Consider the following 72,089-nt stretch of genomic DNA (forward strand, 5'->3'; position numbering starts at 1 on the left):
TCTAACCTCTCACTCATCCTCACATATTTCCCGGTCGGGTTCCCCTTTCTCTTACTTGGTAGCTCTTGGAGAGTCTTCTTAGGGACCAAAACCAATTGGCTATCTGCTCCCAAAATCCCCGTTTTTTCGCTATCGATCTTCTGCCTTTTGCTCCCCTCAAATATTCCTGAATCCCTTACTTCATTCTCAACCTCTCCCTTATATATCGTCCCGATCCTATTCTCCTCTAATTCTCGCCTTGGACGGAGCTCGGGGGTTGCAGAAGTTAACTTGCTTAATTTTGGCCCCCACTTGCCTTATTTCCCATCGTTTTTCGCCAAAACACACACTTAGGACAGGATGAGAAGACTACTCCCGGAGTACCACAAACCTGACACTCGACTGTTGGCTTAGGCTCGGGATTCCCAGGGGGTCTTTTTGACGGGAAATTTCGTGCCAGGTGTCCTTTGTTCCCACACGTGTAGCAAAGCACCCCCGGGCATTGTGCGGAACGATGACCCACGGCCCGGCAGGTATAGCACGTGGTATAGAATCCATTCCCTCCCACAGCTTCGTCTCGGCTGGCCGTCTGCTTAGGGACAGCTCCCTGTTGAGCCCCGCTGGCCGTTGGTCCCGTCAGCTGGTCTCCCTCCTTGATGTTAGTTGGAGACTTCGCGGTCGCCTGATTGTTCCAGGGTATCGACTTCCAATACTGGGCCGGGGACGGTTCTGGGCTTGGGCGAAGCTCGCAATCAACTCCGGCAGCACCGCGAAACATGAAGATCCGGTTTCCCCCTGGTTCCCCTTCTCCTTCTTGATCCCACCGTCTCCACCATCCTGCTTCTTGCCACCTTTCCCCTTTTTCTTTCCCTTGTTTCCCTCCCTGTTGTCAGATGAATTTTCTTTCTTTGGCTCCTCTTTATCACTTACTTTTGCTACCGTCGCGATCTTGGCTAGAACCGTGGGTGTTCGGGAAAATCCTGCTCCAGGTACGTGCATCTTGTCCGCTGGTGGCCGCAGGACATAGCGACTGTCCAGCTCCTTCTGCCTTTCCCACCACAACCCATAAGTCTCAATATCATCGAGACTCATGACCAGTTTGTCGGATAGGGCCCAACGATGTTCGGGTAGCAAGTTCCGTCGCGCCAACTCTACTACCGATTTCCTAGAGGGCGGCACTGGAAATCTTAAGACAATGTATTTGAATTTTGATAAAAACACCGCGATCTTCTCGGTCTTGGCTTGGGTGTGGCGGCATAAATCATCCCACAAATTCTCTTCGTCATATTTTCCAATGAACTGTCTCTTGAAAGACACCTTGAACCTCCCAGTCTCGTAGCTCTCCTTTACTTGTACGGAACCAGCGGCTCGCCCCCTTTGATAACACGCAAGGCAATGCGTTCAGGAGTTCTCAGCCGCTGAATTTCGCGCTTCCTCGACAGTCCTCTAATTGTTCCAAAAATTCTTTAGCATCCTCACCTCTGCCTTCACCCAAAAACTTCACTCCCCAACCCTTGAAAAGTTTGACCATTTGAGATCGGGGACCGTTTGTCCAATAACCCTCCATGGGGCTACTTCGCTCGCTTGGAGTCTCCTCGGCCCTGAGGCTTGGCCTGCGCTGTCCCCGATCTTCAGTACGCCACTCATTTCCTCTGGATTTGCGTCAATCATCACGCCTCCCATCTGGGGAGCTTGCTCGTCTCCTCTGGCGGGACTGTAGTTCTGACCAGGATCTCGTCCCTCAGTGGTCTGCGTGCCTATGGTTCTCCAGGGGGAGGTCGTTGCCGGGGGTCATTTCTAAACGCCTGCTCTGCAGGCTTGGCTTTTGGTAATTCTTCGGCTGCACCCTTCTATCCTGGAATAGAGAAGGTGGCTTTCTTAAGCTACGCCGATCCCCTCCCAAGCCACCCTGATCCATGTCCTCAGCCACTCTCCTTACCGCACTGGCATTGCTGACTCCCCTTGTTAACTTTCTATACCCCGGTCTCCTTTGGGGGAGCGGAAATCTTCTGAACTGAGCTTTCTTAGTACCCGACTCTTCGCTCGTTGGTTCCTCCCCCTGACCCTCATTCGTCCTAATATACTCCCGCTTATTCGAAAAACCTTTTCTCCCATCTTCTGCTCTGCGTCTCTCCGCCAACTCTCTTTTGATCCTTGCATACTCGATCCTATACTCTTCCTCGGCAAAATGACTCTGATCGCTAGCCCTCCCATCGCTATCATAGCCGTCCTCCTCCGAATTTGAATCAATCGCTTTGACTACCTGTTTGGGGTAAAATATTCGCTCCGTTTAGTTCGGCTGGGTAAAGTGAAGTCCCGCGCGGATCTCTTTAATATTGACTGTTGAGTGATTTATTTAATACTCGGGGTTCCCCTATTCTCCTTAGGTGGTACCCAATTATCTTTTGAAGTTGCCAGATTTGTTTCTCCGGTATCCCTATCGCCCCCTATAAGACCCTGACTATCTCCTGACGCTGCCTGGTTGACCCTCTGGTGCCCCTGTGAAGTTCCCAAAAGTGTTATATTCCTTAGTGTCGACTTAGAAGGATTTTCCGCGAGATGTTTCCACATTTCTTGGGATAGCCCCTGCAAAGCAGGGAAACACCCAGAAAGGGTGTAGGTCGTCGCCCTGAGAGTTTGCTCCCCTTGGAGGCCGGCCATCAACAACTTCTGCAGATTAGGATCAATCGTGATTGTTCGCATCGGTTCCCTCCCTGGTGTTTCAATCTACTCTCCCTCCCTATTGCTGACGTGGTGACGGGCGTCGTATACGTCGTCGTGTATGTGGTCATCGTCACGGTCTGTATAATAGACTGTGTCAGTGGCCTATATACATTAGCCCCCTTTTCATCCGATCGCCGTAACTCATCCTCTAATCCGGACTCACTTGCGCTCGCATTTCCACTCCCCCGTCTCCCTGGCACTGACCCTTGGGTCTCTCTCGTCGAATCCGTAGCCACTGGCTCTGACGGAGACACCGGACTTTCTCTTTTCTCGGAATTTGATCCCTCCCTACGTGATAACTCCCTCTGTATCAACTCGCCGGTGGTACTGAGTTGGGTCGTCCACGGAGTACTGTGTTCTAATTTTCCCTCCTCTCCGTCCGCAAGCACGTCCTCTTCGTACCAGGGTACCCTTTTATCATCTGGCCCCATCTCTAACATCAATGCTCAGAGAAACCTATCGCTCACAGCGGCCTCTGTCCCCTAGGTACTAAATCCCCTCAAAAACAATTCGCCCTCTAGTGTCTCTAGTGGCATTTTTCTGATGCTACGCCTGAATGCGCGCAGCTCCCGTGTATTTATAAGTGCCTGCATTGTTTTGTCATGCGGCGCCATTTCGTTTCCTACACTACAACCCCAGAAAACACCGAATGTTGAACGACCCTACCAAACGAAGATACACTGTTTGCGTATCGTCGCCTACCCACACTTGTCGCCGACGGTCTCTAAACACCACAAACAAATATGGAAAATTTTATGTATATATATATATATATATATATATATATATATATATATATATATATAAAGAAAAGTATTCTTAAAATTACTTATTGCCTTATTGCTTGATACTTACTCCCCAATCCAAGCAACACTCTTAATTCATCAACTTTTTCACCCACACATTAAAATCTCACCTTAACTTTAGGCCCCGGAGGTCCCTTCCTAATCCTGGAGCATACTTCCTCACTTAAAGAGATGCCATTTGTGACAAGGATTTTTCGGCTGGGAAAACAGCCATCCCGAATTTCCTCACAAAAACTCGCTTACTTACTCTTCCTCGTCCCTCTCCACTGGATTCCTCTTCTTCGAGAGGTCTACCGCTGGTGCTTGGCTCGGGAACGCCGTACACTCCTGAAAAGAAAACTAGAAGGGGACTTTAGGGCACCAACTACAAAAAAATAACTCCCTGGCATCACTTTCACAGCACGTGCGCAATTTATTTTCCCTTCTCTACTCTTTACAAGTCCCTTCTCACACTCTCTTTCTCTCTCTCTCTCTCTCTCTCTCTCTCTCTGTGTAGCTAAGTATTTGTATATATATATGGGTCTACTGTCCTTGAGGTAGATGTCCTGGGTCAAGCGACTCCTGGTCGTCCTCTGCCCGCCTTAACCTTCATTCGGTTAGCGGTGACCCGTGACTAAATCTCTCACTCACACGCACACGCTTGCATACAATCTTACTTACACCTCTTGTCTCTCGACCTTTCTCTAGTGGCCTGCACCCTGACACTATCTCTACCCAGGACAACACCCTCTTTTTACGCCTCCAACCACTCACCCACGCCCGCTCGGATCATCCGAACAATATCCCGTATACCACCCGGTGCACAATTTACAGCACACTTACCTCCTGGTTATCCTTGCAGAGTACGACTACCTAAAACTCGTCTCACTCGTCGTGACGGCTCAGCCATGCTCTTGGCCTCGGGCGATCTCCATTGCTCTTGCCCATGGTCTCTCGCAAATTCCCCTTTTTTCTAGCCTCAGCTGCTTTCTCGTTACACTCGACCTTGACCCCGCTCTTCTCAATCCCTTTCTCTGCCCTATTACTTCCCTATCTCTTACCAATACTTTTATTTAACCTACTTTGCTCTAAAAATTCTCCCGTTGTGGTCTCACAGATACTCGTCACTATTCTCGTTTTCTCTCAATCGTGGCTGCTACAATCCTCCTTAACTCTGCTCTCTCTGATGGCTCTTGTGGTACTGCTGCGTTATGGCAGTGCACTTTAACAGATGCGCGCGCCCCTCCCGTGTATACAAAAAATCTTCAACATGCCTAAAAACCGGTAAATTCTTGTAGGTTTCAAAAACTAGGGAATCGACGCGGCCACTTGGTGCTCACACCTCTCCAACGTGTCACGAGCCCTCGCCTCTCTCTCCTTTTCTACCTTATACACATGCTTACCCAATTATAACTCACACACTTTCAATCCCTTTTTTGGTCTTCGGTTCTTCTCTCTCCTCTGGTTCGTTGTCCAAGTCACCAAAAACATACATTAAGAACGTGATGTAAAATGATACATATGTAAAATATATACAGTATCATAGGACTCGGTAGCCGCCAAAGACTTGCCCAAAAATATAGGTATATAGTGACGTGATAGTTTTAGGTAACTCGTCACAAACCTTCCTCCTAGGCTAGACATTCCTCCAAATGTCTGAAGCCGTGTACTATTGGCGACAACCTATATAATTAATGAAAGATGTTTACCTGGGATCTCTTCTCCGATAACTCCTCGTTCCTCCTCTCCGGGGTTCCCTGGTTACATAAACAGTATCATAGGACTCGGTAGCCGCCAAACATTCGCCCAAAAACATAGGTATATAGTGAAGTGATTACTTCAGCTACATCGTCGCAGATGATAATGATAATGACAATGATAATTATAATGATTATAATAATGATAATAATAATAATAATTATGATGATGATAATAATAATAATAATGATTATAATTATAATTATAAATATAATGATAATAATAATTATTATTATTTTTAAATTAAGTACTAATTTGTATTAACTAATTGTTTATATTTTATTTTAATTTTTACATCGTAATAATTCCTTAAAAACATACGTAGTTGTACCCCTTGTCTAAAATAAAGACTTATACTATAATAATGATAATAATAATAACGACGATGATAATTATAATAATGTTTGTAATAAAGATATTGATAATAATGATAATAAAATTTTTTAAGATGATAATAATAGTGATAATGATAATAATAATCATAATGATGATGGTAAGGATAATGACGATAATGATAATTATAATACCGAAGATAATGATAATGGTAATAATAATAATAAAGATGATAAGGATGATGGAAAATATAATAATAATGATACTGATAATGATGATGATAATGAAGATAATGCCGATGATAATAATTATAATAATAATGATAACGATTTTAAAGATAATAATGATGATGGTTTTAATAATTATGATGATAATTATTATGTTAATAATAATGAGAATTATGTTAAAAATAATGATGATAATGGAAGAGATAATAATAATGTTAATAATGATGATAATGATAGTAACAATCATAATAGTAATAATGATAATAATAATAATGATTGTGATGATGATGATAATGATGATATTAATTATAATGATCATGATAATGATGGTGAAATAGATAATAATAATAATGATAATAATGATAATGATAGTTGTAGTAATAAAAATAAATATAACAATAATAACATTGATGATGATGATAATAATAATGATGATGATGATAACAATAATAATAAGGATAATGATGATGATTATGATCATGATAATAATGGTTATAAAGATAATAATAAGAATGATAATGACAATAATAATCATAAAGATGATGATGAAGATAATAATAAAAAGAATAATTATGATGATTATAATAATAGTAATGATGATTAAAATTTTGATGATGATTATGATAATGATAATGATTATAATAATCATAAAATTAAGTACTTACTTGTATTAACTAATTGTTTATATTTTATTTTAATATTATATTGTAATAATTATTTAAAGACATACGTGTTTGTACCCCTTGGCTTTAATAAAGACTTATACTAAAATAACGATAATAATAATAATGATGATGATATTGATAATAATGATGATAATAATCATAATGACTACAATCGTGATAATATTAATAATAATAATGATTATCATGATAAAAATGATAATATTAATAATGATGATGATAATAATGATAATGATAGTTGAAATTAGTATAATAATGATGATGGTTGTAATAATAATGATAATAATAATTAAAAGAATAAAAATAATAATGATAAGGATAATAATAATTATAATAATAATATTGATGATAATAAGATTGTTAATTTTCATAATAATAAAAATTATTATGATAATAATAACGATTATGATATAAATGATGATTATAATGAAAACAATGATGATGATGATGATGACGATAAAGATGATGATAACAATAATGATAATGATGATGATTATAATAATAAGATTATAATAATGATTATAATAATGATAAAAATGATAAAGATTTCAAAGATAATCATTATAGTAGTTATAAAAATGACGATAGTAATTTTAATGTTTATAATCATGATGACATTAATGATAAGAATAATAATAATAAAGATACTGATAATAATGTCTTAAGCTATAATATTAATAATAATGATCATGATAGTAGGAATAATAATAATAGTTAAGATGATTGTGTTGATAATAATGATGATAATAATATTTTTAATGATAAAAATAATAATAATGATGATAATAATTATAATAAAAATTATAATCACTATAGTTATGATGATGATAATGTTAAAGATGATAATGATAAAGATGATAAAGATGAAAATGATAATAATAACTATGATAATAATAATAATAATGACATTAAGATTAATTTTGATGATAATAGTAATGAAAATAATAATAATGAATTGAATAATAATAATAATGATAAGAGTATTTGAAATAATGATAACGATGATGGTCATAATAATAATAATAACGGTTGTCATAATAATATTAATGATGACAGTAATAATATAGATGATACTATTAATGACAATGAAAATAATGATTACATTGATAATGAAAATAATATAAGGATGATTTTTGTGAAAATGGTAAGGATGATAATAATTATGATGATAATGACAATATTATTTATAACGATGACGATAATGATAGAAATAATATTTATTCTAATAATGCTAATAAAAAAAATCATAATTGAAATAGTTTTGATAGTGTTTATAATAATAATAATGATTATAATAATTATGATGATGATGATAGGGATGATAATAATGATAATGATGATAATGCTTAAGATGATAAAAATAATAATGATGATAATAATTATGATAATGATAATAATGATAATGACGATGAAAAAGATAATGATGATAAGAATAATAATAATAATAATAATGATTACGATAAAAAGGATTACAATGATTATGATAATAATAATGATAGTAATAATAATATTGTTAATTTTTTTAATGCTATAAATAATAATAATAATTATGATAATAATGATTATGATGATCTTGATTATAATAATAATAATAATGATAATAATTATGATAATGTTTGTTATGATGATGATGATATCAATGATAATAATATTTTTTATAGTGATAATAATAATAATGATAATGATAATAATCATAATGATGATGCTAAGGATAATGACGATAGTAATAATTTTAATACCGAAGATAATGATAATGATAGTAAAAATAATAAAAATGATGAGGATGATGATAAATTTAATAATAATGATAATAATAATGATAATGATAAAGAAAAAAATGCCAATAATAACACTTATAATAATAATAATAACGATTTTAAAGATAAGAATGATGATGGTTTTAATAATAATGATAATAATTTTGATGTTGATAATATTGATGATAATGAAAGAAATATTAATAATAATAAAAAAGATAATAATAACGTTTATAATAATAATAATAATGATAAGAATAATGATGTTGATAATAATAATAATAATGATTTCGATGATGATGATGAGTATGAGAATAATTAAAATAATCATGATAATGATGGTGAAATAAATAATAATGATAATAATAAAATTAACGATAATGAAAGTTGTTATAATAATAATAATTATGACAGTGATAACATTGATGATAATAATAATGATAATGATGATGATAATGATAATAACAATGATAATGAGGATAATAATGATAATAATGATCATAATAATAATAAGTATAAAGATAATAATAATTATGATAATGACAATAATAATTATGATAGTGAACATGATGAAAATAATAATAATAGTTTTGATGATAATAATAATGATGATAATAATGATAAGAATTTTGATGATGATTATGATGATGATAATAATTATTATAATCATGAAATTAAGTACTTACTTTTATTAACTAATTGTTCATATTTTTTTTTAATATTTGAATTGTAATAATTTCTTGAAGCCATAAGTAGTTGTACTTCTTGGCTTAAATAAAGACTTATACTATAATAATGATAATGATAATAATAATGATGATATTGATAATAATGATGATAATAATGATAATGATTATAATCGTGATAATGTTTAAAATAATGTTAATAATGATGATAATGAAAGTAATAATAATCATTAACATAATAATGATGATACTAGTAATAATGATAATGATGATAATGATAATGATAGTTAAAATAAGTATAATAATGATAATGGTTGTAATAATGATGATAATAATAATTTTAATAATATAAAAAAAATTGTGATAATAATAAAATTGATTATAATAATAATATTATTGATAATAATATTTTTGATGTCTATGATAATAAAGATTATGATGATAATAATGATGATTATTATATAAATGATAATTTTAATAATAATAATAATGATGATGATGATGATGACGGTAAAGATGAGGATAACAATAATGATAATGATGATGATCATGATAAAAATAATAAATATGATCAAAACTTTAATAATCATGATAATTATGATAATGATTATAATAATTATGATGATAATCGTAGAAATTACAATTATAATTCTAATAAATATGATGATAATGGTGAAAATGATGATGAGGATCATGAAAAATATGATGATAATTATGATAATAAAAATAATCATACTTATTTTGGGATTATGATAATGATGAAAATAAATATTAAGATTATGATGATGTTTATTAAAAAAGTCATAATAAAGAGCATAATGATAACAATAATAATAATGGAAATTCAAAGTGATCAGTGATCCGTTGGGGGCGAAATGTAAAAAAATAAATTAATACAAGTAAAGTGTATTTAAATTTTCTTGCGTTGATTTATTGATGTACAACGTTTCGCTGACTATATGCGCCAGCCTCATCAGGCGCAGGTACGCGAAAATTCGTAAGTTTGGTTGACTTACTCGTCACCTGTCGTGCTGTCGTCACACTTTACTTGTATTTATTTATTTTCTTACATTTCGCCCCCAACGGATCACTGATCACTTTGAATTTCCAAATTCACCGGAGAGCACTGATATATACTAACAAATAAATAACAATAATGATTATGATAATAATGATGATAATAATGTCAATCATAGTTATGATGATGATGATGATGATGATGATAATAATAATAATAACCATAATAATAATTAAAATAATAATGATAATGATTGTGACTATAATCATAATAATGCTGGTGATAATAATGATCATGATAGTAATGATGATGATAATAATAGTCATAATGATGATTTTTAAGATGTTGATAATGATGATAATAATTATAATAATCATGATAATAATGGGAAGAAAAATGACAATAATGACAATAATAATATCGAAGATTTTAATAATGATAATAATAATAATAATGATAAGGATTTAAAAGATAATGATGATATTAGTTATAAAAATGACAATAGTAATTTTAATGTTGATAATAATGATGATATTGATAATAAGAATAATGATCATAAAGATACTGATAATAATGTCTATAGTTATAATATTAATGATAATGATCATGATAGTAGGGATAATAATAAAAGTGATGATGATTGTGTTGATAATAATAATAATAATAATATTGTTAATGATAAAAATAATAGTAATGATGATAATAATAAAGATAAAAATAATAATCACTATAATACTAATGATGATAATGATAAAGATGATAAAAATAAAAATGATAATAATAACTGTGATAATGATCATAATAATGACACAAAGATTTATGTTGTTGATATTAGTAATAAAAATAATAATAATAAATTAAATAATAATAATAATGATAAAAGTATTTGGTATAATAATAATGATGATTGTTATAATAATAATGACGATTGCTATAATAATATTAATGATGACAGTAATAATATAGATGATACTATTAATGACAATAAAAATGATGATGACAATAATGATGAAAATGATATAAGGATGATTTTTGTGATCATGGTGAGGATGATAAAAATTATGATGATAATAACAATGATAATTATAATGATGACGATAATGATAGTCATAATTATGATTTTGATGATGCTTATAATAAAAACAATAATTATGATAATTTTGATAGTAATTATAATGATAATAATGATTATAATAATCATAATGATTATAGAAGGAATGATGATGTTAATCATGATAATCTTAAAAATGATGATGATGATGATAAAGATGAAGATGATAAGAATGATGATGATGATGATTTTGATAATGAGGATGACAATGATTCTGATATGAATAATAATGATGATAATAATATTGTTGATTTTTATAATGCTAAAAATAATGATAATGATTATGATTATTATGATAACGATGATTATAATTATAGTAATAATAATAATGATAATAATAATTATGATGATGTTTGTCATAAAAATAATGATATTAATAATAATAATATTTTTTATGGTGATAATAATAATAATTATAATGATAATAATCATAATAATGATGGTAAGAATAATGACGATAATAATAATAATAATACCGTAGATAATAATAACTATATTTATGATAATAATAATAATAAGGATGATGATAAGTATAATATTTATAATAATGATGATGATGATTATGATGAAAATAACACTGATGATAATCATCAGAATAATAATGATAACGATTTTAGAAATAATGATAATAATAGTTTTTATAATAATGATAATCATTTCAATGTTAATAATATTGATGATAATCATAGTAAAAATGATGATATTAAAGAAGATAATAATGATGGTATTGATAATAATCATGATAATAATGATAAAAATGGTAATAATGATGATGATAATAATGATGATTGTGATAAGGATGATAATGATCAACGTAATAATGGTAAGAAATATAAAAATGATAATGATAATGACAATGATAATCATAAGGAAGATGATAATAATAATAATAAAAATAATAATGATGATGATAATAATAATAATAAAAATTATACTAATTTTGATGATGATTATGATAATGATAATGATCATAATAATTATAAAATTAAGTACTGACTTGTATTAACTTATTGTTTATATTTTATTTTAATATTTACATTGTAATAATTTCTTGAAGCCATACCTGGTTGTACCCCTTGGCTAAAATGAAGGTTAATACTCTTATAATAATATAAATAATAATGATAATAATATTTATAATAATTATAATGATAATTATAACGATTATAATAATAATAATAATGATAGTAATGTTAAATATGATAATAATAATAATGTTAAATATGATGATAATAAAAATGATGATAATGATTATTATGATAATAATAAAAGTCATGATTATAATGATAATGATAATGATAGTTGAAATTAAAATAATAATAATAATCGTTGTAATAATGATAATAATAATGATTATAATAATATAAATGATGATTATAATGATGATTATTATATTAATAGTACTGATGATAACAATATTGTTGATTTTAATGATAACGAATAAATTATGATAAGAATGATGATTATAATATAAATAATGATAATAATAATAATTATAATGATGATAATAATGATGATAACAATGACGATAAAGATGATGATGAAAATAATGATGATAATGATAATGATCATAATGATTATGATGATAATAGTAAAAATGGCAATTATAATTCTAATAAATATGATGATGATGGTGAGAATGATGATGATCATGATTAAAGATATAATGATAATAATAATAATTGTTAAAATAATAATGATAATTTTGGGATTATAATAATGATAATAATAATTATAAAGATCATGATGATGTTTATAAAAATAATAACAATAAAGATAATGATGATAACAATGATAATAATAATTATGATAATGATATTTATAATAATAACAATCATAGTGATGATGATTATGATAATGATAGTAATAATAACGATAGTTATAATAAAATGATGATAATAATGGTTGTGATGATGATCATAATAATGCTGGTGAGAATAATATTGATTATAATGATAATTATAATAATAATTATAAAAATATTTGTGGTAATTATATTATCAATAAAGATAATTTCAATAACAATAATAATGATGATGATGATGATAAGTAAAATAATGATAATAATAATAATAAATATCATAATTATGATAATAATGAACAAAAAATTAATAATAATTTTAATGATAAGAATGATAACGATATTAATTTTTATGATCATGATAATAATGATAAGAATGATAATGATTCTTATGATAATAATAATAAAGATAATGATTATAATGATAATTATTATTATAATGATGATGATAATAATAAAGATGATAATGATAAAAAAGATAATAATAACAATGATAATGATAACAATGATGATAATATTTATGATAGTTAAAATGATAATGATAAAGATGACAATGATAATAATGTTAATAATAAAAATGAAAAAATTATTATAATAAATTTAATAATAATAATAAAAAAGATAATGTTTATAATAATTATAATAATGGTTGCTATAATAATAATAATGATGACAGCAATAACCATCATAAAAATGATGTTAATAATGTTAACAATAATAATGACCATAATAATGAGGATAATGATAATAATAAAAATCATGATAATAATCGTAACAATAATAATAATAATAATTATAAAGACAAAAATGATTATGATGATGATAAATTTAATGATAATAACGATAATAATGATAGTAATAATAATAACAATAATGATAATTCTGATGATAACATAAATGATGATAATAATTACAATAATTATGATGATGATGGTAAGGATGGAATTAATGATGATGATGATAATGCTATGGATGTTAATGATAATACTAACAATTGAAATAATAATGATAATGGTTGTGATAATGATGATTATAATAATGGTGATAATGATTATGATAATGTTGATGATTAAAATGATAATGAGATTGATAATAATGATTATAATAATTATAATTATCACAATAATAATAATGATGTCGATAATAATAATGTTAACAATAATAATAATAATAATAATAATAAGTATATTATAAGTGATAGAAATAATCAAAATTTAAGCGTAGTTAATGATGATTATGACGATAATAGTAACAATGATAGTAATAAACATAATAATAATATTGATAATGATAATTTTGATGATGATGATATTATTAAAATGATTTTTAATGACAATAATGCTGATGGAAAATAAATGATGATGATATTTATAATAATATTAATAATTATAAAAATGATAATTTAATAATAATAATAAGGATAATTAGAAAGATAGTAATAATATTAATGATGATAATTATGATGATGGAAATGATGATGATTATAATAATAAAAATTATAATAATAACAATTATTATAATAATAATGATGATGGTAATAATGATGATTATAAAAACTTTTATGTTAATAATAATATTGATAATGATAATAAAGATGATGATGATAAAGATAATGATAATGATGTCGATAATAATTATGATGATAATGATGATGTTGATAATGATAATGATGATACTAATAATAATGATAATAATAATGACAAGGATAATAATGTTGATTATGATAATAATGGAAATGATAATAATTGATAGAATAATAATGATATTAATAATAATGAATATTATAAAAATAATAAAGGTTGTAATATAAATAATAATGATGGCAGTAATACTTATGATGATGATAATGATGATGGTCATAACAATGTTGATAAGAGTTATGATGATGATGATGATAATGATGGTGATAATAATAATAATTATGGTTAGAAGAATAATGACAATAATAATAATGATTATAATAATGATGATAATAATGATAATCATTATAATAATAATAAAAATGATAATTTTGTCAATAAATATTAGAATAATAAGGATTTTGGATGTGGTAATAGAAATTTCGATGGTTATAACAATGAATTATATAATGATGCTGAAGATTATTATGCTGATATGATAATAATGTTGAAGATTATGATAATAATAACGATAATGATGATAATAATGATGATATTGATCATGAAGATAATGATGATAATGATGTTAAAAAAAATAATCATAATGATTTTGATATTAACTATTAAAATTATGATAATAATAATGTTAATGATAACAATAATGATGATTATAATTATAATAATAACGATGGTAGCGATAATGATAATTATAATTTTATTAATAATAGTAATGACAATTTTGATTAAAATAACAATGATAATGATAATAATGTTATTGACGATGAAGATAATAATGATAATGTAAATGTTTGTTATGATGAATATGATAATAACGATAATTATCATGACAGCGATAGTATTAACTATAACTATGACTTTAATACTGATGATTAAGATAATGAAGATAATGATATTAATAATATTAATAATTATAATGATGATGATAATGATAATAATTATTATTATGATGATGATGATAACGACGATTACGCTGGCCAAGAAAATGACATTGACAATCGAAATTTCAATTAGAATGACGATAATAATATGCATTATGTTTTAAAGATGATAATGACAATAATAATTTTGATCAAGTTTACAATGATCATAATAATAATGTTAGTAAGAATGACGATAATTATTTTTATATTGATAATTCTAATGATGAAGATGGTGATAATAATGATTCTTATGATGACGATTAAAATAAATAAATTATTAACATCAAGAATGATGACCATGATAATGATAATAATCACAATGATGATAATGATGATACTAATAAAAATGATAATAATAATGAGCATGATAATGATAATTATAATGATAACGACGATTATAATGACTCTTTCGATGTGTGTAATGATAGTTATTTTTAAGATTACAATAATCTTTATAATGATATTGATTATTGTAATGATAAGAATAATAATAATGTTGATTATAATGGTAATGAAAGTTATGCTTATAATAATGATAATGATCACGATAATGATAATTATGATGATAATAATAATAATAATGACAATGATAATGATAATGATGATGATAATAATATTGTTCATTATGATCATGATAAAAATGATGATAATAATTATAATGATAATTATGAAAGTAGTGATAATGATGATGATAACAAGAATAATAATTATGATGACGATGATAATGATGATGAAGATAATAATAATGATAATAATGATAATAATAATGATAATTATTATTATGATGATGATAATAATAATGATTATGATTTAAATAATAACTATAACGGTTGAAATAATAAAGATAATGATGATTGTGATAATGATAAAAATGTTGATTATATTTATGATGACAATTATAATTATAATAATGATTATAATGATAATGATGATAAAGATGATGAGAATGGTGATGATAATGATAATGATGATTATGGTGATGATGATAATGATGATGATGATAACAATGATAATGATAATGACAAGAATGCTAATTATTACAATAATAACGTTAATTAAAATGATGTTAAAAATAAAAATAATAATAATAGTTTTAATGATAATGGTAAGAGTGATGATGATGATTTTAATGATCATAATTTTAATAATAAAAATGTTTATTGGTGACAATAAAGATAATAACAATTATGATAATGATAATAATAATGATATTGATAAAAAGGATAATAATAATTATAGTGTAGATGATAATGATGATGACGATGATTATCACGACAGTGGCAATGAGAATAATAATAATACTAATAATGATAATTTTGGTTATAATAATAATAATGATAATAATTATAATAATATTAAAGATAATAATTATAATAATGATAATAATATTACTTATGATGATGATAACCAAAATTATAAAAATAATAATGATAATGATAATAATGATAATGGAAATGCTAATGATGATGATAATGATAATAATAATGGTTAGGATTATAAGGATATTACTGATGATGGTGATAATGATAATAATGATAATATTAAAGGTTATACTAATGCTGATAATAATTATAAAAATGATAATACTTAAGATGATGTTAATAATGCACATAATAATGATAAAAATAATAATAAAAATGATAATAAGGATAATAATAATGATATAAATGATTGTTTTAATGATGACAATGATGATAACAATTGCAATGATTAAGATTAAAATGGTGTAAATAATAATGATGATCATGGTATTAATAATAAAAACAATAATCATTAAGATAATGATTATTATAATAGTGATAATGTTGATAAAAATAATGATGGTAATTCTATTAATAATTATAATTATATTTTTATTTATAATAATTATGATGATGATAGTAAGAATGATAATAATGTTGATGCTATTGATAATGATGATGATGATAATGATAACGATAACGATAATGATAATAATGATAATTCATATAATAATAATAAGGGTTGTGATTATCATAATGATGATGAAGGTAATGATGATAATAGTAATGATAATAATTATTATTATGGTGATGATAATGCCGATAAAGATAAAAATGATAATGATAATAATAACGGTGATAATTATGGTAGTTATGATGTCGGTAAAAATAAAAATTATGATGATTATTTTAATAATTATAAGAAAAATGATGATGATAATTATAATTAGAATGATTTTAATAATAACAATGTTGATGGTAATAATATAGACGATAACAATAATAATGATAATAATAATAATGATATCAATGATAGGGATGATGATGATAATAATGTAAATGATACAGATGATGACAATGATAATTATAATGATAGAAATAATGATACAAATAATACTATTAATGGTAATTTTGATGATTATGATAATAATGATAATAATTGCAATTATTATTATGATGATAATAAAAATAATAATGATAATAATAATAATGATATTAAATATTATGATAATGAGAATAATAATGATAATTATGATAATGATGATGACGAAAATTATAAAAATGATAATAATGATAATTACTATGATTATTGAAATAATATTGAGGATAATAATAATAATAATAATAATAATGATTACATTTATAATAATGTTACTGATGATGGTGATCATTATAATGATGATAATTTTAATGGTGATACTAGTGCTGATAATAGTTATAAAGATGATAATAATAATAATAATAAAAATAATAATCATAATATTGATAATTGTTCTGATAATTAAAAAAATGACGTTAACTGTCATAATTATGTGACGAATGTTGTAAATAATAATAATGATAAATAAAATGATAATGACAATCATGATCATAATAATGACGATTATAAAATTGATAAACATGATGATAATAATAATTATAGTAATGATGATCATTATGATAATAATAATAATAATGATATAGATGATGATTATGAAAATGATGATAAGAACATAAATAATAATAATGACATGATCATGGTTGTAATAATAATAAAAATTAAACTAATGATAATAAAGGCGATAATTATTATAATAATAACAATAATAATGAAGAAAATAATGATAATTTTAATAATAGTAATAATTCTATTATAAATGATAATAATCATAATTATTATAATGAAAATGATAATGATGATGATGATTTCTATTATAATAAAGATAATGATAGTTATTACGATGATAATGATTATAATTATGATAATGATAATAACGAAGATGATAATGGTAATGATAAAAAAAATAATGATGATAATAATAAGAAGAATGATAATAATAAATATTTTGATGATGATGATAACTATAATAAAGATTCTAATAATAATAAAGATGCTGACAATAATAATATTGATGACGATAGTAGATATTATAATAAAAAAGATGATAGTAAAAATGATGATGATAATTATAGAGATAATAATAATAATGATTATAAAGATTATGATGATAATGGTGAGGATTATGATGATAATGATAATGATAATGATAATAATGATAATAATGATAGTAAGAATAATAATAATCATAATGATGATGATTCGAATGTTGATAATGATAATGATAAAAATAGAATCAATGATAAATATTTTAATTATGATGATCAGAACTATGATGTTATTATAATGGTAATACTTATCATGATAATAGTTACGATGGTTATAATGAAGATGATTACAATGATGAAGATGAAAATAATAATTATATTAATAATAGAAGTGATGATGATAATAATGTCGATGTTAATGATAATGACGATGATAATGATGATGATAGTACTGATAATAATAATATGACTGATAAAGATAATTTTGATGATGATAATAATAATAACAAAAATTTCAATAAACATAATGATTATATAAAGATTAAAGATGATATTTATGATAATAATATTAATAATTATATTTGTTATACTATGAATCTGACGACAGCAGGATATTGCAATATTAAAGTATGACTCGAACGGCAATGCTGTTCAATGGTCTTTATTCATATATTAAAGCAACGTTTCGGCCACGTTAGAATGAGGTACTTTTCAGGCACTTCAAATTTCATACAATTCATGACAAAATTAATAAAAAAGTAAACAATTATACAATCGCTCGTAGTTTAAAACATTAAAACTTACAATTATATCACAGTATACAGGCTTTACGTGATCGCTTACATTTGTCGAGATTTCAGTTAGTTGACTGTAGCCTGTAAGCGACTAGAACATACTAACGAAAATTAATTTTTATACCAAGGACAGGTATCTTTGAGGCAGGACCAATACCAATACATACATGTGCAAGAGTTGAAATGGTTAATGTATGTCTTAGAGATGGCGTGTCCTATATGAAATGATGTTCTTAAGAAAAATTTATGTAGTTATTGTGCTGTTGTCTGCGACTAGTGTAAATTACTTTTGATAAATTCTTTAAAAATGGCTAATAAATTTTGTGTATCGAATTGTCTATTCAAGTTATGGATATTTTTACTTATGTGTATCATTTCTGATACCTCACGCCTACTCCTTACATTTTCAACATCTAAAATCTGTACATTACTGTATTCAAAATCTATATTGTGTCCTGAATCTTTTACATGGTAATACAATGCAGATCTGTCATCTTTTTTCTTAACATCTCTTATGTGCTCACCAACTCGTGTTTGCAGAGTTCTACTTGATTGAGCTATGTAATACCGATGACAATCTAGACTATTAATTTTATATACTATATTTGGTTCGTAACGCAGTTCTATTTTGTCTTCACCTAATTGATTATTTATGTTAATCTTATTAATGTTTCTAAAAATGACGTTTATATTGTACTTTTTTAAAATCTTCTTTATCTCATATTCATAGTCTTTCGAAAACGGTAAGATAATATAGTCATTATATGGGGTTATACCATGATTTTTATAACTATCTTTTTCATGTAATATGTTCAGTTCTTTTTTAATGTATGTATCAATAAATTTTTATGGATAGTTATTGGCTTTTAACAATTTTTCAATTATCTCAAAATTTTCTTTATGGAACTTATTATTAGACAGTTTTAAAATTTTATCTACTAAATTATAAACTCATCCAATTTTTGTTGTAAGAGGTTGTGTGATTTAAAATTAAGATATTGTCCTGAATGACTCGGTTTTCTATACCAGTTAGTTATGATTTTGTCAGAATTAAAGTAAGACCTAATGGATAGGAGACGGGACCTACTCATCAAAACAAAGACGATGTTATCAACGCATGTCTTCGTTAGTATTATGATGGTGTTCAGTTCACTAGCACAATTATATAATACACACGTAGCTAAAGATTTTCATGATTTCTATGCTTTAAATATGAAAATATCACAAGCAGAGATTTAATGCAAATTTTTATTGCTATACAAACAACACGATATTTTGCCATCTCATCTACAACATTGTTTAAATAATATCAATAATCTTAACTTTCATAGTAATTTATTACATAGGAAAGTCCATAGTTTTAAATTAAAATTAAAAAAGTACTTACTAAATCAAGAAATAAGAGACATCAATGTTTATATTCAATTTCTAAAGAATAGATTAGAAAAAATTAGAATTAAAATCGTTAAAAATATAGACTTAAAAATAATTTAACTACTAGATGATTTCTGCTATCACAAACGAACACTATACGTAAAAAATGTAAAAAGTACTTTATTTAAAAAATTTTTAAATAGCTATGAGAAAACATATAAATGCAGACCTGTTCATTTAGAATGGATAATTAGAACCCAAACTAAGGTTGACACACATACGATGACCGGTAATAACGATGACAAGACTTTAAATAATAATGATTTTATACTTGATGAGTGGGTAAAAAGTCTTTCTTCTATAACACTGCCAGAATATGTAATAAAAACATTACAATTGGGTAAAAAATACAATTTAATTAAAAAGTTTGATAATAAATTTAACATTAAAATTTTAAAATGTTTGAATAAAAATTTAAAAAAAGATAAAACAAAAAATGAAGAAATCAAATTAAAAATACTCAATACAATTAAAAGTGTTAATAAAAGGATAAAAAACAAAACTAATAATTTTGAAAATATAAATATTTAGAATAGTATAACAAAGACAAATAAATTTTTTTAAAATACACTTAATATTGTCGTGTCGTACGCTGATAAAGGAAGAGGTATAATTGTCAGTGATAAAACTGATTATACCAATAAAGTAGAAAATTGTCTAAATGATACGAAAATGTATGAAAAAATAGATAAAGAGCCAGATGAAATTTTGAAACAATTAGAAAATGCTACTAATAAAGTAATTAAAAAATTAAATAATATTGACAACATTTTTAAAGAAGATAATTATTACAACAAAAAATTCGATACTGTATTAAATAAATGCATTTTAGCACCCTGTTATCGGCTTACAAAACTGCATAAAATTAAGTACTCAATTAGAATTATTATTTCTGCAATAGGCACTCCTACTTATACTTTTTCAAAAGTTTTAGCCAACTTTTTATATAACTATAGCCTCAAATCACAATACAGTATAAACAATAGTTTTCGATTAATAGAAAAACGTAAAAACCAAAAAATCCCATCAAATTACAAATTTTTTAGTTTAGATATTACAGCCCTTTTTAAGAATATACATATCCCCCTAATAGTTTTAGCCCTAACTAAGAGATGGCAACATTATGGCATACATATAAATTTATTATGTACAGAATTTATGGATATTATAAAAATTATTTTACAAAATAATTATTTCGTTTTCAATAGATCATGTTTTAAACAAAAGTTTGGCTGTGCAATGGGTAATCCTCTTAGCCCCATACTTTCTGAATTGGTAATAAATGACTTAAAACAGTATCGTTTAAAGAAATTACCCTTTAAACTACAATTTTACGTAAAATATGTAGACGACTTACTTTTATGTTCTTTAGAGGATAATATAGATACAATACTACAAACGTTCGACAGTTTTGATTCATATATACAATTTACTTTGAAAAATCCCACACTTAAAATAATAAACTTTTTAGACATTACTATTTACTTTAATTCAGACGAAATCATAACTTACTGGTATAGAAAACCAAGTCATTCGAGACAATATCTTAATATTAAATCACACAACCCCTCATAACAAAAAATTGGAATAGCTTATAATTCAGTAGATAAAAATATAAAACTGTCTAATAATAAGTTCCATAAAGAAAATTTTGAGATAATTAAAAAATTATTAAAAGCCAATAACTATCCATAAAAATTTATTGATACATACATTAAAAAAGAACTGAACATATTACATAAAAAAGATAGTTATAAAAATCATGGTATAACCCCATATAATGACTATATTATCTTACCGTTTTCGAAAGACTATGAATATGAGATAAAGAAGATTTCAAAAAAGTACAATAATAACGTAGTTTTTAAAAAAATTAATAAGATTAACATAAATAATCAATTAGGTAAAGACAAAATAGAACCACGTTACAAACCAAATATAGTGTATAAAATTAATTGTCTAGATTGTCATCGGTATTACAAAGCTCAATCAAGTAGAACTCTGCAAACACGAGTTGGTGAACACATGAGAGATGTTTAGAAAAAAGATGACAGATCTGCATTGTATTACCATGTGAAAGATTCAGGACACAATATAGATTTTGAATACAGTAATGTACAGATTTTAGATGTTGAAAATGTAAGGAGGAGGCGTGAGGTATCAGAAATGATACACATAAGTAAAATTATCCATTACTAGAATAGACAATTTGATACACAAAATTTATTAGCAATTTTTAAAGAATTTATCAAAAGTAATTTACACTAGTCGCAGACAACAGCATAATAACTAAATAAATTTTACTCGAGAATATCATTTCATATAGGTCACGCCATCTCTAAAGCATACAGTAACCATTTTAACTCTTGCACATGTATGTATTGGTATTGGTCCTGCCTCAAAGATACCTGTCCTCGGTATAGAAATTAATTTTCGTTAGTATGTTCAAGTCGCTTACAGGCTACAGTCAATTAACTAAGATCTCGACAAATGTAAACGATCACGTAAAGCCTGTATACTGTGATATAATTGTAAGTTTTAGTGTTTCAAACTACGAGCGATTGTATGATTGTTAACCTTATTAATAAGTTGTCATGATTTGTATGAAATTTATACTGCTTGAAAAGAGCCTTATTCTAAATTGGCCGAAACGTTGCTTTAATAAATAAATAAAGACCATTTGACAGCATTTCCGTTGGAGTCATACTTTAATGTTAATAATTATCATAATGATATTGATAATGATAATAATGATAATAATGATAATAAAGATAGTAAAAATGATAATGATAATGATGACAATGATGATGAAAATGATGATGATGATGATAATGATCATAAAAATGATAACGATTATAATGATAATAATGATAATAGTGATAATGTTAATGATGATATATTTAATGATGATACTTATGCTGATAATCATAGAAAAGATTATAATTATAAAGATGAAAATAATGATGTCAATAATAATGATAATAATAATGATAATAATAATTATGATGATAATGATGATAATGATGATAATTATAATAATGCTGATGATAAGAACAAAAATAATGATGATGGTAAAAATGTTGATGATGATAATAATGATCATAATAATGATAGAAAAAATGATAATAATGAGCACAATAAAGATAACAATAATAAGAATAATGAATATTGTAGTTATAAAAATAAGAATAATGGATTAAATAATGCTAATGGTTGTAATAATAATAACGATAATGACAGTGATACTAATGATAGTGATAATGATGATAATAATGATGATGACGATGATAACAATGATGATAATGATAATAATAATGATCATAATAATAATAAAAATAATAACATCAATAATTACGATAATGATAATAAAGTTGTTGTTGATAATAATGAGATTCATGAGAATTACGATAATAGTACTAAGAAATTCTATAATTATGATGATGAATTAAATGAAGATGATGCTGATGGGAATAATGATAATAATGATGATTATAATGATGATTATAATAATGTCGATAATGATGATGATCATTATAATAATAATAATAATAATGATTTTGATAATTATGATAGAGATGAGGATGATAATAATGATTCCGATAGAAATAATAATTTAAATGATAATAATAATAATTGAGATAATGATTATGATAAAAATAATATTAATAATGATGATAATGATGTAAAAGATCATTAAAATGACAGTTAAACTGATGTAAATAATGACAATAATTATGATAAAACTGATGATGATAATGATAATGATAATGTTGGTGATAATAATAATGATAATTATGATAATAATGATCATGACAATGATAATAATAATAATGATAATAATGATAATAATAATAATGATAATAATGATGGTGATGATGATGATAATAAATACGATGATGTTGATAATGATGATGATGCTAATAATAATGATAATAATAATAATAATAAGAATGTTAATTATAATGATAGTCACAATAAGATTAATAAAAATCATTTTGATGATTATCATAAGAATGATAATAATGATTATAACAATATTAATTATTATAATAATGATGATGATGGTGATACTCAAGATAATACAAATGACGATAGTGATAATAATGATCATACTGAAGATAGAGATACTGATGATAGAAATGAAGATAAAAAAGATAATGACGATAATAATGATAATAATAATAACTTTAATGATTATAATAAAGATGATAATTTTAATAATCATGATAATGTTAAAAAGGATAACGATAATAATGATATAATAATAATATCAAAGATAATAATAAAAATAATGATAGTAATAATAATGATAATAATAATGATGAAGATGATAAAAATAATAATATTATTGATAATGATGATGATGGAAATAATGATGATAATGATAATAATAATAGTAATGATAACGATTATAATAATGATAATGATAATGGTGATAATGATAATGAGGAAAATTTCAATAATGATACTTATGCTGTTATTGATTATAAATATAATAATGATAAATATAATAATAATATTGTTGATAATAAAGATAATGATAATGATGATAATGATAATAATGATGATAACAATAATGATAATGATTGTGATGATAACAATAATGATGATATAAATCATAATAATTATTATAATGATGGTCTGAGTGATAATGATGATAATTATAATTATGATCATGATAATGACGATAATAATATTGATAATGTCAATGATAATAATATTTATGATAACAATGAGGATAATGATAAGAACTATAATAAAAATAATGATAATAATTATAATAATGATACTTATGACAAAAATAAAAATAATAATTTTTATAATAATAATAATAATAATATTTATCATAATAATCGTGATAATAATGATAAGAATAATACTAATGTAATGATTATAATTATGATGATGATTATGATACTGATAATAATTATCATAATGATTATGATAATGATAAAGGTGATAATGATGAAAATTATGATAATGATCATAATGATTATGACAATTAATATGCAAATAATAATGATAATAAGATGACAATAATAATAAAAACGATTCTGATCATAAGGGAAATAATAATTATAAATTAAATAATGATGATGTTAATAATAATTATGATATTAATGATAATGGTTGTAATAATAATAATAATGACAGATATAATAATGATGATAATAATTATAATAATAATAATAAATTAAATGATAATGATAATGTTGTTGATAATAATGAAATGATTAAGGTTTACGATGATGAAAATAAAAATTTCGATGATTATGATAATTAATCAGATGATAATAAGGCTGTTTAAAATAATAATGATGAGGAAGATAATAATGATAATCATGATAATGATGATAATGTTGATAATAATTATGACAATAATGTAATTAATGATTTTGATTATGATGATGAAGATAAGGATTATGATGATGATAATAATGATAATAATGATTTAAAAAATAATCATAACGGTTGTAGTAACGATCATAATAATGATGATGTCGGTCATGATGATGATGATGATAAAGTTAATAATAATGACAGTGATAATGATGTGAATAATAATAAAAATTATGATAATAATGATGATGATCATAATAAAGATAAAAATGATGATGATAATATAAAAAATGATTATGATGTTCTTTTTGATGATGATAATAGTGATAATTATTATTTTAATGATTATGATGATGCTGGCAATACTGATATTGATGATGATAATAGATATGATCATAGAAGAGATGATAGTTAAAATGATGATGATAATTTTATAGACAATGATAATAATAATTATAATTATTAATATTTTGATAATCATAGTGAGAATTATAATGATGAAAATACTAATTATAATAATGAGCATGCTGATCATGATAATAATGATGATAATAATGATAATAATGATGATAATAATGATAATAATGATGATAATAATGATAATGATAGTAATAATAATAATTTTTAAAATAATAATAATACTGGTTGCAATGAAAATAATAAAAATGATGGTGATAATGATGATGATGTTAATAATGATTATAATGACAATATTAATGATGATAATGATAAAAGTAATAATAATAATGATAATAATAATGTCGCTGATGATGATAAAGATGACAATGATGATAATGATAATGATGATGATAATCATACTAATGATAATAATGATAATGATAAAAATGTTGATAAAAATGATAATAAAAATAAAATTAATGATGAATATTTTGATGATGATTATGATCAGAATGCTGATAATGATAATAATGATAGTGATATTGATGATAATGATGATGATGATGATAATAATGATAGTGATAATGATGATCATGATGATTATGATGATGATATAAATGATGATGATAATAATGACGATGATGAATAAGATGATAATGATGATAATAATTATTATAATGATTATGATTATAACAATAATAATATTTATTAAAATCACAATGATGTTTTTGTTCATGATAATGAGACGAATAAGGATTACGATGATGGTTATAAAAATTTCTATGATTATGCTGATGAATCAGATGATGATGATGCAGATGGAATTAATGATGATTATAATGATTATAATGATAAATATGATAATGATAATAATGATGATCATAATTATGATGATAATAATGATAATAATTCTGATAATATCGATCAAGATGATAACGATGATAATAATTATTAAAAGTATAATCATAATGGTTGTGAAAATGACTATGATGATGATGATGGTGATGATGATGATGACGTTAAAGTTAATGATAATGACAATGATAATGATGATGATGATGATAATAATAATGACGATAATAATGATGATGATGATGATAATGATGATAATGATGATAATGATGCTGATATTGATCAAGAAGATAATGATAATAATGTTATTGATGATAATGATAATGATGATAATGATGATGATGATGATGATGATGATATTGATGAGGATAATAATGATAATAATGAAGATAATTATGTTAATGATGATAGTTATGTGTACGACGATAATGATGATCACGACGATAATGATAATCATGATGATTATAATAATAAAAATGGCGATGATGATGATATTGACAATGGAAATTTTTATTAGGATTACGATGTTGATAATAATAATTGTGATGACGAAGACGATGTTCATGATAATGATGATTTTATTAATAATGATTATGATAGTTTTGATTAGAGTTACAACGATGATGATAATAATGTTAAACATGATAAGGATGATGATGATGATAATTTTTATGAAGATTACGATGATAATGATAATTATGTTATTGAGGATGAGGATAATGATAATAATGTTAATGGTTTCGATAATTAAGATAATGATAACGATGATTATCATGACGACAATAGTAATGATTTTAACTATGTCGTTAATAATGATGACCAAGATAATTATAATAATGATGAAAATAATATCGATAATTATGATGATAATGATGATAATAATAGTAATCATTATAATGATGTTGATTATTACGACGATGATGCTGGCGCTAATAATGACAATGAAGATTAAAATTTTGATTAAGATTACGATCATAATGAGAATAATGTTATATGGATGATAATGACGAAGATAATTTTTATTAAGATTATGATGATGATGATAATAATGTTAATAATAATGACAATAATTATTATAATGATAATAATTCTAATAATGAAGATAATGATAATTATGATTATTATGGTGACGATAGTAATGATTTAAATAATAACGTCAAGGATGATGACTATGATAATGATGATAATGACAATGATGATGATAATAATGACGATAAATATAATATTTATGTTGATGATAATGATGATGAACATGATAATGATGATAATGATGATAATGACAATTATCATATAGATTACAATAATAATGATAATGATATCGATTATGATAATAATGAGAATAATGATGATGTTTATTATGATAATGATGATGGTAATGCCTGTAATAATGATAATGATTCCCACGATAATGAAACTTATGATGATTATGATGATAATAATGACAATGAAAATTTTAATTAAGATAACGATGAAGATTATAATAATGTTGAAGATAATAATGATGATGATGATGATGATCATAATGATTATGATGATTATATTAACTATAATAATAATTATTTGGTTCAAGATTACGATAGTGGTAATAATAATGTTATTAAGGATGATGATAATAATAATAATGTTTGTTCGAGGCGTTTTTGTTAGCACATTCTAGGCTCGGATAGGGTGGTTGGGAAGACACAAGAAAACACAATAAAATTAAACAGCATTAAACAACAACTCTTATTGTCACTTAAAGGCCAAGAAAAATCACAGTTGTTATTTACAAAAATAGTAAAGTTCAAAATAATACAAAAAAAAAGAAATAATGTATATAGTCTTAAAGCAATGAATTATTGAAATATATAAAATTGAAGATTGCAGAAAGAAAAATGTCAAGTTGAATAACACAACATGTCAACACACACTGGCCTTGAGCTCGCAAGAGAGTTTGAAAGTTATTTAAATGAATGTGAAAATGAAAGCACTGATATAATATAACTGATTGAAATATTGATTAACGAAAAACGATCGTGTGTAGAAATGCATAATTACTGTCTGTAGAAATACACAATCACTGTCTGTAGAAATATTAAAGAGTTTTACTGAATCTTGCTGTTAATAATCACTGGTAGTTTGATGAGATTAACTATTTCAGCTAGTCTGCAGATTGTGCAGTGAGCAACTCAAATAAAGCACTAAGTGCACTGCACTGCACAACTGAGTTTTGTTCACTGTATTGAGAGAGTTGATCAGAAGATTTGCATTAGCATTTAAGGTGATGTATGCACCTTAGAATGCTAAAGTTTGGCAACGCAAATTAGGAGAGTCTATTCCCGACGAGAGCTGAGTATAATCTGGCACTAACAGTATACAAAGCTTGCCGCATGAATACGCACACACACACTCTTGCAGCGCGCCAAGTCGACCAAGTGCACACGCGCAGAGCGTTGAGCCGACAGAGACTACAAGTGTACACACTGTACACAAAAGCCGGGCCTACTGTTGGTCGCTCTTATTTTTAACATTCTGCCCACCATCAGTCAACGGCTGACAACAGCGGTAGACCGGCAGTGGCACCAACTTGTGAATTGGTCTCCTGAGCGCGCCCACTGAGGTCTTGAGAGTCACCACTCTAACTTGGCCATCCTTGCCTAGGTGGACGTTGACAACTTTGGCCAGCGGCCACTTTCCTGATGGAAGAGTCTCACTAGTTATAAGCACCAATAAGCCTGTCTTAATTTCATGAGCTGGAGTATGCCACTTGGAGATTGAGTTTAATCTAAGAAAGTACTGTGTAGACCACTGCTTCCAAAACCTTTGTTTTTGAGCTTGGATCAGCTGCCAGCGAGTGAGCCTTGCTGGAGATAAATCCAACAAGCTCGGCTCTGGTGGTAAGTTTTGCGCCGATCTAAGAAGTGTCCTGGAGTAAGCGTGTCTAAATCCTCTGGATCATTGGTAAGTGGTTCTAGTGGTCTAAAGTTGAGTATTGCTTCGATTTAAGTGAGCAACGGCGTGATCTCTTCGAGCGTGTAAAGGGTCTCTTCCATAGTCCGATGAAGATGGTGTTTCATCGTTTTCACTACTGCCTCCCATTTTTCCCCCATGTGAGGAGCAGCTGAAGGGTTGAAGTGCCATGACGTTTTATCTTGGGCGAGCATGGCTGATGGATGACAATTTTGACTGATTTCTTTTGAGTATAACTGTTGAAGAGCCCTGTCTGCACCAACGAAGTTCGTCCCACAATAAGAATACAACTTAAATGGACGTTTTTGACGTGAGACAAATCGCCAATACGCTGACAAGAATCCTTTGGTAGAGTAATCTGTCACTGCTTCGAGATGCACAGCAGAGATCAAAAAACACACGAACACCAACCCTTGTTCGTTTTCGACCCTCTGCCGCGCCAAGATTTGAGATGTATTGGACCTGCGTAGTCGATACCTTTGTGAGCAAACGGTCTGGAGGGAGTCACCCTGGCCTCGGGTAACTGTCCTATGAGTTGTTGTGCTCTTTGTGCCCAGTACCTGGCACATTTTAAACAGTAGAGGATTCTGGATAGGATGGGGGCCCTTACACCGATAATTCAAAACTCTTAACGAGTTTTGCTAAGAGTAAGCTGAGTTTCTCCGTGTAGAGTTTGCCGATGAGCCTGAACGATAACCAAACTGGTAAATTGAGCTTAACAAGGGAGTAGGGCAGGATGTTTTGCATCAGGTATGAGCTTGGCATTCATGAGTCTGCCTCCCACATGCAGTATGCCAGCATTATTAGTAACGCCATCAACCAGTGGAAAACATGGCCCTTTGGGAGAAAGCCTGATTTGAGCATCTTGATTTCCTCCCTGAAACATTCCTGTTGAGTTAATCTGATGAGTAAGAGCTTAGCTTAAGTGATGAGTTCAGCAGTGACAGATACGGATGATTCCCGGTGTGTCAGTAAGGCTTTGAACTTGGCACAAGCAAGTAAGAGGGTGGCTGTGATACGATAGAGTTTGTGCAATGTGAAGCTGGACTGAGTGAGCCTGAGTAGGAACTCCGAGTCCGAGACTGATGACACCAATGCTGACACCTGACGCGCCTCTGTCTCATCCTCCACCTCGACATCACTCGGCTGCAGAGGCCAACCATCCTGGAGTTGTATAATCTACTCTGGTCCATGCCATCAGAGCCTATGCTCAATCAATTGTGAAGTGAGAATCCCTCTAGAATCACAGTCAGTTTGATTCTCCTCTTCAGGGACATGTCTCCAATGTGCTGCAGGGACCAGATCCTGAATTGCTGCAACTCGATTCCTGATTAAATCCTTCCACTTATTTGGATGAGAAGAAATCCAATAGAGTGTGACTGAAGAATCTGTTCATAAGTGAATGTTGCTGATATTAAGTGTGAGTTGGTCGGTGACATACTTAGTTAGTTTAGCTAGGATGAGAGCTGATGTCAAGTTCAACCTTGGTGTTGACATACTCTTCAGTGGTGATACTTTCGTCTTACAGCAGACGAATGAGCTTGACGTGGCTGAGTCTGACTTTATTACAAGGTAAATTACAGCACCCATAGCATCCTGGGACGCATCAACAAAGCTATGGAGTTTCACTGCAGAAGAAGGATGTGCTCCAAGCCATCTAGGAACCGTCACTTCGGAGAGTTTGGCTAGATCATCTCGTATTTGTAGCCACCTCTGAGCGAGAGCATCTAGTATGGGCGTATCCCATGTAATTTTGAGTAGCCACAATTCCTAAATGATGAGTTTGACTGCAACAATCACTGAAGCAACTATTCCAAGAGGATCGAAGATTTAAGATATTTCTAAAAGATTTGCTCTCTTCGTTGGAGTTTGACTGAGAGGCTTGAGTGTGCACTGAATGGTGAGATTGTCTGAAAGTGGTTTCCAAACTATTACGAGTACTTTAGCATCACAGTCATCAAGAGAGAGTGCTGATTCTTCACTGGAGTTTGAGTAACTGAATTCTGGCGAATTTGAGTGCCACTTAGCCAGGGGCAATCCGCCTGCCATGCACAGCTCCTTGAGTTAGAGGGCCTGCTCGTTCAACTTATCTTGAGTCTCTGCTCCTCCAAAAATGTCGTCCATATATCTGCCACTGGTGGATTCGCTGAAGATCCCAATCGTCTGGATGAACCTTGATACATCTTGGAGATGTCCGCATAGAAAGTCCATTTGAATGTGCTTAACTAGAAGAGTATATCTGTTATGTTGGCAGTAGATTAGGTCCCGTGTGAGTTATCCTGTTGAGTAAATGTCCAGAAGAAGTAAGGGCTGATCCATTGAAAATCACCCTGATTTTGGCATTGTCTCCATCTTTCTTCAATACGCCGTGATGAGGCAGATAAAAATGAGGCTTGATGTTGAGCTCATTTGCAGGCACCGGTTACATATGGCCAAGACTCAAATATTCAGTCATAAAATCTGTGTAGAGCTTGTCGTACTTATCGTCTGTTCTGAGCCTGGCCACTGTGCGATCGAGGTATTTACGAGCACGGTTGACTGAGTTGCCTAGCAGAGATGGAGATTGCTTCAGAGGAAGTTTCACCATGTATCTTCCGGTGCTATCCCGAGAGTGAGTTTGCACGAAGTGTTCCTCACACTCCTGTTCCTCTGGTGTAAGCTGCCAGCTTGACTTTGAAGGGACCTCTTCTTGAATCCAGAAGTTGATGAGTAATTCCTGAAGTTTATCTTCTATTTTTGAAACGATATGGTGAGTGTGACGAGTAATCTTTGTAACCGGCTGGTTAACGCAACCTGATAAAATCCAACCAAGCAGTGTACGTTGAGCGATAGGTTCTGATAAAGAATCTCTGACCAGATCTGAGGTGATTATAGCTGAATAGTAGTCAGTGCCAAGTAGCAAGTCTATGTCTCGTGGCAGATAGAAATGGGGGTCAGCTAACTTCAGAAACTCCGTATGCAACCACGATCTTGTCTTATATCGAAAAAATGGTAGTGGAGCTGTTACTCTAGGCAAGACGTGGAGCACCACATCGACGCTGGAGTCAGAATATAATGAAAACAGTCTGATTTCTACTTTACCAAGTGCTTTACTGACTATGTTGCCTCCAATGCCCAGGATACAGATGTTGGACTTCGTGCGCGTCAGCTGCAGATGCTTCACAGCATCTTCCGAAATACATGATATTTCTGAACCTTGATCGATCAGAAGCCTGAAATGATGATGTGCAGCTGGAGCACGTACCTGGGCAACTGCTGTTGGCAACAAGATAAATGAGTGATTAGATGTTTGGTTGGATGATGTGATTTTTTTTTAATTTGACTTGATGTTGACTCTGGGACGAGTATTACTAGATGTGGAGTTTCGACGATGAGTTTGTCTGATGACTGCGCTGATTACCTCTTCTTGATGTTGAGTCGGCTGAGACGCCAACCTGCTGATCGGTTGCAACAATCGAGCGCCGTGAATCATGGTATGGTGAGCCTTACAACAGGTCTGGTACCTCTTCGTGTTCATACACTTAGCAGCAGCATGGCAGCCCAAACAGTTAAAGCACAAAGGCTTTTCCTCTACAAACTGGTATCGTTGGTCAATGGAGAGGGCCGCGAATGCCAGACAGTGAGCAATAAAGTGTTGCTGGTTGAAGTACGTGCACGGAAACGCTGGTGAAGCCAGTCTATCATCCTGTGACCAAGCCCAACTCCCAACCCGATTCTGCTGAGCGTTGTTGCCTGGTTGAGTGTTGCCAAGCGGTTGAGTTTGACTTGTACGAGCGTGCTAAGCTTTGCTCGGTTTGAATTCAGTCTTACGAGATGTAAATGAGTTATCTTGACTTTTCCATCGCGCACTGCCACCGGATCACTCCCCAATCACCCCGATCTGGCTCGAAGGACCAAAAATGTTCGAGGCGTTTGCGTTAGCACACACTAGGCTCAGATAGGGTGATTGGGAAGACACAATAAAACACAATAAAATTAAACAGCATAAAATAACAACTTTTAGTGTCACTCAAAGGCCAAGAAAAAGCACAGTTAATAATCACAAAAAAAGTAAATGTCAAAATAATACAGAAGAAAAGAAGTAATGTCTATTGTCTTAAAGCAATGAACTATTCAAATATATAAAATCGAAGAATGTAGAAAGAAAAAAGTCAAGTTAAATAACACGATATGTAAACACACACTGGCCTTGAGCTCGCAAGAGAGTTTGAAAGTTACTTGAATAAATGTGAAAATGAAAGCACTGATATAATATAACTGATTGAAACATTGATTAACGAAAAACGATCTTCTGTAGAAATGCACAATTACTGTCTGTAGAAATACACAAGAGTTTTACTGAATCTTGCTGTTGATAATTACTGGTAGTTTGATGAGATTAACTATTTGAGCTGGTCTGCAGATTATGCAGTGTGCAACTTAAACAAAGCACTTAGTGCACTTCACTGCACAACTAAGTTTTGTCCACTGTATTGAGAGAGTTAATCAGAAGATTTGCATTAGCATTTAAGGTGATGTATGCACCTTTAAATGCTAAAGTTTGGCAACGCAAATTAAGAGAGTCTATTTTCGACGAGAGCTGAGTATAATCTGGCACTTACAGTATACAAAGCTTGCGGCGTGAATACGCACACACACACTTGCAGGGCACCAAGTCGACCAAGCGCCCACGCACAGAGCATTGAGCCGACAGAGACTTCAAGTGTACACACTGTACACTAAAGCTGGGCCTACTGTTGGTCGCTCTCATTTCCAACAATGTTAATGGTTCTAATGATGAAGATAAGGATAATAATGATTATCATGATGACCATAGTAATGACTATAACAATGACGTTAATGATGATGATTATGATGATGATGATAATCACAATGATGTTGATGATAATGACGATAGTTATAACATTTATGATGATGATAATAATGATAATCATGTTATTAATAAAAATAATGATGATTATGATGATTATGATGAATATGATAATGACGATAACGATGATAATTATAACTCTCATGATCTGGATAATGATAATTATGATTACGATTGCGATAAAAATGATAATAAAATTGCTTATGATGATGATGATAATAATGATGATGTTAATTATGATGATTATGATAATGATGGTGATGATGATGATAATGATGCTAATGTTGATTATGATGATAATGACAATGATGGTGATGATGATGATAATGATGCTGATGATGATGATGATGATAATGATGATGATGATAATGATGATGACGATGATAATGATGATATTATAATGATGATGATAGTAATGATAAAGATGATGAAGATGATGATGTTGATGATGATATTAATAATGATGATGATGCTTATGATGATTATGATGATGATTATGATGATGATGATGGTCTCGCCTATGATGTCGATAATGTTGACGACGATAGTGATAATTACGATGATCATGATGATAATAATGACTATGATAATGATAATGACCATGAAAATTTTTAATAAGATTACGATGATGATAATAATAATGTTGATGATAATGATGATGATGATGATAATAATGATAGTATTGATGATGATGATGATTATTTTGATTAAGATTACGGTGATGATGATAATAATGGTAATGATGATGATGATGATGAAAATAATGATAATGATGATAATGATACTGATAATAATATTGATTGTGATGATTTGTTAGTTACATTTTATATTAGTTAATCTTTGTCATTATTTCTGTGTTTCGCATTGTTTGATTTTTTGAAACGTTGAGATAGATAATATTAGTTACTTTTATCTCGATCATATTCAAGACAATGACAGTGGATGTTAAAATTGTTATGTTTATAGGTATAACGAAGATCAGGAAATTGATAATTATAATCATCTTATTTTTGTTAAGGCTAATGTCTGATTTGTAACAATCGCCAAGCAAACATGATGGAGATAATGATAATGGTAATTTTAGTATGGTAAATTATTGTTGTCGCTGTGATAAGTTTTTTAATTAAAGTTAATATTACAATTATACTGTTAGTAGTAATTTAATATTATAAATTAATCATTATCTAAACGATGTTATTTATGACATTGAAATTTTTTTCGATAATCCTGATAATAGCAGTTTATATAACATAGCAAAAATATCAAAAGTATTTTTAGTGGATTTTTATAGATAAGATGAGTATGCAGCAAAAAAGATAAAAAATAGGGCAGAGTATAGCTTTGTTTAACATTGAAGAAACTAACTCTGAATCTGTAGAGAAAATAAAAAACTTGTTAGTAGGCTCCGCAAGCTCTCAAGTTAGAAGAGATATTTAGGTTCTTAGATGCTACCAGTGTCTAGGGCTCAGTTTTATTGCCTGAAATTGTTACAAGAAATAACTGAGAAGGCTATGCTTCTAATGTCACAATTTTACAACTGCAAGAAACATTACAGAAAGTTAGTTAAACATTTATAGTATTAGAATATTTTTCCATCTCAACTGATGCTGCTAAACACTGAAAAGTCAGTGATAGCTCTTTGTCATTCAGAAAGGTATGAAAAAAGCTTGAAATGTGTGGCTTACAGAGAGCAAATAAAGTGTCAGAAAATAAAAGTGAAAAAACGTTTGCAAAATATAGTTTTGTTTACTATGTGAAGCCATTGGCAAAGAAAAGCAACGCAAGTTAATGTTTCTATGAGATGGCAAATGACTAGAAAAATAAAGAAAAAGGCATAATTACTATGGTGGTAACTCTTTAGAAAAGTTCACAATAATGGTAATTACTAAGTATCCCTAGCTTTAAGTTGAATTGCAAAAGCAGATGCCAATAAGAGTGATGCTGAAAAAAGCTTTTAACAGTTAAGTAAGTTTCCTGTCTGTATCGTTAAAAATATTATAGTCAGAAACATCACTTTTGGATGGACTGCAAGTCGTACACCGAAAAGGGGTTTGTTTTCTATTGTATCGTGTATAAAGGCATCCTAGAAAACCTTAGATAGAGAAAAAATAAATGTTGCTCATAATCAAAATACTAATAACAATTATGATCATCGTATTTATGATAAGAATAATGATTATAACTGTAAAGATATTATTAGTTATAATAATTATTATAAACTAAGCAACAATATTCATGTTGATGTTAATAATAATGATTATAATAATAAAAGTGAGAATAATAAAAATAATTACAATGATATAAGATAATAATAATCATAATAATAATCAAAAAATAGTTATGACAAAGATAGTAATGTTTTTTATGATTATATCAATAGCAAAAAAAAATGATTTCCAACAGTAATGACGACAATTATAAGAATAATAATGATAATCATGATATTTATAATAATAATGATTATAATAGTTGTAATAGTAAAATTTTTAATAATAATAATAATAATAACAATAAAAACAAAAGTCTTGAAAACGAAAATAAAAGTAATGATAATAAAAGTAATAATTATAACGCTAATCATAATAATAATTATTATTATGACAATGATGGTAATAACAATGGTAGTATAAATAAGAGTTATTTTGATAATGACAGGAATGATAAAGACAATTATGATAATAATAATGATGGCAATGATGATAATACTGTTTACAGGGATAATTATTAAAACGATAATAATGAGAATAATTACATTAAAAGTGATTATGATGGTAAAAATGACATCTCTTATGAGAATAATAATAATGATTATAGAAATAGTGCCAATATTAACGAAAATATTAATGGCAACAATTGTAATAATAAAAAAAATATTCATGGTGATAACGATGATAGTAATTGCAACGATGATAATGACAATAATAATGATGAACATGATGATAATGACATTAAGTTATGGTAGTCATGATATCAATAATGGCGATGTGAATGATATTAAAAAATAATCATGAAAATGGTAACCATGACGTTGATAATAATGACGTTGATATTTATAATTATAACGTATATTCTTCAACCCTTAGTTTTACTTTTCTGAAGTTCTTAAAAAGATTGTTGTGCTACGGTGGCTGGGAGAAAATAACGGGGTTGCTTTCACGATGAATCATATGTTTGTTAAAAAAGACGGCTGTTAAGTTCATGTTCAAAGAGTGATGTTCTCTTTCCTTACCTTGTTTTGTTAGCCTCAACATCAGTTGCCCTCTGTTTGCAATTAGTACTCCGTAATTTAAAGATATTTTATTTTAATTTCGTGACATTCCCGTGTTTAAGAAAGTTTATACACAATCTGTTGATAACTCAGAGAAAATGGCATTTTAAAGACACATGTTTGCTTGAAATTATGCTTGGCTAAATTTTGATTAAAAGAAAAATATTTCTACAATTGTACTAGAAAACGATTTTTAAATTTATTTTAAAGACAAATATCGATTTGAACAAAATGTTAATTTTATACCATAAGTCACAGAGATAAATAAATTTGTTAATGGCTTGCTCTGATCTTGCATCAAAGTTTCTCTTAAAATAAATGACCATTCATAGGAACTAATGTTAACGTTTTAACTCAAAAAGTACTAAGAGCGTTTTTTTTAAACTTAAATTTGAAAAAAAAAGGATTACTTCAAATTTATTTGAAAATTTGGGATAAGGCTTTCATGATTTTGAGAGAAGCTGTAGACATAGTAGATTTAAGGTGATCCATGGAATTTACACATTTATTTAGAAAGCAAATAATAGTTTGTAGAAATTATTGAAGAGGTTTATACTATAAAAAACTTTATCTTTTGAAAGAAAATTTTACGTATCATTACCAAAATGCGATACTAAAAAATGATATTACTGAAAGTTTAACTTATAAATCTTTCAGAGAAAGAAGACTTTTTATGAGAGAAAATTTGTAATTTCTAAGAAATACACTTTTTAGAAATAAAAAAAATCACACAAATTAAAAGTAGATATATAATTTATTGCACTGCTATCTAAGCTATGCATAAGTTGTGATATAGTAATATTTTCCCAGTTTAGTTTTGTAAGAAATAATTAATGTTGAAATTTTAATAAACCATAAGTGTTTGTACTGCTTAAAAAAGATATCATCTTTAAAATTTGATTCTTTACTGAACCAATTTTATTTTCGTAATTACTATGCATACGTCTTCGTATTTAACAAACTTTTATGACTAATAAGATTTTTAAGGTGTAAACAAGTTACTATATTTATTGATTTTTTTTTCTCAAGTTTTTGGTGTATTTTTGGTCACCAACGGTGACTCCCAAGATTACTATTATTTTTTAATATCTTGAGTTTGGACAAATATATGTTATTACATTTTGTCTTACAATTGTACGTTATTATTCAAAACACTATGATTTAAAGAATTAATAACTATTAAAAAAGTCAACGCAGCTCTGATTTAATACTTATTAAAATTTATGTGTCGTTATATTTATGAGTTTTCTAATTTATGCTGGCACTCTACAAAGAATACGCTTATTAACCCAGATTTCTACTGATTTATACTTGCTGCCTTTACAAGCTTTGAATGTTGTAAGTATCTATCTTTAAAGCACATACAGTCTGTATAAGTTAATTTTAATGTTTATGTATCACTTTACTTAATATTTTGTGTACTCGTTGTTAACTAGTATGAAATAAATCTTTTTGCTTCCTGGATGGTGTAGAAAAAAGATAGCTACATGCAATTGCGGAATCACTTACAGATAGAAATATTATCTTCTGCTAGCTATTGATAGCGTGTTTACGGCGTAAGGGTAGGCGGGGGGAAAAATAATGATACAAATTTATATATAGATAAAATAACGGACAAATTAACCAAATTTTCTCTTATTTTAGGCGAGGCAACAGGAAGATCATGGAAATCTCAGAATATTTAGTGGAAGGATGTTGAGAATGGAAAAAAAGTAGCATGTGTCGCTTATATTTTTATGGTGGTGAGGGCTAAGATAGCAGAGGGTCACAAAAACAGAGAGTCTTAATGAATTAAAACAATGACAAAATTATAAAAATTTCATCGTATTTCGAGAGGTTCACAGGGGATTGTAGGGGCTAATGTTGGGCGCTTAAGAAATTGAGGAGGATGCTGTAGGAGTACCAGTGGGTTTGACAAACTTAAATGATAATTTTATTAAGTTGAAATCTTATTGCTAGTAATTAAATTTTTCTTCACTTAGAGGACGAGTTTTAGTGATATTGAAGCAAGTGGAGCAGAATTAGAGTGGCATGGAAAATAGTGTGGTAAGCTCTGCCCTTACAACTATATAATATAGAGAGATATATTGATAAATATGTCAGTCAGGCTTTGCCATCTGTGCACTTTATATCGAAACTTTTCTCTAAAAGATTGTGCTGTTAGTATAGTGTTTTTTTAATCAGTATTGTAGTTGTACTTCATTTAGGTTGAGAAAGTTACATAATTTGTTGATCTGTCAAAAAAACTTTGGTTCAGTTTTTGTAAAAAGGAAGGTATGACCAGGACTGATTTTTTAAAATTGAGTTTAAGTGCCAGGGGCCTTGTGCTTCAAAATAGAAGTCTATTTTTTTTATGCCAATGGACATTACTAATGTTAATGCTACTTAATTGTATGTCGTACAGTTATAAAATTGAGTACTGTCTGTCGATTATATGTATCGTATAATCAAATGCACATATAACTTTATTATATGTATCATTATATATTATTACTTATTTGAACACACACTTTTATATTTGAGAACAAAAAATGTGGTTATAAGGTCTTAATCAAGTAACGCGGAAGTACAACGAAGCAAGCCTGTAAAAGCTAATAAAGCCTCGGTGATCGCGCTAGAAACAGGGGGTCTACTTTTTTATTAAAGTAACTTCAGAGTCTGTAGTTGCTGTTAACGGTGCTGTAGCGTCATCTGCTGCTACAAAGGTTCTTTAATTGCAGCTTTTCTGAGCTAGGTTTTTTTGTGCAGTCTCCACGCATACTCGTAGCCATCAGCACATAATTTATATATTATGTCTGTATATCAGCTAATTCTTACAGTGGTTTTCTGTCTTTATGTGCCCATGCTCATTACCAAAAAGCAAAGCCAATCGTGTTGCTGGTAGGTACTGACCAAAGGTTTGACCTTGGCCTTTTCTCAACATTGTGATTTAGCTGAAAAGTTTAGCCTTTCTTACTAAGTCAAAAAATGGGGTAAAGGAAAGTACTGCGGTGAGTGTGAGCCAACTTTTAAAAGTGACTTTAACAATGAGATTATTAAGATACTTATTACAATCGCTTAAATAATATAATAGCAATGAAAATAGGTGACTTCTGTTGATTGTATAATTATATTTAATACAGATATTGTTTCACAGATCTTATTTGAAAAAAAGACGTACAGAAGAATTTTTGCAGCTTAAGACACCTAGACAGTAAGTAGCACTGACTTCAAACCCTTTGCTATTCATTCTCTTAAAATAAATTATTGTATTGCAATTTTATAGTTTGTTTCAATGCCAATTTTTGATGGATTTACTATCATCCAAGTTAAAAATGGTGTCAATAATGAAAAGCTTTTGGCCCAATCTGATTAAAGCACTGTAGAAAAAAATGCAATTCTGGTCGTCTACCAAATTATCGAAAAAAAATATAAGCTACCAAGTATTCCATATAGCAGGAGGTAACTAAATTAGTTCTTTGATTTAAGTACTGGATATAAACTGTACATTTTTTTAATAAGCGTAACTGAAAAAGTATGCAAAATGATAATGAATATTCTGTTAAGTACTGCATCCATGACCTTTGTACGATCTCATTCGTAGAATAGTATGGGAAAAGATCTGTATGCTATTTTGTCGTAGAGGTGATACTAGTGATCGATAAGAAAATATAACATATCTTCAAGACCGTCAAAATATTGTATATCTGACAGATACAAAGTAACTATTAAGCAAATGTTATTTTTTTACGACTATAAGTATTTTTTTATTCAAGAAACAATCATTCTGAAATAAAAAATGATTAGCGCTTAACATGAAATTTGAGCAGAGTGCTTAAAATATTTCATGTTAAAGTAACAGATTACTTCATTTATAAATTTCTTAACATGCAGTGTCCATAGTTATTTTAACGCGTTTTTTAACTAAAATTTCATTACAGTTATGTAACAAGCATAAAATTTATAATTTTTGAAAAATACTTGTATGCTCAAATTGACCGATCAGGCCAGTGAAACTTTGAACACAATGAAAAAAAAAAATGAATAATTACACTCGTTTGTGCACTTATTTTAACAATCATCTTGAAAGGATCACCTAGTTCCTACAATAAAGTATAACAAAAGAAAGCGTTGTTATTCACGTAACAATTAATTAGTAGTTTAAGAAACTTTTCATTTTAAAATATCACCTATGAACTGTCGCTTCTTTTGACTATAATAATGAGACTCAATGCCTCCATGTCCTATTAAATGATTCCCGTTTCGATACAAGTATTAAAATTAACTATTTTGACAATTGTTTCTCATTTTAAAAGTTCAAATTTTGTTTGGAATGTTTTCTAGCACATACCCACATGCCAATTATTCAAACATTAGCGTTTATAGTGATGTAGTAAAAAAGAAAACAAGCATGTGGAGATGATTATAGAAATAAGTAAGAAGATGAGTACACAACGTTAATTGTTTATTTTTTCAACTCAAATTGATTGTCTAGTGTTTTTTGTTAATTTACAGATTTTTACTAAAATTTTAAGAGTACATCATTATCTGTTGATAATTGCTCCAGATCGTTCAAAAACAAATTTATAAGTCATAGTATCAACAATGGCTGTTTAAAAAATATAAAAGAACAAAATACGTCTGTCTATATACTTATCTTTACTACGACATTCTACAAATAGTTCTCAGTTAGTATGTGATTATTAGTAATCCATTAATTCTTTAATGAAAAAAAAATCATTTATATAAATATTACGTAAGAATAAAATGAGTATGAACTAAAGCTTACTACCCAAGACTAATCGATGAATAACATAAAATTTTAAACGATAACTAAACAAATTTTCAGGTGAGCAAGCACTGCCCATAAGAATCGTAAATTCTTTCTGGCTTTTTTTTTATTATAAATGAACTAATTTTCAGGTAAGTATTTGAGCTATAAGTAGTGTAACTATTTATGGCTTTTTTCGAATAAATAAATAAATAGTTGGGCAAGTAAGTGCCCACTGTAGCCTAACTATTCGTTAGTTTTTTATAATTCATAAGAGAATTCTTGGACAAACCAGTGCTAGCGATAATCAGCCTAACTATTTATTAATTGTCGTAATTAATGAAAAAACTGTTGGGTGAGAAAGCCTTCGGAATAAGTATTTCGGATGGATATGAATTATTCATAAGAAATAAATTATTTATTCAGCGATCAAGTGCTGGTCATAAATAGCCTAGACTTTAGTGCGTCTTTTGTTGCAAATTATTAAATTATTTAACGAACCACTATGCGTAAGTAGCTTTGCCATTTATTAGTTTTTTTCTAACAAATAAATAAATCAATCATGGCGGAAGCAGGCATCAGCTATGCGTAGCTAATGAAAATGGATATTTAAACTATGCATAAGTATTTTCTAATTAAAAAATTATTTGTTGGATTAGCAAAGGCCAGAAATAAAATGCCTATCTACATATTAGTCCTTCTAACGCACAAATACACCGTTAGTCGAATAGGCACCGTGGAAAAGCATCTTGGCTATATATAAGTTTTTTTGTAACGATCAAATGATTTATTGGTTTAGCCAGTGCCAGATAAAGGTATTTTAGATATTTATTAGTTTTTTGTCATAAATAATTTTTTAAATGAAAAAAAGCAAGCTGTTAGTAGCAAACCTATTTATTGATTTTTTTTTTAACAAACAAATAATTTTTTGAGTGAGCAAACTTTGGTGGTACGTAGGTCATTTGTTAGTTTTTTAAAATAAATAAATCAATTGTTGATTATACAAGTAACAGCTTTGTGTAGTCGAGATATTCAGTAGTTTTTGATGGTAAATAAGCAATTTGGCGGACAAGCAAGCCCTAGGGATAAGTATTCATACTATGTATGAGTATTTTTTCGTAAATAAATAAATTGTTGGACAAGCAAATGCTGGCACTTAGTATCCTAGCAATTGATTGATTTTTTGAAATAAATAAATGAACTATTAGGCAATCAATTTTTGCTGATAACTAATTTGAATATTCTTTGTTATTTTTATTAATCAATAAATTGGTGGTTAAGCAAGATCTATCAATTTGTAGCCAAACTATTCATCAGTTTTTGTAACAAACCAATTTGTTGCAACAAGGATTCTGGTTAAAAATTCATGAATTGTTTCTGAGTAATGCATAACAACTTATTTGGGCCTTTTTTTCTTGTACATTTTCTGATATAAATAGGAGCAAAAAGAACTGATAATATTACAAATTTTACGTGGCTATAAAGATGAGCATTGTATTTACTTACCTGTATTAGTATGTGTTTAAAATTTTAATATTCTTGTAGCTTTTTCTGCAGCAATAATTGGTTGTAGTGAATATTCAAGTTACATTTGCGTACTTTTGCCTTAATGATGTTTCGATAAGTAAACTAAAAGGAGATTTGCAAATCCTCACTTCCTTTGTGGAATGTTATATTTTGGCTTCCTTAAAAATAGTGATAACAAAATTACTGGAAAATTATCTTAACTAAAAATTCTTTTCTATTTTTTTATTTATATAGCGATAAAGCAGTCTAATAGTACAAATAAAAAACTGTTAACTGGATTTATATGCACATCTTTTTATTTTTGGGATTTGGTGGTGAAAGACTATCTTAATGGATATGTCAAATTTACAAAATAATAATAAATTTTAAAATGCTGCAAAAATTTTAAAGAGAGAAAGGACAACAAATAGCTGCTGGTGTGTTAAAATAGATAAAACAACTAGTTTTTCATACAGTAAAGCAATTTTTCATGGAAGTCTCATACATGTAACGAACGCTTCATTTTTTTATTATATTCTAAATGATTCTAGCTACTCATGGTATTTAAAACCAAACATAACATACACTTTATTGAAAACGATTTGTATTTATATAATTGGTTATAACATGCTTAAGAGTTCATACTGTTAGCTGGATTTCATGAAGTTCTAATGGTTACAACATTATGTTTTTATATCTTTTTCATATTCAATAAAAAATATTTCACTTTTCTTTTTTTTTTGACTTGATGCACAAAAAGTTTGCATCCACAAAGAATTAAGTTCAACAGCAATACCTTTACTAGTAATAAAGCCATCGTCACCAACTTGACTATTAAAAATTTTTATTGAGCCCAATGTTGCAAAGTTTGGCCCACGTAAGTTAAGAAAATCAAGTATACGGGTAGTAGTGAATTGTCCTGTACTATAAGGTGAAAGACAAATTTTCACTCTTTACCGTCTTTCTTCAAAGATTGCCATCGCATCTTAATGCTTGATCTTTTCTATAACTTTAAATCAGCTAACATCAAGTTAACAATAATAAAAAAATTTAAGCAACTTATTACCTGTGCTGGCATGCTTAAGAGTTACTGTGAAAGTACAGAATTAAAAATTTGTTAGAAAACTCATCACCAGCACTTGCGTACTAAAAAAATTTATGTATTTACAACTTAAAAAAAAAAATATATTTGGATGGCATAGCTACACATAGCTGAAACTTGGTCACCTACTAATGTATTTACTAAATTGAAAAAATAAAGAATAGCTGGGATACTGATTGCTAATGCATGCTCATTCGACAAACAAAATATTTATTTAAAAGTGCCAATAAAGAGCTAGAGCACTGATCCCTGGTAATTGTTCGCTCAAAAATGTATTGATTTACTGAAAAAAACTAATAAATAGTTAAAATACTCATCGTCCAAACTTGATTTTCTAATTATTTCCTTATGTCTTATGAAAAACTTATATATAGTTATAACATTCATTGCCAGTGCTTTCTTGCCCAATAGTTATTTTATTTCTTAACAAAAACTGATTCATAGTTTAGCTACTTATAGCTGACATTTGCTCTCGTAAAAGTTTATTTATTCATCGCAGAAAAATAATAAATAGTTGAAATACTTGCTGGGAGTGTTGGCTTGCCTAGTAATCTACTAATTAAAAAAAATGAGAAAATGGCTTATCTAATTATCTATAGCACTTGCTCGCTCGTATATTTATTTATTTATTAGAAAAAAAAAGTTGGGATACTCGTTGCTGGTACTTGCTTACCCACGTAGAAGTTTAATTATTATAGAAAAACTAGTTAGAATTTAGGCTTCTGATAGCCAGAGCTTGCTTGCTGAAAATAATTATAATGATTTATTAGAATGGCATCTTGCCTTCAGATTAGCTTTGTTTAGTTTACCTCAAACAAATCTCACCTTATGCTCGCATACTATTAATTTAATATTTATTTTATGTTTAATCAAAGAATCAATGAATTATTAATAATTGCATCCTTAGTGATTATTCTGTGGAATGTTGGTATTGTAGGCAAATATTTATACCGATACATCATGTTTTTTTTTTAACTAGCCATTGTTGACACTATTATTATGTTCAACATTTTTTTTCAAGGTTTCGTGTCATTATCAACCGATAATGATACACTGCGAGGATTTAAGACAGAAGTTAAAGAAAACTTAACTAACAAGTTCAAGTGCATAAATAAACAGTAAAAGTATGTATTTATTCTTTGACATATCTTTATATTTATCTCTACATGCTTGATATTCTCTTTAACACATTACTATAAACACTATTGCTTGAATAATAAACAGGTAAAATGCTGCTTGAAAACATTTGTGAACAAATTTGAGCTCTTAAAATAAGTAATAACCATTGTAACCTTATTTATGTGCTCTGATTTAGGTTGAATCATACAGTGTATAAGATCAAGGTGCTAAAAGTTATGGCACTTATGCTATCACTGCTACTGTTAGTAGTGGTGCTGCTGCTTTTAGTGATTACCCTGCTGCTGTTGCTGCTAATGGTAAAAAATTATTCTTATCTGCAGTTAACATAAAAGCTTAAGAATTTTGCAGCTTCTTTTTATCACTTTTAATGTCGCTACTGTTATTAATAGTTCAGCTTGCTTCGCTGAATTTTGTGGTCTGAGATCTATATGTATTATCTTGAAATCTTTAAACCACTTATTTTTCAGGTATATTAGCGAATAAAGTAATAGATCATTGGGAACTGACTCCGGTGCTTCCACCAATGGCAGTTCTGTTAACAGTTAATAAGCATATGTTGGAAATAAGTGAAATGAATGACAGTTAGAGAAAAAATGAGTTTTACAACAGATAAGGCAAAAATTAAGAGCGATTTTCAAAGGTCTTCTATAAATACCTTTACCATAATGAATTAAGGTGTATTCTTATCACTAAATGAAGAAATTTTGTTTAAAAATTGTAGATAGTACAACAGTTTACTTATCAATGCACCTGTTGTCCAGATTTCTTAAAATATATAAATATATATTTTTTATATCGTTATATTTAAGTTATATTAAACATTAAATATTTACAAAGGAGCAAGTGAAACGAGTTTATAGATCAGATAAGATGTCATAAAATATATAGTTGAATAATGATCAAAAGAAAATTTTTTAACCACAAATACACATTATTAATGACCTTTTTACATTTTCTTTCGTTTTTTAATTTTTTTTTATTGAAACTTTTAATGTAATCAGAATTCGTAGTACATGAAGGCGCAATTTCACACGTAAAATATTGTTTTTATTTTTGCTATAAAGGAAAAATTCAACAAAAAATAGTTAAAAACTCACCATTTTCACGATAATAGCACTATCTTTCCCAAAGACTGGGATGACTCTGAAGTTCATGAGAGTAGTTGACAAGGTTTAATTGGTACTTATTCAATTTTTTTAAATCAATTTTCTTTCTTTCTAACATTGCTTCCTCTATACTAGGTTTTAGTCAAATTTCGAAACTGTCAGTATTTTTTCAGACACAGACGCACGTGTGTGTGTGTGAGCGTGTGTTATATGACTGGCGCCGAAGGTGTGGCCAGGGCCCGCTTTTCCAGAGACGTTACAGGACCCGGCATGGCAGGTGATTTGAAGCATTAACGCAATAAGTGGCACGCAAAAAAATTTGTAAATAATAGCTCGAAATTTTGCACGTGATTTGAATTTAATTATCAACACTACCTGGTCAGTGAAGACCAATTTTAAACAAAATTTTAAATTTTTTAATTTCACTGACTTACGAGATTATATTATTACACATAAAAAATCATAATTAAAATGAAAGTGAAAGTGCTTAAGATTTCCAGATACAACCAATTACTTTTCACAACACAATTCACATAATGTGTATGCAAGCGCTTAAGGTTCATAATAGTTAAAATGCATTTTTTATACACGTTGTACAAAAGGGTTCAGCATTCAGAGTCTGATCGAAAGCATTCCAACAAAAGATTTCTGCTTTAACTTATTCTTAACTTTCGATAAAAAGTAAATGTTTCTTGCATGTACATAAGTGCTTAGTAGTCAAAGTTGAATACAGATTTAAAATTTCAATTTATCCAATACAGCACGTGTCATATGCACACGCAGGTGGTTAATGAACGAGGCAGATCATTTTCTTCTGTTGGTAGTAGATAACCTATCACACATTTTGAGAGGCAGGTTAATTTTTAAGTCAGAGATAACAAAATTTTTTCAAAGTTTTTTTAAATGAAGAGTTTGGAAAACTTTTAGTATGCTACAGTGATGCCTCAGTCTCTTAATACTTTATTTACTGGCACTAAAGGACTATGCGCTGCACTGCTTATCAAATAGAAGTGATCAGCATCCTGACTTGACTGTTAAGTAAAATATGCTTTTCCGAGGACAAAAAATCCAGAGTCACATACGAACCAAAGTATGAGCTACGTTAACGCAACAGATGTCTAGATAAAAGAATTCACCGTAATGAGCACTAAGCGCTTAACCGCAATAGTTGATAAATGCAAAGATTAAAAACAATTTCCATCTAATAATTAAGGGAAAATAAGCATTTTTAGGTGTAATTTTTTGCAAAGTAGTTGTGAATCAAAAAAAATTTTATATTTAACAACACAATTATAAAATAAACTTGTGAATATTTTTTTTCTATAGATAACACCCGACGATTTCAGCAAATCACATCTTGATTCCTCTCAAATCATTAAGGTTATAAACAGTTAAAATTCTGACTTAAAATTTTTTTAATAGACTGTCAATATAAGGTAAAAGTACGTATTATGGATACAAATTTCGATTGTTACGTATCATCGACCAATATTAAATAAAAAAATAGTCATATGTCCATAATTTTTGGTTTTAATAGAAGCGCTATGCTCTTCTGAACAAATTGACATTTTTGAAATGAAATTTGAATGTAAAAAAATAATTTTATAAGCAAATATTGACACGATCAAAATGTTCATAACTATGGAATAGCTAAAAAGTTGTGTCCATATTTATGAGACACAAGTCCCAATTCTGAAATTTACATGTTAATTAAATGGGCTCGTGCGTTTCATAAATAGGAACATCACATATTGCAGGTTATGTTTCAAACTGTCCGTATTATGAAAACCGGATTCGTAATAATGTATTTTTCAATATAATAATGTTTGAAATTGTTTACTATTTTTGTTAATTTGATACGGTAGTATTATAGAGATTCTTTAGTATATTTTATTTTTATTATTAGAATTTTCATGATTATTTAATCTTGAGTTTTCATAATATGGGGACGTTTCATATTACGTACTTTTACCTTACAGTACGTGTTTGATCCTAAAACTCTTTCATGATAGGTACAGCATCTCGCAAAGTCGACTATTGTTGAGCCGTCATTTTCGACTACGTAAATGTAAAATTGGTAAGTTTACGTCACATTATACAGATTCTTCTATGTATCACGTATCGTGATAAGACTCTTAATGCATTTTTGAAAGACTATATAACACTTTGCTTGAATAAAATTAAACGCACTCACCGCACTTTAAGGCCTTATAAATATTGTTATTTCCTGATATTTTAAAAATTTATTCGTACTTTTTATAACACTTTTTTACAATGTTCAGTCTATGTACATTATTATAACCTAAATAACTCACACTTTACGTACTTTTCTTTCCAAACACAACTTTTCAAGATATCAAAGAAAAGCCGAGATAAAAGATTTTGGTTTAAAACTATAATTTCTCATTCCACTTCATGCCAAGACTTTCGGATGTTATCACTTTACATTTATGTTTTTCTTGCCATTTTACACTTAATTTCGTAACGATGGAACAAATCTCGATAGTTGACTACGAATGCTTTGGCTATCACTATGTTTAAAATTATTTTATAAAATAGAAGACATGAGGATTTTTGAGCTTATATGTCAAGTTTTATTACAATATCCTACATTTTAAAAGAAAGTTAACAAATGCACTTAACACGTTAAACCTATCATCGCTTACAATATTTATTCTAGTCTGTATTGGTAAAAAATTTTAAAAAGGTATGATCCCAAAAATATATCATATTTGTCGATTGACTGAATCATCTCTTTATATACCAGCTAGTTGTCTGTATGTTGTAAGCTGCGACAGATGGCTTTATCTTATATTTTTTCAGAAGTACTAAAATACTAGTTGTTGCTTGAAATCCTACAAATTTACAACGTAGACGTTTCAGATAAAAATTGCTCTATTTGAAGCAAACCGAGAAAACTGCTCTTTAATGCTGGAGTGTAATAAAATAAGGCTTTATTCAGACAACTTTATTTGGAATTAATCAGAAAAAGATATATGATCAAGTATTAAGCTCATGATTGATATCTACTCTTTCAATAAGTTGGCTACAAAAATAATCGTAATTGGGTTGCACCATAGTACTATCTGCATACGTTTTGAATCTTTTGATTTCAGATTTTCAAAAGACAATTTGTAGAAGGAGTTATTTTAAACCTACATGCATGGACTCAAGTAAAAACTTATTTTGATACTATAAATAATTATTTTAATAATAATGATCGTAATAAAGTGAATCAGTTGCGAGCGGGTTAATTAAAGTTTATATTTACTTCATACTATGGGGCAAAATCTGTTAAATTAAATAAAAACTTCTCGAATGCCGAGAAAAGTTATTTCAAGTGACTAAAAGGAACATATTGTACAACAGTATTTATGCATAAGCATACTCTTTTAGGGGTCACACCAGTGGCTAAATGTATAAATAAATGAATTTGCCGTATTCAGTGTCTAACAATATTTGTTGATAAATGCAAAGATTGTATTGTAAAAGAGTTAACTTTATCAATTACAAAGCCTACGGTTGAAAAATCACGAAAGTTGAAAGCGTAGAACAAAAACTTAGAGAAAATTTGTATTACATACAAAAAAATGGTAAAGGAAATGCTTATTCTTCGATTGATAAGGTATTTTTCTATAATTATTTTGATATCGTGTTTTTAGATTTAACTACTTTTTGTTCAGAAATATTTGTCAAAGAAATTATAATTAAATTTTTTAAAAATAAAATTGACAAAAGTATAAATTCTCAAGTATTAAGAAATATTTCTACTGTAGTACTTTTTAAAATTCTGATGTTTATCAAATGTTAATTATTTAATAAGCAGCTACACCAGTGCAAGACTGAGAAGCAAAAATAATATGTATCTTGTACATCGAAAGCTAATATGGGTATTTTATGGTGGTTGTAAGTTTGAACAAATAAATGAATCTTCTGATACACTTTGCAAACAGAGTTTGTCTTTGTATAATAATTTTTTTATGTGTGAATCTAAAAATGTAATATGTATATAAACCGTGATTCGTCCTTTTTTTATTCACAGAAACCTTTAAAATCCGCCTAAACTCTTTCCACTCCATTATAATGAAAAAGTTATCATAAGGCTACAAAAAAAATTAATAACTATCCATCTTGTTACACGAACTTTTTTTGTTTTTTCTAACTTACAAAGTTACATTATTACACTTAAATAATGATAAATAAGATGAAAATAAAAGTTTTTAAAACTTCGAGATAAAACAAACCCATCTTTACCAATAAGATGGTTATCGAACCAAGAGTTGCATCTAAAGCATTCCAACTAAATATTTTTGCTTTGACCTACTTTAAGCCATCGATAAGAGTTCAATGTGTTCGTACGTTGCATATGAGAATTCAGCAGTCAAAGCTTAATACGGATTTAAAACTTTAATTTATCCAATACAGCACGTATCATATGCACACGCAGGTTGGTAATGAGCGAGGCAGATCATCTTCTGCTGTTAGTAGTAGATGATCTATCACAGTGTGAGGGACAGGTTAATTTCAAAGTCAAAAATAAGAAAAATTTTTTAAATTTTTCCGAATAAAAAGTTTAGAGAACTTCTAGTAAGCTATACTGATGACTTAGTCTCTTAACACTCACTAGTACTGAGGGGATATTCACTGCACAGCTTGTCAAGTAAAAGTGGTGAACATCCAAACTTGCATGCGAAGCAAAATATTCTTTTTTAAGAAAAAAAACAAAATGTATAGACTCGTATACGTAACTGGATAGGAGCTGTCATTTGTCAAGGCAAGCAGCGTAACTGGTGTCCCCTCCACGTGGTTTCCCCCTCCACATTTAATCCAGAACCGGCCTCCTACCTACTTTCGTAAAAGAGTTGTATACTTAATATGCCTCGCCAGTGACTCTAGTTTACAAAAAGTAAGAGGAAAAAAATTTATGTTCGTATACTGACTATCGTGAATTAAATAAGAGAAATATTTTTAAAAAACAACTGGTTCCTGAACCTCATAATCATGTAGTACGTGTATAAAAGTGTAGTAACTTTTAGAAGTTAGAAATCAATTTAGTCTTCTTGTCTATTTTTTACGAGATAAGGTTAAATATAAAACGGCTTTTGTCAGTCATTATGGTCACTGGTAGTAGAAATTTTTACCTTCTGGCTGAAAGTCAGCTCTGGCTTCATTTTAACAAATGCTTTTAAGTATAAGAAACAATGATTTCGATTTCTAAATTATATTCACGATGTTTAAATCCTTTCAAAAAAATATTGAGATCATTACAAACATATTCACAACATGCTGCAAGTTTAAAAGTGGTCCCTTACAATTATGTTCTAACAGTAATTTCGTACAAAAAAAGTTGCACTCTTAGACCAATTTATCATAATTTAAAAGCGATTGAAGATTTTCCTACGCTAAGAACGACAAAACGAATTAGACGATTTTTTAATTAAGTAAATTTTTATTTTATATACATTTCTAGGTCAGCATATTTTATAAGAACCCGTACTCGATCTTCTAAGAAAAAATTTTTATTTTATATGGTCTAATAAAGGTAAAAAAAGTTTTGAGAAAATAAAAAAATACCTGAGCGCATCACTAATATACCAATGTTAAATCTAAATAAGCCAATATATGCTGACACAAAACACAATTTGAGAGGAGTCGATACAACATCGAAACAACCTGAAGGAGACATATCTATTTAGTGGAAGTCTTATTTATTACAAAAACTTACTACATCTTAGTGAATAAAAAGAGCGATATGTATTAAATATTTAGCAATAAAAGAGGATATTTCATATTGACAAAATTATCTAATAGGTCGAAATTTTAAATTTATATGGATCATGAGCCTTTACTAAATTTAAATATGAAAAACTGCAAAGATACAGAGCTTTTACGTATATTAAACTATATTTTACAGTTCAAACTAGAAATTCAGTATAATTTGGGTAAAAATACTTAATAGGCTGATTTTCTTCTAAGAAATCTAGTTATATTTAAATGAATAAGGAGTGACATAACAAAAATAAAGATACTGAGTCTGGTCCCGCTGAAAAATACTCTTGATGTTGAAAAATATTTAATTTGGAAAAAGTATTTCACTATAAAAAATAACAGTACGTAAAAACCTTTAAGCGAAGAAGATAAGATATATTTAACAGAAAAATTTTTTATGACCACACGTAAAAACTGTATCACGTATGAGGGCCCATTGGTGTTGAAAAAGTGTTATGAACAATTGCACCTATCTCTTACGTTATTTGCAGAAATACACAAAAATTATTTCTAAGGCCTTTGTGACATGCATAGAAAATAAAATGAAACTTGATCATGTAAAAGCTCTATCATCACAGTTAGATTTAGCATTAGAAACATTTATTTTAGACAACGGTATACATCAATAAGAAAAGTATTTTATCAGAATTTTAGAAAGCAGCTTAAAAGGGATAGCATGAGATAAGCTCGGCACACGTTTATCTGTATTAAACTTTATAGACAAATATTTGTCAATCCTGTACAGAAGATTTGGCAATACAGGAGAAATCAACAGTTTATTGTCTTAACTTAAAGCAATAGTGCAGGGTAATAGAGAGTCAATTATGAATTATTGCGGACGCATTCCACAGCTTCGTAACGGCATTATATCACGCGAGGCAAGCCCTTATACGTACTGGATCGAGAAAGATGTGTCAAGAAAAACGTCAGATTAAGAGGCGTTAAGACACACAATTTATGGCTTTAGTACCTTGTACAGCTTAAACATAACGGTTTGTACGCCAAAATCATTAGAAAAAGTCATTTAAGGTTTTAAACGACTACTAGGTCTACCCTGATAGTTTGACTTTGAACTATATGTTTTCGAAAGTTTGTGTTAAAATTGTGATGGTATAGTGCTAACGAGTTTTAATTTTTCCAACCACATTAATTATATAATCAGTAACATTTTATAAAAATGATCTAAAGAAAATCGAAGCTGCAAAAAAATATCCATGGCCCGAAAACGTAAACAGAATCAAACCATTCCTAAGACTTTTTAGATATAACAAAAGATTCATTAAAGATCATACAATGATTGACGAGCCACTGTCTAAACTTCTAAAAGAAGGTACGGAATCAAAATCAAAAGAGCAGCAGGAGATTGCTTTTAATAAACTTATTACCTCATTATGTTGAGGACACGAACTTGCAGCACCAGATTTAGATAAGCCGTTTATAGAAGAAATAAATGTCTTTAATTACGTAAAAGGGGTGATAGTGAGTCAAGGAGAAATTGGGTGGATCAGGCCGTGCGAGTACGCCTCAAGTTGCCTTTGAGAGAGTCAAAGTCAAAGTTGAGAGTCGATCATTAGAAAAATTGTCTACAGGAGAGTTTTTCTGTCTTGTCGGGCCTTCTGTCACCTAGTTAAAACATTAACTTGGTCGATCGATACCGAATTTCGTAATAGAGTGTCCACGGGTAAGTTCAGCCATTCAGAGCAGTGAGTTATAGTGGGTAATTTAAATCACCACTTTTTTACTCTTGTATTAAGATTGGCAGTTTGGGACCCAACAAGCGGTTAATGGTCTGTTACGATGGAAAATTTTTTACAGTAGACGTAGGGGCAGTAAGTTTGCACCATGTGCAGGACAGCAAGTACTTCTTTGTCATTGGTGTCGTCACGCAATTCAGGACTTCTTAAGACTCATGAGGTGTATGCTATAGGCAGATCGCACTCTTTCCGACCTTACCAGAGAATACCTCCAACGGCATATCCCAAAGCATCTGTCGTTATTATAAATGGTTGATTAGGACCCGGGAACTAGAGGAGTGGAGCGGTGCACAAGGTCTCTTTGAGCTCTTGGAAGGCTCCTCCTTTCTTTTCAGTCTATTAGAAACTCTTATTGCTTTGTAGCAGTTTACTTAGAGGTTTTGCCTTTTAAGCGAAATCTTTGATGAATCTCCGGTAGTAATTAGAAAGTGCTAAAAACTGTACCACGTTTTTAAAATTTTTGGAGCCCGGGTAATATTTAACTGCCTCTATTTTTTTGGGATCTGGGTTGAGTCCCTTTTTGCTCAAGATGTACCCTAAGTAGGCAACCTCTTGTTGCATCAGATTGCACTGGCTCGGCTTGAGTTTCCACTTGGTGTCCCTTAGTATTTCCATCACTTAGTCAAAAAATTCTTCGTGTTCCTTGAGGGTTCTTGTGTAAATTACCATATTGTCCATACATACGAGTGCTCCCGTACCAAGTAAACCATCCAACGTGCGTGACATGGCCAACTAATATTCAACTGCCACATTTTGTAACACAAAGGGCATCCTTAAAAATTGATAGTGCCCATGAGGGGTAGAAAGGGCCATTTCATGCGTATCGTCCGGGTGTACGAGAATTTGGTGAAACCCGGATTTACAATCAATGACTGTATGATATTTGGAATTTTCTACTTGATTGGAAATGTTGGTTACATTGGGTAGGGGGAAACTCATAGGGATAGTCTTTTTATTCAATGGTCTGAAATCAAGCACTACTCGCTACTTAGGTGTTCTGTCAGTGCTTTTCTTGGGCATGATCCAAAGAGCAGTGTTGTAACCAGATTTAGATCGCTTAGCTGTGCCATTATCCACTACATCTGTTACTTGTCTTTTTACTTCGACTTTTAAAGCATGCGGTAGTCGATATTGTTTTGTAGGAACAAGTACTTCGTAGATAGATGGGCTATAATAGGTAGTGACATTAGTCGATATTATTATGTCGCAATTGAAGTGGAATCTCTCGCAGTGGCGTTGTAGTAACATCTCTGCTTTCTGTTTCTCTCTTTCTCTCAAGTTGCTAAAGTCTATCACCTTAAGTAACCTTTCTTGTTTGGTGGCCTGACTGTTGGTGTTCTAAGTACAGCGATGGTCATTGTCTGTCTGCCTGTATCGAATGTATAAAATAGATCTTTGCGGGGTTGTTGCTTGCTTAAGTGGGTATATCATATTCCTTGAATACTTTTTCTATAGAGTCTAGGTACGTGTATCTTTTCCCAAAGCTACAGAATTTGTTGGATGATTCGAGGCCATGAAGGGTTATTTTGGACTCGTCTAATCTTAAATCATCCGTATTATCTGCTGTAAGTACGTTAGTAGTATCGATTTCTTGTGGACTTAACTGATTGATTGCGTTATAGGCTCTAGAGTAAAGTGGTACTCTTTCTCCATTGATGGTTAATATTCAACTGCTAAAATTTGTCTATATCTTATTTTTGGTAAGAAGTCCAAGATATGTATCCCTTCTAACAGTAATTTGGTATTGTCGTGAACTAATTGGAGTCTGGTTTTGAGAGCTCCAAGATTCTTTGAGGTCTCACTGATTGCGCTCTTGCTGTTAGATTGAATGCTCTTAGTTAGCTTAGAACCTTGCTTATTTATTGTTGATTCCTTATCGACTATTCATTGTTGGATAATGCTCATTTTTTTCCCTGTTTCTATCAAAAATTGCTTCTTAGGTTCGTGTGTACTGAGATATCAAAATTCTTTGTGCCAGTCGCTGGTATTCACTAGGGATATGCGATTTAAACTTTTAGCAAGACTTTGTTTGAACCTGCTCACTGTTTAATTAATTTTTTTAAACAATTCTATTGATAATTCATTTCATATTTTGCTTCTGTCAAAAATTTAATCCCTAATGTTCCGTCGTGTGGTATTGCAAAGAGGTCTCTAATAACGGAAAAAGTAAACACATGGACACGAGTACATAAAGCGTTCTTTTTCCCTCAGACAGGATTGTTTCTCTTTCTATTTCTTGAAATTTCATGGTCTCGCTGCTGTCAATGACTACATTATAAGGGATGCTACTATATTTGAGCAGATTTTCTTGGGATCCTGAATCGATCATAAGTAAAACGGGGCTTCCTTCCAGTTTTCTATCTGTGTTTACTGTTTAATTTCAGAAATTTGTGAGCCAGAAGATTTGAGTGCCCTAGATCTTGGGGTAGTGCCTGAGTGAAACTCGGTACCCTGGCTTCCATGGCGTTTTCCTGCTTTTTTTGATCATTATATTGCCTTTCTGGCACTCCTGAATAACATGCCTAAAATTTTCACAGTATGCACAGGATTTGCGTTCATCTGTAGTATGGCATAATCGGTTGTAAGTTGTGCGATGTGAGTAAAGTGGAGCTTGCATTTGCATGCACGTGTTTTTGGTGTGCCCAGATCAGTTACAAAGCTGGCAAATAAGGTTATTGAGGTGACGTGACAGTTCAAGCTAAGATGGCCTTTTTTCCTACATATTTGAGAAAATGTTGGTGATTTTGCTGCTCTACTGCAGTCTCGAGCCGTGTGGCCAGATGCATTGCAGAATTGGCACCTTAACTGATTACGATTTTTGACGTTGTCACTTGGTCGATTGATATATTGGTGACAGTTGATAGCCCAATGCCCTGTTTTGACACACAGTTGGCATATCTGTCTTTGTTGGTATTTTTGCTCTGTATAGTTTGATCTGCAACAAATCTTTCATCTGGGTAGAGCAAAGGAGTAACATTAGATGGTTTCAGGGCTTGGGTTTTTACATAACTGGCAGATTAGTTGCAGAGTGTTTAATAGATCTACCATATCTTTCCATTTTTCATCTGGACTCGTGGTCATTCTGCTTTCGATTTTGGGTTTTAGGCCGTTCTTAAAGCAACCGATCGCGCCTTGCTCCAGGGATAAAATATAGTTACGTAGCACAGCCATGCTGTCCTTTAGTCGTCTGATCTCCAGAATCTGCTGTTATAGATTGTTTATCTAGTTGCCAAAGGACATGACGGCTTCTTCGTCTCTTTGAAACTCAGAGCCCATGTCTCCCAAAAGCTGTTGAATAGTTCTGGTGAGCACGTATATTGTCTTTATGTATGTTTTCAGCGCATCTAAGTTAGTAAAGTGAATGTCATGCACAGTTGTCTTATCCTCACCAATCAGCTTACTTCTAATTAGTTTGGTGAAATTTTCCTCGTCAGCAGCTTTCATCATTGCCATTGCTTCTTCGCGTTCTTCGAGGAAAGCGCTCAGCAAGATATTGTCACTACTAAACTCTATGACCATTTTAAGAGCGTCTTTAAGCGTTACTGCTTGTTTCATTTTAGCTAGGTAAGGTGTTCTTGGGTCAGAAGGAGAATCAGTGTCCTTTGAGTTTTAAGGCATCTGTACTGGCTAAAATTCGTCCACAGTATTCTTTGTGCCTTGATCTTTCTGTAAAACGCAATTTATTGAGTCTTTTATTGGACTGTGGTTTACTTCCCTGGATTCTCCAATGCCATGTTCTTCAGTAGGGGATTGTAGAAGATTTTTTGTTAGCGTGAAAAGGTCTGCCAGTTCTATACTTGTGTTTCCAGAGGTAGAAAACTGAGGAGGAGTAAATTCATCTACTTTGTCTCTCAACGAAGCGTCTAACTGAGCCTTGTGATGGGTGATTCTACGTTTAGTCATTACTTTCCAATGTTAAGGCTGTGTGTGCATACGGGCAAGAGTTTTTAAAGAGAAAAACAAAAACTCTAGCCAAGGTTTACACTGACTTTAAAAAAAAAAGAAACCGGTGAAATATTGTTGTCAGTGATGGTAAATTTTGAATAATATGTCACTACCCCCTTAGCGTGAAATATGACGGAATAAATGTAACTGTAGCTTGTTTTAAGATGAATGAATGATAAATTTTGTAATTTTTAATATTTTGTTGATATTTCCATGTCAGAGGTGAACCTACCAAGTTTTAATAGCAGTTCAGAAGGCTGCCATGTATTTGTAGTGAATAATAAAACGCAGCCTTTTTGGAGACATTAAAAATATGAGAAGGCTTAGAATAAAAACATTCTATTTCTTAATTGGTTTAGTTTTTTCTTTGCGTGGGCTCGGAGAGTAGCGTTATCTACTTTTAATGTAGGCAGCGTTATTGGCCTATTCCTTAGGACGCCTTTTTGTTGGTTCTATTATTTAGAATGCTCTCTCTTTTTCTTGAGCAGTGCCCGAGCGTGTTCCTTATCGAAGCCTGGGTCCCGGGGTCGATATTTTTTGGTAGATTTCCTGTCTTTGGTATTTTTGGTGGCTCGAGAAAGAGTACTGGTGGGGCACATGGTACACTCATCACAACAGCTTTTTCGGGAATACCCGTTTCTGATTTACATGTAACTGCGTTTTCTCTCGGCACGATTGAACTGTGGAACAGGTTTGCGGGCAACTGTTTTAAAAAAGGTGTTAGTAGAGTCTCAGGTATTTTTACTGAAGGAAATTCTTTAGAACCTATTAACAGTGGGTCTGGCCTTCTGGCTTTGTCTGTTGACTGCGTCAGTAGTGCGTGTTTGTTAAATCAGTCGTTTACGGAATCCTTGACCGCTTGTTTTTTTGCTGTAACGAGCCAGACTCTCCGGTGGTTGAGTTAGCGTTTTTTTGTTTTTTAAGGCCCTTAGAATTGTTCCCTGTATACGACTGAAGGGGCTTTCTCCAGCTTTTACTTGGTTAGGTCATCTAGTACTAAGGCATTCACTTAGAAAAAAAGGTTGATTCTTAAGTAGTTGAGTGTGTTAGAGGAAAGATTAGAAGGTTGTAATCGAACGAAAAGTGCTGTGGCTGGCACTTATATTATATCAAAAGAGTGTGTCATGGCTACACTGCTTCTGTCATGTATACACTGTCTGGCTTCCCGCTGGGTCTGTCATCCAGATGGAGTTAGGCTACCTCAACAATGATGTATACGTGAAAACGCTGATTACCTTAAAACAGTCGTAGTAGGCAAGGAGGTGAGCTTCTTTTTCACTATGCCTGTTATATATGTACATCCAAGCATTCCACCTGATTACCAGTTGTTGGGGTTAGGTAACCTCAGAGTTTAGTCACACGTGTATTGGAAGGTGAACTTAGACCGAAAGATCCCGTTACCCGTTACTCTAGTTTAATAGTGCGAGTTATCTGACATATCATATTGTAAAATTGCGGAGTTGCTCCTAGTTTTTGTAGGTGGAAAGGTCTCGGGAAATAAAAAATAGAAAGAGAGGAGAGTTAAATATGACTTACTCTTCATTAAAGTTTAGGTCATCAAACAAATAAGGTAAGACAACTGAACGTGCGCGAGTAAGTCTTGAGGTCGAGTATACATCCTGAGAAATTTTAAATCACTCATTTAACAATAGCTGACAATGGTCGCTGGGTATAACGTATCACTGTTATCCTCCGATGTAAACGTCCAAGTGAGAGAGTTATCTCTGGGTTATTGGGTTTGTCCTCCAGATGAGAGCTCTTATTTTTGCCAAAACGTTTGGCCTTTTATACGGTTTCAACACCTTGCTATGCAGTTTGGCAGGGAATTGCTAATGACTAGTTCTTTAATCAAGGGTTTTTTGAGTTCCCCTGCTTTACTTGCGTCGTTAGGAAGTGGAGCATCTTTCTTTTCTTATCTCATTGCGTTCAGTTTTCCTATACAAAGTTTTGGAAAATACAATTGTTAGACCATAGTTTATAAAGATTAAGGTAAAATGCTCTGTGCAACCAATTTAGGTGAATCAAGCTGCTGAATCAAGAGAATGATAAAAAATCTGACTGCTTCAGCTTGATTGGCTCAAATGGGGTGATTCTACAGTTACTTATTTAATTCGTATTACGTTATACATGTATTTGTTCCCATTTGTTCGTGTCCCAGTTTTAGAAGGATAATTAATTTTTTAACTTGTAGTGCAAATTGAATGGGACTTTGACGCTATTAAATTCAGGTGGAATGTTTCTTATTAATTATTTACTACTCGACCGTTATCAGTTTTTAATTATACTGTTAGGGACAGGTATTCAGAGAGCACCTTCTATCTTTACAATAACTTATCTATTACGTTTGTCCATAGTTTGTGGAGCTGCGTAGTAAGCATTTAGTTTTTAATGATCTTAAAATTTTGGTCGTTGCACTAAAGAATCAACTAAAGTTTAATCGTCTGTCTCAAACGCTACAGGGTAAAAATAAACAAGCCACGCAAGATTATTAGCTCAGATTAGTTAACAGTTAGTGAGCACAGCAATGTAAAGTCTAAATCAGAGTGGCCTAAGGTGAGTAAACCATACAGAGTAAATGAGCAGAGCCACCTAAGAAACATAGGAAAAAATCTAGGCCGTGTTAGCAAGTAGTACAGATCACAAGAAAGAATCAGTGGAAATATATTTAAACAAGACCTCAAAGTAATGGTGATAAGTAGACTTTATCATAGGGCCCAACTTACAGTAAATTAGTCTACATGTCAAAAGAAAAAATATGAACAAAGAGGTGTAAATAACAAGCACAGCCCATTTAAACTGGACATGCAACCAAAAACACAACGCAAAAACCGTAAGAGTTAACTCAATACGTTGCATAAATACCGGCCAAACTTTTTAATAACACCACTGCTTGGAGTTAATATTACCAGGTTAGATGCAAGTTAAATTTATTAACATATTAGTATACAAGTGTGTGTGTATAAATAAACAATTGATATTTAAAACATGTCATAATAGAGTGATGACAGTTGTTTGTTCAAAAATTTGTGATTTAGATCGTAGCCTTGATTGTTTAATATTGACTGTGTCAGTGAGTAAGGCAATTGTAAGCTTACTAGCAAGTAAGTCAGCAGACAATCATAAAGCACTGTAACGTTTATGATTAACGCCAGAAAATGTTAAGCTCCAACTCAGTCAGTTCACCTTGGGAGCTCACTCACTTAAGTAGCCTACACCTGCTGCTCACAGACATGAGTCTGTCTTTTTAGTTCTCTCTTTTGTTTTTAAAATCGAGCCACCATAGTTTGGACGAGTAGAGAAAACATCAGTTTAAGCTTCTTTGAGTTTATTACTGATCTGATAGTTATACACCAAAAAAATTGCACTTATTTATCTTTTGTTGTGCACATACCTTTATATTCTCTTGTATCTTAACATATAGTGAAGTTTGTATAAGAGCAAAAAAAGTATTTTTTTTCCCCCTTTAATTTTATTTATGTCTTTTAAGTCCTTGCCTAAATACTACTGAAGTCTGAGCCTGCTTAAAATTATAGAGTTTGCTGAAGCCTAAGCTCAAACATTTTGGTTCTTTGAGCTGGATGTTGGGCTTGGGTAAGTGAGCAAGCATGGAATTGGTAAGGCACGTGCGCTATATCTTGCTGCGTAGAAAAAAGGAGGCAGCCATTTTGGTTTGTCACTCTTTGTTAAGAGCAGAGAAGAGGAGAAAAAAGGAAAACGAGCATGAGGCAGACGCGGTCTGCGCATCAGCACAGAACGTATACATCCCTCTCTCTCTCTTTCTCTTTATCGACTTATAAGCTGCGATCAGTCAATGCACTGAGCAGCAAAAATTATTTAGTTAGACAACACATATAATAGGTTAACATTGGCAAGATGTCTGCTGTCCAAGCGGGATGTGGGTGCTGTGGACCGTTAGTACTTGCAATCTTTTGGCAGGCTCTCTACACCTGCTTCAGACACTCGAAGACCGTATTATTAAGGACAGTCAGTGCTTGCAACCTTTTATCAGGGTGATTACGTCTGCTGCTGATAAAAGGTTACATGTGTTCGATTTATTAAGTGTTTCTCACTCTAGTAAAAGTTAACGGTATTTGGAGGATCAGTATTTCTTATTAGTGCCTAGAAAAGATCTGAATCTAAAAATTGTAAGTTAAGTTTGTAAGTTGGTATTGTTTTAAAAAATGGCTTTTAGAGATCATTAAACTTAAAGGTTTTTTACACTGAGAAATTTTGTTGGATTTATAATTAATATTAATTCCATATTTATTTAATTCTTGTATTATTTGATTCTACTTCTCTTTTAATGGATTGGACTGAGAATAAATATTACCCCCAACTTGGTAGATTTGAAGAGCACTTGTTTAATCAAGATGCCATTTAGACTGATGGTAGAGTAGATCCTTTACACCCAATAAACAAGGGGGAACTGAGAATAATTTTTCTTTGCCTCAGTTACAGTTAGCTAAATTCGATGGTAGATATTTTAATTGAAAAAGTTTCAGAGATCTGTAAGGCACATTGGTACATAGAAAAGAGCAATTGCTTTTTTTTTTTTAGTTTAATTATTTAAGGACTCATATATCTAAAGAAGTGAAAGATCTTATAAAAAATATACCTTTAACTGAAAAAAATTACAATAAAACTTGGAAGACCCTGATTAACTTCTATGATAGTATGTGTCGTCTAGTAAGTAATTTTACAAATTATTTCCTTACCAAAGCACCTATTAGAAGTGGTACCTTTTTTTAAGTTAAAAAATTAGTTTGGAAAGTTTGTAGACCTTCATATGTTTTAAAAGCTTGCGGTAGAGATTCAGGTGATAGTGAGTCCATAGTAGCTCTGGCAACTAGTAAGCTCAATCTTTAAATAAAAAAAGGTTGACAAAAACATTAAGGTTATGGCCTAATCCTCCTAGTCTCTTCTAATTAAAAATCCTTCTGAATACTTAAGTCATGACTCTTAAATTGTACCACGAGAGACCTGGTGATAATTGTAATAAGGTAGTTCTCAATAAAAAAATGTTCGCTTCTTATCAGATTTATAAAACTGGTAGTTCTTTGAAGTGCTCTTGTTGAACTAAAAATTATCCACTCTGAAAGTGTAGCAGTTTTTAAAGCAAGATTTATAAAGACAAAAAGTAAGTAGTTTAAGAAAATTTGCATTGCTTTTACTAGCAAGGAAAACATAAAATCTATAGACATCATGTTATTACGACAAGGGCCAAGTTCATTTGATGCTGGAAAACCTTGGAATCTGTATTTGCGTTATTTTTCCTTCACTAAAGAGTTGCACATTACTAATTAATGCATGAGATTTATTTTTAATTGTCGCATGAGAGTAGCTCAAAGGTATGATTAGAATGAGGAAAATAAGCAAGATGAAGTTTGTACTGTGTAAAAATTTTTGAATCTTGACTTTTTCAAGGATAAATTAGAGATATTTCTTACCAATTCAAAAGTAAATGTTAGACTATTTTGGTTTCAATATAATAAGCAACTTTATTTTAGCTCAGAGGTTAGGATTCTCAAGGAAAGCTTGACAAAGTCCTTAGTTTAACGGAAATCACTCCCTTCTACTAGCAGTCTGAAAACTTACACCTCACCTTCTACTCCTCATTTCAGTGGACTATAAAAAGCTGCTGTTAAGTCTTGTATGTTTAATTGAAAATGACTTATAGGTGAGAAAATATTAACGATTGTTAAAAACTCCATATTATTAGGTCAAGTAAAAGCTTGTTTTAACTCACGTCCTTAAACTTCACTATCAGATGACCCTAAGGATATGTATGGGTTATCAGCTTCTCACTTTTTAATTCAACAGCTCTTGTTTTTAATTCCAAAACCTGATCTTACTTATAATAAGTAGTCTTTGGGCTTACGTTTGAAATCAATTACGCAACTAACTCAGAAGTGTTGGAGATGTTGGTATAATAAGTATTTGATTACCCTTAACTCTTGTTCTAAGTGGTTAAGGCTTCAAAGTTCCTTACAGGTTGGTGATTTGTTTCTAATAAGTAATGAGATTACTCCACAAGGGCTTTGGCTATTGGATTGCGTAGTGGAGATTTTTTAGGGTTTAATAGTCTAACTAAAGTTGTTACAGTTAAAACTGTATTGTCTTTGATACTTGACCTGTTGTGAGGTATAAAAACAAGTAGTTAATTTAAAGTTCCAAACAATTTATATTTTTGCTTATTTATTTGAACAATTATTAACTGCAAACGTGTCAATTTATTTTTTTGATGTGAAACATTTTGGGGGTACGACTGACGAGATGAAGCGACCCGTGCAATGGCATGAACTTCGGTTAAAGTTGGCTCAGCCTAACATGGTTCAGCTCTCTGTCTTTTTTTCCACTTGCTTACTGCTACATCTCTTTCATTTTTAAAGTGTACTACTCGTATATATAGCTGTATAGAAAAGTACATGATAATTAAATATAACATATGTATTGCGTATATAGCATATACATACTTACGCATACATGTTCTTTGTTCTTATTACTTATAGATACCAACCAAGAAACTTCTGAATTTAAAAATTGACCGATAGTTCATCGTTTTTTATACTATATACAATGGAGCTGGCCAATTTCTGAAGAAATAGTTATGATTATTTTTGAGTGGTCTAATAATGTTAAAATAGTGTAAAGTTGTGTTTTAAAGTTCGTTTTGGTTATATCTTTTAACGGTTTAATATACAAAAAAAATTAAAATACTAGCATGCAGGGCAAAAAAATTTTTATCAATAAGAACTTTTGATTCTAATTCAACAAGCGCAAAGTTTTAAGAAAAAAAAACAAAAAAGGCACTTTGGCAGTACCTGTAAGAGTAAGTAAGATAGAGAAAGCCCTTGATCGTTTGCTGTCACGCTCTCTCTCTTTCTCTTTCTCTCTCTCTCTCTCCTACGCCGCCCACCGCTCACCTGGACCAAAAGCCGACTCTTAAAAGTCATTAAAGAACATGACAGCCGCTTGAATTCTTAACTGTCTTTCTTTTAGTTTTAATTTATCCACATCAATTATTTATAAGCCTAGCTCAAATTTTAATATTCAGTATTAATTCAGCATCTACGACGTATAGTTTGCATTATATTTATCTTAATATTAAGTACTATTATTATTATTATTATTATTATTATTTATTGTCTAACTAACAATTTACTCATCTGTATGTGACATTACTTGCGTACACAATGTAAAAGGACTCACTCCTTATTAAACCTCTGTAAGCTGTCTGAAACAGCTATGTATACACTGCAAGGCTACTTTGGACCGCTGGTTCTTAGCCTAATAAACTCTACTCTACTCTACTCTACTCTCCCTCTCTCTCTCTATTGTACTCATGAGGGTAGGCCTTTTTCATCGCTTTTTTAGATGCTTCCCGCTTGTAGAAAATGATAAAAAAATATTAGAATTCGTATCATTTTTTCATCACTTTGAAAAATTCCTTCTTTCTAAACAGGATTATTTTAAAATATCAATACTTGACTATAATGTAAAATTTTTCTAAAGTCTTCTAATTGTGCTTATGCAAACTCCATCTTCAACCATCTTTAGTAAAGAGCCAACAAAATTCACGCACGTAAGCAACTACGCACAGTTAACAGATATCTGAAAAGAGACATAGAGACAGCGAAAGTAATACACATGAACATTTGTTAAACTAACATATATACCTATGTGTAGGTACGTAGTATAGATACTCTTCACCGTGTTTTAATGTTCTTTCTCGTCCTTGTTGTTCTTATGTGAATAAACAATATAATTATAAACACAATTTGTTTTTTTCTTATCCTCAACATTCACTGACAAAAATCCATATTCATACATAAACTGTCGTTGTAATATATAAATACTAGCAGCCCCCCGTCTCGGCTTCGCCTGAGACTTACTGAATAAAACACCGTAGTGTGTTGACATGTAATGTAAAACATTTTCAGTTAGAAAATTTTACACATATTCCCGATACGTCTCAGAACAAAAATCTTTTTATTGAAAACATATTTTTTTGGAATCCATATAGTTTATTTGGTCAAATAATAAGGTGTAAAAATTCAAAAAAATAACTATGCTGAGAAGTACCGTGCGTTTTTTATGCCATAAAATAATCGATGGCTATGAGAAGTTGTTGATTTACAGTTTCTTCTGTGTAATTCACGAAAAGGGCTTTTTTTTTAAGCTGTTAATATTTTAAACCCCCAAAAAATTTGTGTTAAAAGAAAAATTGTTTTTTCTCACATCTCACAATTTTATTACCAGAGCAACAAAGTCCTAGACCTTAAACCCTACATTTTTATTGCCACAAAAACACAAATACATTTTCTACTTATTTAAAAATCTAAAGTAGGAGCTTTCAAGATTTCAGAGATTGCTGTGGGGGTACAATGAAAAGCTAATCTCTCACGTAATAGATTCTTTGTTTGTCGATTTTGACGCTGCTGTTCCAATCTCGATAAATTTTCTGCGTCAGTTTCTTGACACCTAAGTAAAATTGTATTTATTAGATACACTAAAAGTTTTTCTTCCAATTCACCCTCTTGCGACTTTTGGCATGCTTAAAATTTGTGTGACCCCTAAAGGCTGTTTTCTGTCAACTTTGTTAAGTTCTAATATATTTGTTGGCAAGGTAGTTCGACGTCCAATGGCCCTAAAAAAGACCGGTAAGCTTATTAAGTAAACTATTTCTTGACTGCAGTTAACAGCAATTGTGACTGCCTGGATACCTCAAGGTGATCTTCTCTGGCTTGCTGTTGAAGACCCAGACTGATTGGGAGAAAAATAACAAAGTCCGAGGCTTTGGGGCTGGTTGTAGTGCTCTTTCCCAACGTCTCCCAGTATAACGTAAAAGACGTTGGGGTCTATAGCACCTTTTTTATTTGCAGATTCAGTTGTTTTGGTGATCTTAGATGGGGAGATTGGTTAATGATACTTGTCCAGTGGAGGCTGTCCAGTTGGCATAAGTTTTTTTTCCTTCATAGCTGTTATAGGTTTGCCCAGCGCAGACCTTAAAGAGGATCAGTGATTCCTGGTTTAATGCTCAGAGTCGAGAGGGTAGTATAGGGTCGTCGGTCACCGGGTTTTCCAGCCTTGCAAAGAATAACTCCGCAGGTGACGTTGTACGTCTGCTAATGAATGGCTAATAGTGCCCGTCTTCAGTTAATATAGTCTTTTAGATGACGAATCGCTTCCGGAAATGGTAATAAAAATGTATTTGTTGGCAAGGTAGTTTACACTCAGGTGGATCCTAAAAAAAACCGATGAAATTGATGGTTAAGTAGGGAACGTAAATACTTGTAATGGCCCTAAAAAGCGCCAGTGATGAAACTTTCAGCTATTCGTTATTTCTGATGATGAAGAACTGGCTACGGGTAGCTTGATTTTTACCCTGGGGGTCTCTATGTACGGAGATTGTGATGAAGGGAGGTACGTGGCTGACCAAAGAATATCTCGTCTTCGGGTCGTTCCCCGGATAATCAACTGCTCATCGTTAGACGAAAACATGTGGGTAAGCGCGTTGGGGACGTGACGACCAAGAAGGTAGTCGTTGTGGCTTCTCGTGCCCCTCAGAGCTGTTTTCCCTTGCTTACATTTGTAGCCACAAATTCTCTAACTGCACCAGGTGGGATGGTGGGACTGCCACACAACTCTGAAGAGTTGGTGCAGATTGTGCTCTGGCTAGATATGTCACCTGGTATTGTGGCAGAGACGGCATCGGTTGGACTTAATTTTTTTTTTTTGATCGCACTCATCGAGATTCAGGGTGAAGGTACACCTAGGTTTCTTTCCCTTTAGAGAAGAGTGTCGTCCGTAACCGCGATACCCAGCTGCAGGACTATCACCAGCATTCTTTATACAACTTGTTGAGCTGCCGAAGCTCGACTATACCACTATTGATACGCTCCGGCCTATTATAACCACACTTATTTAATTATGTTTCAGGTAGCTTCGATTTTATGTTGACGCCACCTAGCGGATTTTACTGAACTAAAGTGAAAAGCTGGCGTATTTTTGCAAAACTTTGAGCTTATTTATTGCTATTGTTAGTTAATTTTTAAAGATAAAAACTATACTAAAACCATCTAGGAAGTATCATGAATCAGTGTGCAAAATTTCAGCAAAATCGGTTTAGTAGTTTTCCTGGTTAGCGATTACAACGGTTTTAGCGACTTTGCTTTATATATTAGTATGATGAAATGAAGATTGTTTAGAGTCAAAAAAGTAAATACATTTTCTACTTCACGCGTTTTTGAGAGGCTGGTGTGTGCTTGGTAAAAAAAATAAGATTCGTTGCATAAGCGCCATTGCTCCGTGGCTGCCTTACTTCCCTCGGTCCGTAAAGTAGCCCTGGAGACAATGGCACTTATCTGACGAAAACTACTATGTTCATCATAGACAATCAAATACTACCGAGTTCAATAACATATTCTTGAATGTTTTATATCTGTAGGGGGTCTCGAAACTTATACCAGATTTTTTCTTTATAATTTTCTTGATGCGTAAATTTCCTTTGTGCTTTTTTCTTTTTCTTTAAAAAAAATATGTATCACCGATTATACAATTTGTTTGGTGTTTTAACGAGCTTTACAAGAAAGTTATTAATTTGATATCAACTCCCTTTCATTCAGGGTAGTGAATCAACTGTGATCACTAGGTTAGATTAGACTTAAAATGACTAACATGTAAGTATACAAGCGTGTGTGCCAAATAAAAAAATTTATAATTAAAACATGTAATAATACACTGATTATAGTAGTTTGTTAACAAGTTTGCGATTTAGATCATAGCCTTTATTTACTTACCGTGACTGTATCTATTTTGTGAGGCAATTGTAAGTTTTCCAGTTAGTAAGTTCGCAGAAAATCATAAAGTGATATAACATTCGTAATTAACGCGAGAAAATATTAAACTCCAACTCAGTTAGTCTACTTTGGGAGCTCACTCACTCAAGCAGCCTGCTTACAAACGTAAATCTGTTTCTGTAGTCTTCTCTTTTATTCTTCAATTCAAGCCACCATAGTTTAGGCATGTAGAGAAAACATCAGTTTTAGTTTTTTTGAGTTTATTACTGATATGATAGTTATACACCAAAAAAAGGGTACTTTTTTTTCATGTACATATACCTTAATATTTTTTGTACCTGTGAATATGGTGAAGTTTGTTTAAGTTCGAAAAAAAGTGTTTCTTTTCTCACCTGAATTTTCTTCAAGTCTTCCAGTTCCTCGCATAAGTACTTTTTAAGTCCAAGCTTGCTTAAAGTAATACAGTTAAAAGAAATCTAAACTTGAAAAACCACAAGTAGGAAGTATGTCAAAAAAAATTATTATAGAAAAATTGTGGCACACTGACAATGAAAACCAAAAAGTATAAACCAGCAAAATATTGGAGGTTTTAACAAGCGGAAGCCAATTAAGCAAAAGATAAAGGCAAAGAGAACGCATAAACGGTAGGTACAAATATTATAGAAGTAAATCCGAATAATGATAGGTACCGAGGTCACCAGCGAGCACGGGCATGTCTGGCTATTAATTAAGTTGAAAAAAAAAAAAAAAAAATCCTCGACAGATACCACAGAAAAAACAAAAGTGGACGCACGTATGTCGAGCGAGAATGAGAATAAAAGGAAAAAGAAGAACGACCATAAGGCCTAAGCTCATTGGCAAAGTGAGCTCTAAGAGAATGACAAGCATTAACTAAACATTATAAGTACGATTGAGGGAAGCCAACTTATGCCAAAAAAAAGGGCAATCACTTTCTTTGACAAAAATATACATTTATGTGTAAAAAAATAAATGATTAAAAAAGTAAAAACTATCAAGTTGATACGTAAAAAATACGGATGAAAAAAAGGTAAAATTTTCATTATACGTCAAAAAGATGCTACGGGAAATTAAAAAAAAATAAAATACAATACAAGGAAAAAACGATTTAAAAAAGTGTTAAAACGCAGAAACCACCTATTAAAAATTTAATAAAACCAAGAAAAAATGATAACTAGCCGTAAGCGTTCCACAAATTCCAAAACAGTGTTACTCAATATAGAAAAAAATCCCAAAATTCCTGCTGTACTGGTTCTTAATCTTCTTGAAAAATTCGTGTAGAAACTTATGTTGTTTCTTTCGTTTTGCTCTGAGAGACACTCAGTTCCTTGCCTGTGTATTAAAATTCTATGTATATATGTGTGTGTGTGTGTATATTTGTATAGAACGTTAACACGCAAATTACCAATAAAATAATACATTTTCTTAGATTTCTTCATGAATTTTAAATCAATTGAAATAACTCTTGATGAAGACTTAAAACAATAAGGAGCATCATAACAGTTAATTCATTAGTAGTATTTAGTGCCAAATTAAAAATTTAAAC

At 30.2% G+C, this 72,089-nt stretch overlaps 1 protein-coding gene across 1 annotated transcript; it reads right to left on the reverse strand.

Annotated features, from left to right (window-relative positions):
* Positions 1-32,938: 32,938 nt before the first annotated feature.
* LOC149374419 (uncharacterized) lies at positions 32,939-58,952 on the reverse strand. The gene is made up of 3 exons (XM_089593706.1): positions 58,787-58,952; positions 33,868-34,248; positions 32,939-33,771 (listed from the first exon to the last, which is right to left on the reverse strand). Exons 1-3 carry the CDS (start codon positions 58,950-58,952, stop codon positions 32,939-32,941), a joined length of 1,380 nt encoding a protein of 459 aa, XP_089449832.1.
* Between the last annotated feature and the right edge of the window lie 13,137 nt (positions 58,953-72,089).

This window comes from Copidosoma floridanum, unplaced genomic scaffold (genome assembly GCF_036245765.1).
Source record: "Copidosoma floridanum isolate Cflo_tuat_1 unplaced genomic scaffold, Cflo_Japanese_pri ptg000020l, whole genome shotgun sequence".
NCBI lineage: Eukaryota > Metazoa > Arthropoda > Insecta > Hymenoptera > Encyrtidae > Copidosoma > Copidosoma floridanum.

Excerpts from the sequence above, each read along its gene's own strand:
- LOC149374419 (XM_089593706.1), bottom strand. The coding sequence starts at position 58,952 with ATGGCTGTGCTACGTAACTATATTTTATCCCTGGAGCAAGGCGCGATC. Across the intron at positions 34,249-58,786 it reads GCAACTAATCTGCCAGTTAT|GCAACAACGCTCAGCAGAAT; the intron begins GTAAAAACCCAA and ends ACACTCAACCAG. Across the intron at positions 33,772-33,867 it reads TCGTCGAAACTCCACATCTA|CAGTTGCCCAGGTACGTGCT; the intron begins GTAATACTCGTC and ends TGTTGCCAACAG.